Genomic DNA, 67208 nt, shown 5'->3' on the forward strand with positions numbered 1-67208 from the left:
CTAGTGGTCCCCACATTCGCCAGTGAGACCATGAGGTCCCACAGCCCTGCCCTTTGGGTTAGGGAAACTGAGGCACAAGTGGGTTGAGAGCAGCCCGACACCTCCTTCCAGAAACCCCTGGGCACAGGCCAGGGCTAGCCGATCATGGACGATGAGGTCCATGGAACGGCTGATACACGGCAACAGCTGGTGGGCTGGCACCCAGGACAGGGGGTTCCAGGAGACGCTGGCGAGGTCCCTGCTCTCTGGAGGCTTAGAATCAGGGGCTTCAGGATGACCCCTAGCAAGAGACTCACACCCCAGCCCCAGCTCTAACTGCTCCACGCCCACTCTGGGTTCTCAGAGGCTTTTGGAAGACTTTCGTGGGCACCTCATTCAATCCCTATAAGTTGGAGATAAGGCCAGAGGGTCCCTAGACAGGCAGAGATGTGCCCACGGTCACAGAGCAAGGGGGGGGGCAGATGGAGGCCTTCTTCAGCCTGCCTCCCCCAGCGCCTGGCAGTCGGAAGCCCCTGAGACCGGAGCTGCTGGGGACGTCCAGGCCCTCCTGGTCAGAAGTCTGAATTCCTCCGGCCTGATGCCTTCTCCTTCACCTGTCCAGGTCTTTGATGGGCAAGGGTGTGGCGGCCACACACAGCCCTGACCCTTGGCCAACTTGGGCCCACTGCCCAGTGGGATCAATGTGGAGCCCCTGGGCGGCTCCTGGGGCTGCCCTGCCTGTCTCCTCCTCCCTGGTGGGGGCTGATGTCCCTTCTCAGGCTGGTGCCTCTTGCTCTGCTAACAGAGACCTGAGGACCCCCCCGTCCTGCCCCCCAAGCACACAGCTGCAGGTACACATATGGGGACGGCATATCAGGGAGCAGCTGGCCTCGTCTGCAGGCTGTGCTGGAGCTTGGCCTGGGCAGCCCTGGGAAGCACCCACTCCACTCAGACTGCGAAGGCCTCACGCTCAGGAGCTGCTGGCTGCATCCCGCCCCTGGCCCAGGGTGGTCTTAGGGACTGCATCTGCCGCTGGGCCTGCCACGGCCCCTGCAGTGGCCCTGCTCAGCCAGCAGAGGAGAGTGGCTACCCACTCAGTGGCCTTGGCCTCTGGCAGGTGCTGTCCCATGAGCTGGCTGAGCCAGAGATAGGGCGTTGAGGTCAGAGGGACCGGGCAGATTTTATTTTGGGTATCGGTGGCCTTCCCTCAGGGCGCCAGGCCCATGTACAGCAGGACAGTGCTCGCGGGCACTGCTGGATGGGCCACCGAGGATGGGCTGCCGAGGACCTGCACAGGTAATCTACACCCCATCTACCGGCCAGGCTTGGGTGGGAGGAGGGGGGCAGGGCAGGGGCCTTGCCTGGGGTCCACAGGGGAACTGGAGACCTGGGGGGAGGCAGGGGATGGGGTGGCCCAGCCAGGTGTGCTGGGGGCTGGTCTCAACCCCAAGAAGAGTTTAAGGACTGTGTAGGGCCTGGGCCCGGGGACAGTGTGGGGTGGGCTTCCAAAGTCAGCGAGGCTGGCAGAGACAGGGAGGGGCAGCCCCCATGCGTCTTGGCTCCAGCTGTCCTTGCGGAGCGACCCCCAGAGTGGTGAAGGAGGGCAGGGGTCCCTCGATCGGGGCCTGACCCCCCAATGTGCATTGTTGGGGGTGGTAGGGCCCAAGGGACCTTGAACGTCTCTTGGGAGCCCTGAGCTGAACTGGGCCCCGCCTGGTGCCAGCTGGAGCTCCAGTCCACCCAGCCCCATGGGCTCCGGCTCTGCCAGGCTCCAGGTAGAAGCTGCTGACACAGCGCTATCCCGGGCCTCACGCGGCTGCTGCCCCACACACCCTGGGTGCTTCTATGCGATCTGTAGGTCACGGTTCTTCTATCTCCTGTGTATGCAACTCTGGTTCCCAGAGTTGGGGAGCAGGGGCTGTCGGGTGGGGCCTCCCAGGCAGGAGGACAGATAGTGAGGGGATTACCCCAGCAAGGTACCCTTTGAGCAGTGGTCCCTCTGAGCCTCTCATCCTCTGTGGTGGGCAGGCACTGGCCCCCGGGTCCTGATCACTGAGCAGTGGGCATTAGCGGTACTCAGAGAAGAGAGAGCATGGGTCCTCGTCCCCGAGGCTGGGCTCGATGTGGATGGTTCCTAGAGGGGCTGGGTGGTCAGCGCAGCGCCTACGGTGCCTCCATGACACCATCCACCCCACCTGCCTCTTGCCCCTTGGGTTGTCCACTCTGGTCCTGGCTAATTGCCCAGCGGTGGACCTTGAGACTGCCTCCACCCGCTGCCCTCAGCTGACGTCCAATCCAGCTTGAGAAGGGAGACAGCACTGTCCCCTAGATGCTGCCTCAGAGCTGGGCCAGAGTGAGAAAGGTGGCCGTGACTTTTTTGAGTTTTAATACTTCTGAACTGCCATATTTACTCTGTCTTTGGGGAGGTTGGCCGCTACCTATCCATCCATCAATCCATCCATCCACCATCCATCCATCACCCATCCATCCATCCATCCATCCATCCATCCATCATCCATCCATCCATCATCCATCCATCATCCATCCATCATCCATCCATCCATCCATCCATCCATCCATCCATCCATCCATCACCCATCCATCCATCCATCCATCCATCCATCCATCCATCCATCACCCATCCATCCATCCATCCATCCATCCATCCATCCATCCATCCATCTATCCATCCATCACCCATCTATCATCCATCCATCCATCATCCATCCATCCATCCATCCATCCATCCATCATCCATCCATCCATCCATCCATCCATCCATCCATCCATCTATCCATCCATCACCCATCTATCATCCATCCATCATCCATCCATCCATCCATCCATCCATCCATCCATCCATCATCCATCCATCCATCACCCATCCATCATCCATCCATCCATCCATCATCCATCCATCCATCCATCCATCCATCCATCCCCCATCTATCATCCATCCATCCATCCATCCATCCATCCATCCATCCATCCATCCATCATCCATCATTCATCCATCATCCATCCATCCATCCATCATCCATCCATCCATCCATCCATCATCCATCCATCCATCCATCCATCCATCCATCATCCATCATCCATCCATCATCCATCCATCCAACCATCCATCATCCATCCATCCATCCATCCATCCATCATCCATCATCCATCCATCATCCATCCATCCAACCATCCATCATCCATCCATCATCCATTCATCCATCCATCCATCCATCCATCCATCCACCCATTCATCCATCATCCGCCCATCTGTCCATCCCCCAAACCTTCACCAAGCACCTCTTGGGTGCTGGGATGCGGGATGACCCCAAGGCAGAATGCTCACTATTTCAGGTGCTGTGAAGTTTCTATCAGGCCAGTCATGTGTGCCCCAACTTAGGCCACCACACACCTCAGCTCCCAGAAGTCATGGGACAGGACAGAGTGTCTGAATCCAGAAGCCACAGGCCTGGGTCCCACGGCCCTATGGGGGGGATGGCCTTTGCAACTCAGCCAGTCCTGCTCCCGTGTCACTCCCGCAGTTAGTGAGCACTGAAGGGCCAGAACATGGTCAGGACGAGCTTTATTGCACAACATGGAGGGGGCTGCAAGCAGGGGGCAGGGAGGGACACAGGGCCTGAACATCCAGTGCAGGCATTGGTGGCTCTTGACTGGGAGGTCCCTCGGAAGGTGCCCTGTCTCTGCACAGGCTGTGCCTCCCTCATGAGCTCTTGGCCTCTGTGGGGACAGTGCCTTTCGCCAAGCATCAGTGAGAGTCCCTTTCCTCCCTGGGCTGTGAGAGGCAGAGCCCAGGGGGTCAGGGAGCAGGAGGGGGAAGAGGTTGGAGGGTCCACGGATAGAGGTTGCATCAGTGGCAGGTGTTGGAGGGACATGGGCTGCCAGGTGGGCAACGGGAAGCAGCTTCTTCAGCAGAGCTGGGGGTGGACATGTGGCTGGACTCTCTCCTGGGAGCCTGGATTGGGAGTGTGGAGGGAGCCGCCAGTTTGCATCAGGAGAGCTGCAACACAGGTGGGAGGGGACTCAGGCGGCAGTCCCAGGAGGGCGGTCCTGCCTCTCCCAGCCTCCAGCCTCTCTCTGGTGGCCAACCTGGCCCTGCCCACACACCCCCTCCCACCACCTGGAGCCACCCACCTCCATCTTGGAGGCCAGCTTCCCCAGGCTGAGCTCTGGTGCCCTGGGCCCTTCTGGGGACTCAAGGCTGAGGGAATGTTGCCCATCACCTGTTTGTCTGCTAGCCTGGCAGCCCCCAGAGATAGACCTGGAGTTCTTGGGGGCCTGGACTCCCAGAGGTAGGCAGCCCAAAATGAGCCCTGGGGCATACCCCTCTGGCGCCTCTCCAGGCCGACCCCTCCTACCTGGCAGAGCCCCTGGCGCCCAGGCCTCCCTCCTCCCCCACACCAGCGGCCTCTGGCTTGGCCCAGACAGCATTTGTCAATGTCCTTGCAAGCACGTGGCGCCCAGAAACAAGGGCGGGCGGCTTGGCCGGGATCACCCCAGCCAGGAGGTCTGCGGGAAGACCCCATTTAGCATAGCTCAGCGAAATGGCTCCCACATCCAGGCCAATCTACCTCTGATGATGCAGCCTCAGCTCTCTGAGCCTCTGGCCGCCACCTCACCCCTGGCTCACAGCAGACGCGCCTGTGGTCGGGCCGGCGACGGCACGGCGCCCCCTCACGCGTTTGCGGACAGGCCCTCTTCCTGCCCTCGTGGGTGCCTGGCCCAACACGTGCCCCCCACTTGGAGCTGGCCCATGGGCCTCCCGGCCCTGGCGGTGCACACAGGCAGCACGTGGAGGCAGGCTCCAGCCCTCGTCCATCACCCACCAGTGACTCAGGCCTCTGTGGGCTCATTTCTAACTGGGGGTGATGGCACAGCCGCCCCATGGAGTTGCTGCGGCCGACAGATGTGTCTGGAATGCACCTGGCAGGTGCCCCCTGCTCAGGAAACAGGGCTGTGCTGGCCAGGCAGTAACTCCTCTGGGCCTCGGGTCCTCCGGCACAACAGGGGGACCACGTGCCCTCCCTGCCAGCTGACGGCTGTCCCTCCCCACCCCAGGGCACATCAATGCTTATCTCCACTGCCTCGATACCCCCTGAGGCGGCTGTCCCCTGTCCCCAGGGGCCCCCGGGGGCCCCCCCACCCCTGATGCCCAAGCCTGGGAAGGAGAACGTGCGTCTGCAGAGACTACTGAAGAAGGAAGCCCGGAAGAAGATGGCGGGGGGCGGGCTCTCTGCCCCGCAGGGAGCTTTTCGCACCTCCCTGTCCCCTGTGAGCGAGGCCAGCCACGACCAGGAGACCACGGCCCCACGCCCCACCGAGGCCCAGCATGTGGTGGCCTCCCGGGCCCGCGCGCCCCCCACACCCGTCAGCCACCATGTGGCATCACCCCTGCAGAAGCCCTGCTTCTCCCTCAGCTTCACGCAGTGCAGGGGTCTGGCAGCTCACGTCCAGGCCCCGGGGCCCCAGCTCACAGCCCCAGCCCCAGAAGACCCCTGGCCCCACAGTGGCTTTGCCCAAGTCTCGGCCACCGCAGTGGGGGGCACCCACATCAGCCAGGTGCACATCCAGCTGGTGTCGTCCCCACGGGCTGGGACCCCTGAGCCCCCTCAGACAGCCCCAGATGGGGGGCCTGGTGGCCAGGACCAAGACACAGTCCCCTGCCCTCCTGGGACCCAGCCCTCGATCCCAGTTGCCCACATCCGCCCACTTCCCACCAGGGCCCCAGCTGCCAGGCCCTGGCCTGAGGTGCCCCCTGTGCCCAAGCCGACCCCCAGCTTCCAGGCTTCGGGGCCCAGAGAGGTCAGCAGCCGGGTCGTGGTAGCTGTAGTCCCCACTTACTGCTCACCGGGCCCCTCCGCTTACGGGACGGCCCCTGCGGCCCCTGATGATGAGAGCCTGGGGGAGCCCCCCACGGCTGTCTCTGCCGCCGAGACCAAGCAGGTCTCCAGCCTCCACGGGGCCTCAGCCTCCACCCCGCCGTCAGGCCCCCACCCCTGCCCTATCCCCAAAGTCGCGCCCAAGCCTCGTCTCAGCGGCTGGACGCGCCTCAAGAAGCAGCTGATGCAGGAGGCAGAGGAGCCCCCGTTCCTGGGTCCGGAACAGAAGCCCAAGCGCACGGAACAGGAGGTGACAGCCCCTGCCCACTGGGTGCCCCGGCCCCCCGCCTCCCGGGCGTCAAGGCTGTGGGACGCGGTGCTGTACCGCGTGTCGGTGGCCGAGTCCCGCGGAGGCTCAGAGGGGCCCAGGGACGAGGGGCGCGCCCTGGCTGGCCTCAGCCGCCTGCCCTTCCTGTGTCGGCCCCACTTCAACGCCCGGAAGCTGCAGGAAGTGGCCACCCGGCCTCCCCCCACCATCCACTCGGTCCTGGAGCTGAGCCCCCAGCCCAAGAACTTCAACCGGACCGCGACCGGGTGGAGGCTCCGGTGAATGGCCAGCAGGGCGGCCCCAGGGCCCAGAACTATGGAGTGGACAGAGGGGGCTGAGGGTCCAGTTGGGAGCCACAGCCACTGAAGAAGGCAGCAGGGCCAGATGGACCTGGGAGGGGCCAGTCGGGGGCTCAGGGAACCTGGAGGTGACTGGGCGGTCAGGGGGGACAGGTCTGGTGGATGGAGCATGGAGGAACAGGGTGGGGGGGGCGAGGCTGGCAGCAGGTGGGGACAGAGGTGAGTCGGTTTCTGTGTGCAGAGCGTGGGGGCTTACAGCGTGAATGAAGCTCAAGGAGAAATGCCCAAACCTACTGTGAGGCACACGGCTGGACAGACTGACCCGGTGTGGAGGGCCTGCCGCCGTCTCCAGGGAAGCCTGGCAGGGAAGGAGGGAGGCCAGGCTCAGCCTCTGGACACTCTGGGCTGTGAACTGTGAGGTCGATGGGAGAGGGGCACGGAGGTCCTTGGGGAGGCCTCTGGACTCAGGAGGGGAAGGAGCGTAGAAAGGGGGCTGGCTGACCCACCCTCCCCAGGATGAAATGGGTGCTGTGAACGGATCCTGGGACCCAGGCCACTAATAAAGTGTGTCACGCCATGGCAGTGGGTCACCTTTCTGACTACACCAGATGAGGGGGACGGTGCTGGAAACTGGAGCGGCCCCACTGGGGCAGGAGGCTGACACGAAGGTTCGGGCCCCTTTCAGACCCTCAGTGCACACTGGGCGGGACCTGAGCTCCCAGGCCTCCATCCCTTCCATTTCCTACGATGCCAGCCCTTCCGTGGCGGGGGACACCTCAGCTGCCTAAGGAGCCCAGTGTGGACGTGTGGCCTCTTCCCAGAAGGGAGGTTTGAGCTCCCCCTTCGGAGAATGGCTGAGCGGGGTTGAGGCCTCGGAAGGAACAGGGTTCGGTGTCAGATGGGGTGGGGGCAAATCCGCAGGGCCTGGGAGACTGAGCCGTCTGGGTCCTGGCCAGCTCTGAGGCTGGGCATTTTGCCCTCCCAGACTCCCTTGTAGCCTGTGACATGGGCAAGCAGGCTTTGTCCGTGCCGCCACGTTCTCAGAATGGCCCACTTTACCCACAACAAGTGGCTACTGCCTGAACTCACCAAGAGGGGCAGCCTAGGGCACTGAGCCCTCATCCATGAGCACTTTCTCGTACTTCCCATGTCCGGTGGCCACAAACTTGTACCTCTTCCCAGACGGGGTGCTCTGTTGGGGAAGGAGACCAAGAGCAAAGGTGAGCACAGCATCAGGGTGAAGACGTGCCTCCGGGAAGCCCTCCCAGAGGCACCGAGGATGGCACCACGTTGCTCTCAGCTGTGGGACCCACCCTCCCTGCATCAACCACGGTTAGGCTACCTTAATTGTGGATGAAGTCTTGGAGCCTCCTGTCTGCTCCCAGAGGTTTTTCTTGCTCATGTCTCCAGCTACAATATCCTGGGGACAAAATGGAGGCACATGTGACAGATGCAGACCGCTGACTAGGGGGCACTGGAAGGCCTGGGCCTTTCTCTCCTGCCTAGCCTCACCTGGCCAGGGGCCCAGGACCTGCCTCCTTGGATGACAGCCCAATGGAGAGGAGGGAACCAGCCTTCTCCACGTGACTTTCCGTGCTTGGGGCCAGTTCCCCTACAGGCCCGTGTTCCCTCTGCCCACCCTCTGCCCAGCCAGGTGGTCTCACACTTGCCTCCCCAAAGGAGCCCAGCCTGGCCTGGAAGGGGTCCTACCTTGCAGGAGGGGCCCTTGGAGGAAGACTGAGCCTGCACCTCTCCTGTCTCCCACCGGCTCTTGGTGCTTGCCACGGCCATGCTGGGCAATTCGATGGAGGGCTGGCGAGCCAGCTTGGGGTTCCGGCCAGCAGTCTGCAGAGGAGACAGAGCCCAGCACTGCTTAAGTGGAGAGCCACCTGGGACCCATCAGAGAGGCCCAATGAGACCTTTTCCCACACAGACAGTATCCTCTGTGTCTCCGTATTTCCCCAGGAACGCTTTCCCAATGCAGGGTGGGAGCAAAGCACTCTGAACAGATGTGCATCCTTCCCGTCAATGTGCCTGTGAAACACCCCTTATTCTGTAGAGCACAGGTGACATGGTGGGTTACGAGACAGATGTGGGCTGTCTTCACACTGCACATGGCATAGGGCTGGGGGAGCATGGGATGGACGGAGGGGGTTGGTTGGATGAAGGGGTGTTGGTTTGATGGAAGGATGTTGGTTGGATGGAGGGACATTGGTTGGATGAGGAATGGCTGCATGAATGGAGGAGAGAGCCAGCAGAAGCAGGGTCCCAAGCATACCTCAATGGCCTGCGTGTACTGCTCTAGCCGCTCATCAATCTTGGAGATAGGCAGGGCTGGCTGGGACTTCTTCACACTGTTACTGGAGGGTAGGAGAAGGTCATGCCCCATGACCCTTGCTTCACTTTTACACTCCACCCTGAGCCTCCACCAGAGCCCCCTCAGCCTCCCAGAACTCCACCCTCTGGGTTCCTCGCTTATCCCGCTCTGGGAAAACCCTGAGTCCTAGTCTGGAAAACAGTCAGACGTACCTCTTCTTGATGGAGCGGTTCAGGGACTCGGTTCTGTCAATGAGCTGTGGAGGGCGGGCAGAGACGTGAGCCTCCGGAGCCAGGGCAAGGCCCACATTCCACCCCCCGCCCCAATGTTTCTCCTGTCTGGATGCTGGGGTGGGGAGGGAGGGGGGAAGGGGGAGGGAGGGCAGTGTGGGGCTGGGGGCACTGGCAGAGAATGAACAGGAGTGTTCCCTATTCTGGGGCTGACGTGGAGCTGCTTCTCGCGCTGGCAGAGAGGGAAAGGTGGCGGGCTTTGGGGTTGACCTACTTTGGTGCTGGGGCTCAGGGGAGGTGAGCCGTGTTCGGTGGTCTCCTCCAAGACCAAAGGGCTGGGTGTCCTGGGCTGCTGACATTTCTGGTGCCGGGAAGAGAACATCTGAGGTTATGGGGCCTAGATGACCACCCCCTGTGTACCCCACTGCCCCACCTAGGACCTGTTGGAGCCAACTCTCTCCCCTCCCTGGGCCTCAGTTCCTTCCCAGTCCTGACATGCTTCGGTTCTGGAATTCTCTGCCATGTAAGATCACTAAGCCCCCTCCACTCTGAGTGTGGGGGCTACATAGTCTACCGGCGGGGTGCTGGCTCCCTCTGGGCCAGTCCCATGAGGCCCACAGAGCGTGCAGGGAGCAGAAATACACTGAGCCCAGACCCCAAGGGATGCCACCGTCACCTGCTCATCTGCCTCCTCAGCCTCTGCTGGTGCCAGACTGTCCTGGACGGTCACCTCTGGTTCTGGCCCCTCCTGGGCCTCTGAGCTGGGGTGCAGATGCAACCCCTCCAGGCAGGCTGTGGCTGGGTTCACCTCGTCAGCGTCCTGGTGCCCAAGGGGCCTGTGGAGGAAGAGGGCGATCTGACTGAGGGCTATTGCTTGGTTCGAATCCCTTCCCGTTCCACATGGGGAGAGTCAGACTCCCTGAGCACCAAGGTATCCTGAGACCCCAGCCTCTTTGAGGAAGTGAGTGCAAAGAACTAAGAGCCGGCCCCTCTCCCTGGGCCCCTTGGGGAACAGCGCCCACTGTCCCAGCCCCACTGGGCAGGTCACCCCCGTGCCGAGGCTGGCCCTGGCCTCCAGGCTCTCTGGACAGGCCGCAGCCTCGTGTCCTGCTTCTCTTTGTCTACCCTGTGGCCTGGGCTGCCCTGCTCTGTGTGGGGCGAGTGAGCCTCAGGGAGAAGTCTGCCGGGTGGGGGTGAGATGGGGTCTGTGAGTGGTGTGGGGGCTAGTCAGCTGGAGGACAGGCAAGGGCAGGGGTCACTGCTAGGGCCACATCCCTGAGGAGAGGGGCCCACGGTGCTGGATGTAGGGGAAGGGAGGCCAGCCCGCTGGCAGCCAGCAGCTCTGCATTTGAGCGGGACTGAACCTGGAGAAGAAGGTGGGAAATTCTTGCATTTTCCATGATTTCAGTCCCCTTGGTGTTTGTGCCAACCAAGACCCAGACCCACCGCCCAGGGTGGGCCGGGGTCCAGCCCACGGCAGGCACACAGAGGGCCCATTGAGCTGTGGCGGGATGCAGGGCCAGGCAGGTGGGGGTGCGGGGGCAGGGAGGAGAGCAGGAGCTTCCACGGAAGAGGCAAAGCGCCCCCTGCTGTTGAGGAAAGGCTGCCGCTAGAAGGGGAGGGAGGAGCAGGCCTGGCCCACCGGCGGTGGACAGGCCACCCTGCGTACCCAGCCCCACTTGAGAAATGCAGAGTGTACACCAACTCCCAGAGGCAGATGGGGGGGAAACTGAGGCCTGGAGGGGTTGGTGGGCAGAAGGCCAAGCCAGAAACAGGGCCTCATCTAGGCAGATAGATCGTGGGGTGTGGGAGTCAGCCTGTAGGATGGCTGTGCCACGGGAGGGTTCTTAGCTGTAGCTCAAGGCTGCCTGGAGGGGCTGGGAGGTGGCCCAGAGTGGGAGCAACACGGGTCTGGTGACATTCAAGGGAACGGGGGACTCTGTCCCCCAGCTGGAGCTCCTGAGAAGAACTGGGACCCTGGGCACATGGAGGGACTTGAATGCAGTGAGCAGCTTGGACCCCAAAACTTGGGTGGGGGCGAGGCTCTAAGAGCAGCCCCCATCCTGGGCCCAGGGGCACTTTGGCCCCCACTCCCCGCCCGCCCCTGTTCAGACCAGCAAACACGTTTGCACATCTGGAAAGCTTGTCCCCCAGGCTGACTCTCGGGCCCGCACATCTGGAAATACCTGCTCCCCTCCGTGGGAATGGAGGCCAGCCAGCCCCGAGGGAGGAAGGGGCGGGCGGCGGGGGCCAGAGCCTCCATTACGTAAGTGGGCTGCAGATGTGGCAACACCCCGCCGGCCGCAGCTGGTCTGGATGGGGCCCAGGGCCCTGGGGAGCCCAGGAATGAGATTTCCTCACCGCCTCTCCCCACAGCCCCTTGCCGGGCCGCCCTCCGTCTCGCTCTCTTCCTCCCTTCTCCCCCTCTCACAGGCACGGGGGGCCTTTAGGGGGGCTGGCTGGGAAGGGGAGCGGCGGTCATTGCTCAGGCCCAGGTTGGGGGCATTGGAGAGAGCCCCCGCCTGGCAGCCCCATCTCCAGGCTTGACCCCACTTGCCTGTCCTCCTCCTGGTCACCCTCTGTGCTCTCTCCCTCGGGGGGCTCCTCAGCCGTGCTGTGCCGAGGCTTCTGCTCTGGCTTCTGGCTCCAATCGCTGAAGCCCTCGTCCTCGTCCAGCTCAGGGGCCTCCGAGGCCTTCAGGCTGCGGCCGGGAGAACAGCACAGGGGCTGGGGCTGGGCCAGCATGCCAGGCAGGGGTGACCTCCCATCCACCCCTCCTGTCTCAGACCCTGAGTGCCACACAGGCAGCACGCACAGCCGGGCTGTCTCCCCAACATCCAAGGATCCCTGAGGGCAGGACTGTGTCCCCTCCATAGTCTGGAGCTTTCTGAGACCAAGGCTGTGTCTCACCCCATTAAGGCAGGGCTCCGCACCGACAGGGCTGTGTCTCCCCCATGAGCTTAAGGTTCCCCGAGAGTTGGGCTGTCTCTCCATCAGTTTACGGCCCCCAGAGACCTGGGCTGTGTCTCCCCCATAGGTCTAGGGCCCCCCGAGAGCTGGGCTGTGTCTCCCCAATCGGTCTAGGGCCCCCAAGAGCTGGGCTGTGTCTCCCCCATCAGTCTAGGGCTCCCCCGAGAGCTGGGCTGTGTCTTCCCCTTAGGTCTAGAGCCCCCCGAGAGCTGGGCAGTGTCTTCCCCTTAGGTCTAGAGCCCCCCGAGAGCTGGGCAGTGTCTCCCCAATTGGTCTAGGGCCCCCGAGAGCTGGGCTGTGTCTCCCCCATCAGTCTAGGGCCCCCCGAGATCTGGGCTGTGTCTTCCCCTTAGGTCTAGAGCCCCCCGAGAGCTGGGCAGTGTCTTCCCCTTAGGTCTAGAGCCCCCCGAGAGCTGGGCTGTCTCCCCCATCGGTCTAGGGCCCCCCAAGAGCTGGGCTGTGTCTCTCCCATAGGTCTAGGGCCCCCCGAGAGCTGGGCTGTGTCTCCCAGCATCCCATGTCCCTGAGTGTGGGTGACCAGTCTCCCTGTGCTCTCCCAGCTGAGCTCCCAGGGCCCTGCCTTCAGGCTCCTTTCCTGGGCAGCAGGGTAACTAAGCCCCTGCACCCTGTCCTCCCACCTCAGGCCTCTGGTCCTGGTGTGGTGGGCTCCCCCCTACCCCTTAGCCTCTGCCTACTTCTTCAAGGACCTGGTCTGAAGGGCCGTGACCGCTGCAACACCCCACCCCGCCCAGAGCTGCTGACTCGGAGAAAATGGAACAAAACGGGGCCGGGAAGGGGGCAATATTGGAAAAACAGCCCAGCCCAGCCGTGGAGGCCTCCTGGGCCTGGGAGGAAGCGAGCCGGCTGGAGCCTGCCAAGTTGGACATGGCCTCCATGAGTCACCGGCAGCAGGGAGCATGGGCGGGGGGCTCGGGGGCCAGGGCCACGCAGCTGGGGTCAGAGTTGGTCCAAGCAAAGGCTGGGACCCCTTGAGGCGGCCAGAGCCTGAGCAGCCTGGAGCCTGGCCGGGAAGAGCTGCGTGTGTCTCTGGCCAGGCATCCGGCACAGTCCACAGACATGCGGGGCTGTGACGACCCTCACCCAGGAACACTCCCCAGTCCTGCCCCTACTCCTGGCCGACTCCTCTCCAGTCTCAATTGCTCTGGGACCCCCAGTGTGAGGTCTGACCACCACAGCCCCCTCTCTCAGGGTGCAGGACCCGGTGACCTGCCATGGTGGCTTACAGCTTCTCCTGCTCTTGAGGCTCTGGGGACTGGTTGCCTCCGTCCTCGTCCTGGGCCCGCAGCTGCCTGTCCCTCTCCCGCCGGCGTCGCTCTCGGGCGGCCTCCTCGCCATCCTCCAGACCCCACTGTGTGGCGAGCCTGGAGACACAGAGAGACGGTCACATCTCAGCCCAGACCCTACTTCTCCCACCCAAACAGGCCTTGCTGAGCTGTGTGCTGAGGGGGCTGGACAGCCCGGCCCTCTCTAGGCCTCAGTTTCCCCATCTTTAGGCAGAGGTCATGTGACATGGTGGTGAAGGTGCCCTTGGCTGGGGGGAGGTCCCAGGGCTCTGTAGGCGTCTGATATCCATGTGCCTCCTGGTGATAGGGGGCCCCCAGTGTACAGGATCGGAGAAGACCCTCCTTCCCCATCTACCAGCTACACCCCTGGACCTGATCAGAACCAGGATACAGGCCAGCGAGGCTCTGGCCCCAGGCAAGGCCCCGGAAGACATGGGAAGGTGTCGATGAAGGTACGGAGAGCTGTGGCCACTCTAGACTGTTCCTAAGATGGGGAAACTAAGGCTCACTGCAGAGTCAGGCTCAAGAGGGCCTCCTCCCTCAGGGTGTGCTGACACCCACAGCTTCTCGGGGTCCGTCAGGGCCATGCAAGGGTGGCCTGGGACTGGGGGTCCACAGCCCGGCCGCCCCTGCCCCTGCCCAGCACGTCCCTGGCCCTTGGTGTCCAGCCAGCACGGCCCTGCCTCCTCCCCCAGCCCCCCTACAGCCCGAGAGGGGAGCCCCGGGTCCCCACTGCTGCAGGGCTCACTGCCCCACACTGGGGTCTCAGCCCCTTCCTGCCGGTGTCCGCTGAATGACCCCGCAGTGCTATCTCTGGGCCTCCGCCCTGAGGCCTCAGCAGCCAGCTCGTGATCTAATCTCTCTTAAGACTCCTTGGAGCCTCTCAGACAAAAACCAGGCCCCCCCACAGCCTCAGCTCAGGCCCACTCCCTCCCCCCGCGCCCGTGGGACCCAGGCCTCCACACCCCAGGCTTCCCACCCCCGACGCCTGACGCCGCCCCCACGGGCCCCAGGGAGCCCTTCATCCCCACACCTGGTCCCATCACGTGGCACATGAAGCCCTGCCTCCCACTCCAAGCCCTTGGCTGGGGGCTGTGGGGCCCCGTTCTGCATGGGAGGTAGGGCTTGGGGTGCTCATGCAGCTGCTGGGTTTGGTGTCCCTCCCCACCGTGTGCACCAGCAGCCCCTCCAAACGGTGGGTGGGAGCAGAGAGCTGGGTCCCATGCTGTGGGGTGGAAGGAAGGTGCCTACCCCTCTTCTGAGGTGACCCCAGGGGCATCCCGAGAGGGTTCCTTGGAGGGTGAGGCAGCCATTTTGTTCCCCTCGCTCCCTGTCCCAGCTGCACAAGCCTAGGGATGTGTTTGAGTCGGGGTGTTTGGGCCAATGTGTGATACATGAGTGTGTGTGTGAGCCCACGTGGGCTGTGTGCCTGGGTCCAGGTGGGGTGTGAGCGGTGGGCCCAGGTGGGGTGTGTGCCTGTGCCTGAGGCCTGGGACTGAGCCTGATCTCCTCCTCAACCTGGTCTCAGGTTCCAGGGGCCTTTCCTGCACAGGACAATACTCCCCGGACCCTCCACCAAGTCCTGGGGACACTACACCAGCCAGTGCAGAGCCCACACTGTGTCTCAGGCTTAGACATGTACAAACTCCCTGGGCTCGCCCTCTGGCCCTGTGTCCAGGCCACAGGAGCCCCCATGCAGGCCTGTGCATGGCTCCTGTACCAGGCAGAACACAAACACACAGCACGCAGCTGGGCCTCCCTTGCACACACAGACATGTACACTTTCTCATGAGCCCCACGCTCAGACCCACGTAGGCACATAGACCCACAGTCCACATGTGGGCACAGACACCCCACACCATGCACACACATGAACACACACGGATGTGCACGTGCAGCTGAGACATGGGACCGAGGTGAGGGCCAAAGGCAGAGCCAGCCCCCCAGCACACTGTTTACTGTTTTCCCGGCCATCTCCCCGGCAACGGCCCTGGGAGAGGCCAAGAAGTATTTTCTGAGAACATCCTCCCTGAGGCCCCTTTGAGGGTCACCCCCTGCTCTTACCACTGCATGAGACACCCCCCCGCCCCCAGCCCTGCTGGTCAGGGAGTCGGGGGGTGGGGGGCAGAGTGGGAGTGCAGGGTAGGGGTCTCCCAGTGTCTCCCCAAAGCCCCACGCTGCGAGCAGCTACCCTGTGAGCAGCCCCTGACCGAGTAGCAGCCCCAGGACAGGAGCCAACTAGGCCCCTTCCCTCCCACCCCCTCCCTTCTCTCACTGCTGCCCCAGGATGTGAGTAATGCGGCCCCTCCTGGCCCCTCCCATGACCTCAGCCCCTCACTGATCCACAGCTGGGCTCTGTTCTGGGAACTGAGGTGGGGGTGGCTCTCTTGGGGTGGGGTGGGGGCCTCTGGCCTGGGAAAGGCGCCCCCGGCCAGAGGCCCAGACCCCTTGGCACGCTCAGCAGAGCTGTCAGGACGCTGGCGACAGCCGGCCGCCTGTGGCCCCAGCTCAGCCGGCTGCAGCTGCGAGGGATTTGCTGTTCCTAAGCAAATGCAATTAGGCGATTTCCTGTGTCTGTTCTGGCTCCATGCTTGAGGCCCAGGGCTCAGCCCGAGGGGCGCGGAGTGGGGCTCCACACCCGCGTCAGGCTCCACCGCGGGGCCCTGCCCCACCCAGGTGCAAGAGCATGCCAGACCCCAACAGGCCGGGCAGGCGTGGGGCTCCCCACACTCAGTGGGGGTCCTTGAGTTCAGGGGCTGCCCCACCCCCGCTGGCCGGGTCCATCACCTCCAGACCCCTGACTTAAGACGCCGGCCCCCCTCCTCTGCTTCCTCTGCAGCCCCCAGTCCCCACTGAGGGCCAGTGGTGCCAGTCCTGCACCAGGCCTGGCCCTCCCCCTCCCTCTTCCCCTGCCAGCGTGGCTGGCTCCAGAAGGGGCTCCAGACCTCGGTCTCATCTCTCCTTTGCCCCCTGCAGGCAGCAGGTGGGCTGCCCTGCTTGCCTCTCTGAGGAGCCTAAAGGTCCACTTAGCGTCATGGGGAGGGCTTGGGGCTCGGCTGGGGGTAAGGGCCACAGGGAGGATAGCCAGGCCAGGACTGTCACCAGGAACTTTTTCTTTAGGCCCACAGGGGACCCTCCTGACCACAAGTCCCCTGAACACCATGGGCAGGAGTTGGCTGGGAGGCCTGGGGAGCTGCACTCGTCCTCCACCCCCGTCCCCAGCCTCCCTGGGGTCTCGTACACCATGCACCAGGGTGGACACTTGCAAAGTACTGGCCCCTCAAGTGACTGTAGTGGCCACAAGGGACAGAGAGTGGAGGGAAATGACCCATGTAGAGGTCCTCTTAGCGCTGGCTTCCGGGGGTGGAGGGAAGCCCACGCGCCCACCACCTCGGTCACAGACCAGGCCTCCAGGGCAGAGGTCAGGCCCTCTTGGGGGCTTGGGAGAGTACAGCACCCCCACCCAACAACTGGGGGTGCCTCTCACAAGTTGGGCAATGCAGGGTCCTGCCCAGGCAGCCTGGGGAGGGTCTGCGGGTACAGAGCTGCCAGGGTGCTGGCTGTCACTAGTCCTTGCCAGGGCAGCTGGGGGTGCAGCTGTGAGAGGGGAGGGAGAGCCTGGAGCACAAAGAACCTGAGCCAGCTAGCAAGCAGGTGGTGGTGGGTGGGGCGGCCAGAGAGCCCCAGGCGCCCCAGGCAGGGGTGCGGGCACTTGGCTGCAGCTACAGGGACCTGCTCTGCACCAACCTGGAGCTGGTCCAGCCCACCCTCCCTCCAGGGGCACCTTTCTGGGTGTGCCCGTGCCCTGCTGGGCCTGGGGGGAGGCAACCCCTGTCCTGGTGGTCACAGCCTGGTGGGCCAGGCAGACACGCCGCCAGACACCCCACTGCTTAGGGGAGCTCAGGAAGCAACGCTGAACTTAGGTCTGAAAAATGAGCAGGAGTTTGTGGGCCAGGGAGAGGGTGAGGGCAAACACGCAGGCGAGAATGTGGGTGGCCGCAGACCCCGTGTGGCCAGGCCAGGGTGGGACGGCTGTGGGGACATGGGTGGGCAGCTCTGTCAGGTCCACGCCAGCACAGGTACCATGAAACTGGCATTCCAAAGAGGCCCAGCTGGCATGTGAAGGGGAGGGGAGGCAGGGCATTCGGAGGAAGAAGTGACAGGCTGGGACGGACGGTGGGGTGATCAAAGGGACAGTGTCCCCCAGAACCCCCGGGCATTCGTCCTGTGCCTGTGGGGGGTGGGAGAGATGGGGAGCTCCACAGGGTAGGTTTGGGGGAGGTACCAAGTTGAGCTTGGGCGTGCAGGGTGCGGGGTGAGTGGGGACCCCCAGAGATGGTCAGTGGGGAGGGACTGCAGGAGAGGGTCACAGGCTAATGAGGGAGAGCCCTGGGGGTACCAGTCCTGAGGCCCCTTCTGCCTCCCTGCATGACCTCTCTCCTCCCGCACGGCAACTTGTGCATGTCAGAGCTGAGGCCCAGAGCGCCAGGCTCCTGGACTGGCAGGTCACACTGTTGCAGGGGGCCTCAGTGTCCCCACATGTGAGGCTGATGGCGCTGACCTCTGCCCAGCGTTCAGCTCTGTGCTAGCTCCTTCTGACTCCCCCCCATGGTCCTCACTGCCAGGCAGGACCCAAGGGCCTGGGGCAGCTGCGGTCTCAGGAGGAATCAGGACGCAGCTAAGCTGGAGGCTCCAGGGTTACAGAAGGTTCTGAGCAGGGAGGAGTGTGGTGTGGAGTGGATGGTGATTGGAAGGGGACATGAGGTGGGGAGCCTGCTGCCGTCCTCAGGGTCACAGGCTGAGGCCCGAAGGGGCAGGGGCGTAGGGTGGGAGGGAGGCCTGAGTGGAGGAGACAGCGGCCAGTGTCTGTCAGTCACCCCAAGGAGGAGGGGCAGGGAGGAGGTCTGGCAGCAGCTCCGCCCCTCCAGGGAGGACAGTGGCTGGGACGGACAGGGCTATGGTCTCTCTGAGCCCTCTTCCCTGTGAGACCCCAGGCCTAGCCTCTAACTCCCCAGCGATAAAAGGAGCACTGACCCTCCCCAGCAGGGTGAGAACCGAGACCCTCCCTGGCCAGGCTAAGCTCCTACTCCCCATGCCCTTTGCCCACGCCACACACCACTTTTCTCTTGGCCCTTGTGGGCCGGTCCTGGGCAGGCTCCCTGGAGGAGGGGACATGTGCCTGCAAAGTTGGCTTCTCCCACAACCAGAGAGAGGATGACACCCCAAAGGGCTCAGGCTGGGGGTGCAGATCTCTGAGAGCCCAAAACTGGCAGGAGAGAGACCCACTTGCAATGTGCACTAAGTGCCCCGGGCCTCAGGCAGGGCGTCCTGGGGCGGCCCCAAGAGGGGACGCAGGGGGACCCTGCCCAGCCCATGACTGCAGCCCCTTCCCAGCCCCCAGAGGAGGACGACGGCTCTGCAACCCCAGCAGTCAGCTTCTCCTCTCTGAGCCCTGCCTTGGGAAGAAGCCACGGCAGCCTGCTCATGGGCCTGTTTGCATGACAGTGACATTCGCCCAGAGCACCCACCCACGGACTGGACGGGCCTCACCCCTTCTCCCGGCCCAGGCGCACCTCTCAGATCCTACCCAGTGTGGTCTGTGCGGGACCCTGCTAGGGCTCTCTGCCCGACACCCCCTCATCTTCCCAGTGGGGCAGCACTTGGGGATTCTTGTTTGGGGGACCCCTACCTGCCGCACCCAGAGCCCCTAAAGCCAAGGAACCCCTTCTGTACATCTTTCCCAACCCCACAGGCAGATCAGGGAGAAGGGCCTTGGCCTCTGCTCACCGAGGGCTCTTCAGGTCAAGCTCTGGCCCTCATCTCATGGTGCCACTGGTTTCTCACCCCACTCCACAGCTGAAAAGTGGGGCCGGACACCACAGACGCACGTGCCACGGTTCCCCCAAATTCCTCCCTGGGCCGGGCTCTCTGCTCCCCCTTGATAATACTCAATGTCTGCCACTGCTCCATCATGTCCTATCCAGCCCAGGTTTTCGGTCCTCATGATTCTTCCCTCCCCACACCCCAGTACAACCCTGCCGGCTCCCTCTTTCTCCCTCCCCTCCTCCCTTCTCCCACCAGGCGCTAGGGGCCCAAAGCTGGGTGGGATTTCCTCTGACCCCAACACCCACCCCTGGCACCACGGACGCCACCATAGTGTGGCCCAAGGGCCACGGAGGAGGCTCCTTATTCCAAGCTTTTATTTGGGGAGGGGAGTAGCTGGCAGGAAGCCCTCTCAGGAGAGGGGCTCCTGTGCCTGGGCCCAGCCCCGAGGTACAAGGGCACGTGGTGGTGGAGAGGAAGGGGCCACAGAAGGATGTGTGTGTCTGGGAGACGTTGTGAGGACCTCCGCCACGGAGGCACAGGGACCGACCCTCACACAGCTCCGTTCTTTCCCCATCCTGCCCGGACCCCAGATTCAACGCCCTCACGACCCAAGTTGCAGTACTGTGCCCCGCCGGTGCCCCTGGGGGACAGTGCTGTGGGAGGGAGGTCTTTCCTAAGGCGTTGCTGGCTCGCACACCCCGCTCCATGGCCCAGCTGCGGCCGCTCTGCTGGTCCCCAGCACTGCCTGCCCACTACTCCCGTGTGAGCCACCCACGCGGGAGGAGCACGACCTCAGCACGGATTCTGGAGTGGAAGGCTGTCCCCGAGCCCCCATGATACACCTGGCCCTTGGGTTCCTGCGGCCACCTTCACCCCACACCTGTGACGTGGTGGCTGTCTCGGGCCCCACGTGGCTCCTGGGGGACCAGGGTCTGAATGCCTGTTGGGGCAACCGCAGCCAGACCTGGCCCCCAAAGCCATCCAGGTGGCCAGTGGACCGCCGTCATCCACCCAGACAGCCCGACGGAAGGTGCCGTGGCAGAGCCTCTGTCACCCAGCTGCCCACGCAGCGGCGGGCGGGTCCAGCCTCAGGGAGTCTGTGACCCCGAAACCTTCCTCATAGGAGCTTCGCCACTCTCAGGTCTCCCTTTACAACTTGGCTCCACAAAGCTGAGCCTTGAGCTCTTAAGACCCTTCCAAGACTGGAAAATGGGCACCGGGACCCCTAACCCCTCTAGCCCAGGCTTCCCCTGGGTCCTCAGAAGCTAAGTCAGGCCCCGTCCACCTCTGCCCCAGAGTGGGATCCAGAACCGAGCTTGGCTTCCCGCTGACCAGCTGGTCACCTCCATCTGGCTGAGTATCCTACCTTTTGTGATGTGCTCCGTGGACAGCCGCTTCCACACCTCAGCTCCCATCTGCTCTGACCAGCTGCCCGTCTGGGCTTCGGGTTGGAGGTCAAGGCCTCACCCTCCTTGGGCTCGTTCTGCCCTTGGGTCCAGCATGACTGTGGCTGGACTGGCCTGTGCTTGCATTCCTCCCGCCGCCCTGTGCTTGCAGGTCTTCCCGTTCTCCTCCGAGTCACTGACCACAGCACTGCAGGGCCTGCGCCAAGTGCCACACAGCCCCAGAGACCTCCCCGGGCGCCCCGCCCCTCCGCACTCAGCATCCTTTGCTTCAGTCAGTCATCCGCCTACACACTGCATCCCTCGGTCCGACCTCCCAGGGACTGGACAAGGGGGCTGACCACACGGCGCCCCAGCTGACCGGCAGCCCGGCTGCATCTCCAGGTCCAGCCCAGTCTCCTCTTGGCGCCGGACGGCCCTCCAGGAGAGCCAGTCGCTCGCGAGCCGGGCTGGGACTGCCTGGCACAGCTCTCGGAGTGCTCACGAGGCCAGGCCTTGGCACGTTCCATGACACGCGACTGGTGGCTGGCACTGGCTGGGGCTTCTGCCATCCCTCTCCCCTTTCTTCCTGCCCAGAACCCGGATCCACCTCACACCCCTGAATGCCCCACGCAGGGTTCTACCCACAGCCATCACCGAAATGGCTTCGTGTCAGCCCAGTCCCCGGGTCTCTGGCTGCCCACCTGGGCGGGAGCCGCCGCAGCCTGGCATACGACCACCTGTCCATCAGCCCCCGTCCCGCCTTCACAGCGAGTCCTCGACCCCAAGTGCCCAGAGCAGCCAGACCCTCTGGCTGGTGCCTCCACACCAGGCCTCCAGCCCCTCCTCTGAAGCCACCTAGCTCCCCAGTGCCTCGGACCGATCATTCCAGGGGTGCAGGGCCGTGGCAGAACAGAAAGCCCGGATTCTGACACAGGACTGGCCCCAGTTCAGTCTCCATCACGTCAGGCCCTGGCTGTGTGTCCTCATTCTGCAGACCCCCATGCCTGCCCCCCCGGAGCAGGTCTTGCCGACCCCTAACCTTCCTGGACCTCAGCTTCCTCATGGGCACAAACAGGGAGATGGGGCCAGGCTCAGTGGCCCCATGAGACTCCCGTGTACTCGAGATGCCCCACCAGCCGAGGTCAGAGGGTCATGCCCCAGTCCTCTGCCCCAGAAGTCACAGCCAGGAACTGGGGGCTCAGCTGGAGCAGACCCTCCATAACCAGCATGTGGTTCCTCAGGGCCGTCCTCCCACCAGCGCATTACACACGAGGAGACGCGGCTTAGCTTAGCGGTGCAACGTCTCCCCGGGGCTACGGCACACAGGGGTTCCAACCCCACGGCTCCTGAGAACAGGTGTGGGAGACCAGGCAGTGATGGAGTCTGGTCCCCATTTAGGGGTGCCAGTCCAGGCGCAGAAATCGCACGCTCAGCAACGCCCCCCCAGGGGGTTCTGTTATTCCCTTCACTTTTCCCCTCGCCCTCTCCCCGGCCTCATGGGACCTTCCTTTCTTTCCACCTTCCTGCCCGCTCCTGTCTTCTCCAGAGACGCAGGGACAGGCACGAGGTGGGGCTGCCCATCTGTCCTGCTCAGCCCCGGCCCTGCCGGCCCTGGGCTCCTTCCCTCTGCTGCGTGGGGACAGCGTGGGGGCCCTGACAATCCTTGGCAGCGCCGTGGCCCCTGAGCACCCCCGTCTCCTGCCTCGTCCACTCCTTCTGTTTGTTGCTTTCCCTTGGCCTCTCCTTCCTCTTGACCACGGCCCGGTCCCATCCAGCCCTGCCTGTCCCCACACTTCCTCTTTCTGCCTTCCTGGGGGTCCCCAGCCCCACCTTTCCCACTCTGGCTTTTCCTTCTTTCTCTCCTTTGTCTCTCCGTCCTTCACTCTCTCTCACTTCCTTTGCGCTTTTCCTCTCCGTCCTCCTCGTAGCCCCTGGACACATCCGGGCAGCCCTAAGCTCATGTGGCGTGCTGGCCCCCAGCCTCACCCCAGGACTTCCCCTGCCCGCTGTGGGCAACAGCCGTCCCTCACAGCCAGGCTCTCGCCTTCTGGGCTCGGCCGGGGTCTGATCCCACTCAGTGCCCGGGTCCAGGGTGCTGCACCCTTCTTCCTGCCCTCTCACCCCCGAGCTCTCACCTGTAGCCTGGTGCCCACCTGCCTCCTCAACACCTGTGTGGGCCGACCCCTGGCCACCCACCTGTACTGAGCTGCTCTGAGCGTGATGAGGTGTTTCTGGGGGCCGTGCCCCCTCCAGCCATCCCGTAGGGGCCAGGAGTCACGGGGTGCCCTCTTGTGGCTCTGGTAGGGGTTCGAGGGTCCAGCCCCCAGGTGCCGGGTGCACCCTGGCCGCTGCTGGCTTGCGGCTCTGCCCACTCTTGCTCCCCAGCTGGAGCCTGGCCTGAACCTCAGTGCTCTGAGCTCCTGCCCTGACACCCTGCCCAGGAGGCTGGGCCATTAGGTTCCTGTACCCTGGGCTCCCAGGGCAGCACCCGCTCTGGTCGACAGACCACCCAGTCCCAAGGTGGCGCCGCCCACCAGACGCCAGGCCCTGCCAGGGCTGGGGCCACCCCGCCCCCAAATCTGGGCCTTGGGTGGGCCTGAGGCAGCCACGCCCCTTTGGACACTGTGGTTTGGAGGCCTGGCTTCCCCCAGCCCCCTCGGGCCAACCCAGCAGGCTGCCGGCCCCAGTCCTTGCCCTGCTGGCCATTGGGGTCCCCAGAGGTCTCCTGGGGCTGGCTGCCGCAGGTGGGACAGCCAGGCGCAGAGATCGCTGTCGTGTCCATGGTGGATAGGTGCCTAGAGCACTGGCAGAGGGTCCCACACAGAGCTGCTTCAGCCTCCAGAATCTCCCCTACTAGGAATCCGAATGACACAAGGACGCCAGCCAGGGTCACTCAGCCAGCCCCCTTGCTCTGTGCCAGCCCAGCCTCTACCTCACAAAGCCAGGTGCCCAGGGATTGTAGGACCAGGCAGGCAGCCCATGGCCTAGGGTCCCCTTGCTGCCTGTTCCCTGTCCCTGACACTGGCCTGGCCTGATGTGGCTCAGGGGCAGCAGGCCAGGGGAAGGGGCACAGCTTGGCATGGGGCAACTATGGGGCAGGGGGATAGTGCCGGGGGTCCGGCCTACCAGCCTGAAGCGTCCTTGTGGGCAGAGACAGCAGGGGAAGATCCTGCCTCTGGGTGGCCACAGCCCCGGAATAAGCTGGATTTAGAGGAGGAAGACGTGTCGCATCGGTCAAGGAAGGTGGTACCCCCTGGCCCACAGCGTCATTTGTAATCTGCTTAAACTGGATTCAACTTACACCATGGCTGCTGATGGCGCCCCACTTGTCACAGAAACAGGCCGTGTGGTGTCCCCCTTCCCATCTTACGCCCAGGCATGTGGGTGCTGGGAGAGCCCGGGCAGTCCGCAGTGAAGGACCGGGGTGAAGTGGCAGGTGAGGGAGGAGGGCTCCCCAACTCCCGCAGTGACCTTGGACAAGTGATCAGCCTCTCTCATCTGTCAGATGGGACAGGGGCCTGTCTGCCGGGCCTGGGAGTTAAATCCCTTAGATAAGGAGAGATGCAAACCATCGGGTGGCAGAATGTCACCAGCCTGGCAGGTGTCATAGGTCCCTGTGGGTGTCGCCAGGATGGAGGCCTGGAGGGTGTATGGGTTAGTGTACGTCCCGTATGTCCGTGAGCACGTCCACCTGCCGTTCGTGGGGTCATTCACAGCAGCGGGACAGACACACTTCTGCCTTTCTTTACAAGGGACTGTCCCCTGCTCCCCCCCACGACCCCACAGCAGAAGTACCCAGGGAGTTCAAAGGGACATTTCCTTTGGCCCAGACCCACTGGCCGGCCACCTGCACTCCCACCTGCCCTGCCCAGGTGCTCAGGGGCTCGAGCCCAAGTCTGGTCTCACCCTCAGCCGAGCTGTACCCTCCACACCTGTCTGTGCCTTACCTAGGACAGCAGCCTGGCACTGGGTTGGGAATGGAGGCAAAGCCACAGCTGGATGGATGCTTGTGGCCCATGTCCTCCTGTGATGAAGGGAGTATGCCTAGCCAGGCCCTGGGTCTTTTCCTGTCATTCTCCATAGGGCTGTGCTCTTCCCCCTTGGGCCTCAGTTTCCCCATTTGTTAAGTGGACTGGTTAGCTCTGGACACCGACCCCAGACACACCTCGGTCCGTGGACCACAGAGCACCCTGGAAGGTTACACTGCTGGCTCCTGGGAGGACAATCCCAGCCACGCGGAGCCTGGAAAGGACCGGTATGAAGCCCAGGCTATGACACTCGGGGGTCTGCCTTAGGAGCATGCCCAGTGGGTCTCAACCCTTGGTGGCGGCCCTTGGGCCATACCGGGGTGGGGCTGGGAAGGAGCAGAGCTGGAAGGGCCTGGGGCTGCTCTCAGCTCCGCGCAGACGCTGCTGAGCCCAGCTGCATACCTCTTTGTCCCTCCTCCCTGCCAGAGCCAGGGCTTGGGGGGACCTGGCGATGCCAAGAGATGCCCATCCAGGAGCTTGCCCAGCATGCTCCATGCCATCAAAGGAGGCAGGAGCAGGCTCACAGGCCTGGGAGAGGATAGTCCTCCCAGCTTGGGAGAAGCCGAGGCAGGCTGCATGGAGACAACATTTCAGCTGGGCCTCAGATGCCTGGAAGGGCAGAGGAGGAGAAGGAAGGGCATTATAGGTGGCTCAGAGGGAGGTGGGGAGTGGCCCCTGGCGAGAAGCAACGGCTCTGAGCCTACCTACAGCTGAGCTCTGCAGAGCTCCCGGCCGTTTGCCTCTGCTCTCTCTCCACGACACAGCAAGGCAGGTGACTACTTTACAGAGGAGGAAACTGAGGCCCGGAGAGGATAGGGCACTGGCCCAAGGCCCGAGGAGGCAGGAGCCAAGATAGTGGTCCAGAGAAAACCTGAGTCTGAGGCCCAAGCACTCGACATGGCCCAAGGTGCCTCCCACTCAGGGCTGGTGCACAGAGGGCAGTGGGTACATGGGCTGCAGAGTCCAGTTTCATCATGTGTAAAGTAAGGATGACTGCATGGTCCCCAAGGGTCAGTGGGACAACAGGTGAGGCCTCAGAAGCCTTTTGCAGACGTGCTCTCCATCCTGAGAGCACTGAGCCAGGGCAGACCGGCCACACAGGTGGAAGAGGAGGAGACACGGCTCGCGTGCACGCACCTGCACGCATGTGCATGTATCCAACCGGACTGGCACACCCCTCACCCTGCCCACAGTGTGGGGGCCACTCCTGCCGGGCTGGGCCAGGCTTCTGGAAAGAACTGAGGGAGCCCCACGCCCGGGGCTGGCCTGGCACAGCCACCCCGGCCAAGGCTCAGCAAGTGCCAATCGTCCGTGGGTGGCACCAGCGTGGGCATCCTGCCCTGCCCTCAGTGCCCCGGCTGGGCCAGCAGCGACCTACCTCAGGAGGTGCTCCAGGCCCTGTTTGCTAGAATTCCTCCTCAGGATTGCCGGGCTGCTCATGCTGCTGGCGGCCGCCCGCCTGGCCGGCGACCTGGCCTGACCCCAGCCCTGGGGACGTGCGGCTCCTTCTTCAAAGGCTCCTGCCTGTACGCCCTCTGTCTGCTGCCCTCTGTCTGCTGCTCATCCTGTGACTGGGACCCCTCTCTCCCCCTTCTCTTGCTTTTTTCTCTTTTTCTTTTCTTTTCTTTCCTTCCCTGCCCCTCCTTCACACCCTCTGTCTATCCCTCTATCTCGGGCTGTCACTCACTCTGTCTGACACCCCCTCCCTGTCTCTTCTCTCTGTCTGCTGGTCTGTCCTGGCCCCTCTGGCCCCTGGGGGGGGGGGTCTCCTGGGCTGGCTCCCTGCGGGCTGCCCCCCGCTGCCTAAGTGCCCCTCTGTCCCCCGTCTCTGGGCCTCTGGACTCTGTGGGTCTCTGGACCCCCTCCTCCTCAGGCTTAGCAGCTGCTTCCCTTTCGTTCCCCCCAGCCCCCTACTCCGCCCCCCTTGGTCTCCTCCACCTCCACTGCTCCCTCCTTCCCAGACTAGTAAAAATGTCAGAGAGAAACCCTCCCAGCCCAGCAGAGGGGCTCAGTGGGACCTGTGGCCTGTGATGGGCAGGAGCTGTCACCTCTCCCCTCCACCACCTTCACAGCTGCTTTCTGCCTCAGCCACTCTCCGTTCTCCTTCCTGTCTTCTCATGAGCTTGCAGGGCGCCTGGTCCCCCATACCTGCCTCTCCATCCCTTCGAGCCTCTCTCCTCGCCCTGGCCTGGCCTGGCCTGGCCCACTGTCTGGCCCTCCTCTTTTTCTCTCCTGCATCTGTCTTTTAGGTTCAAGTCCCCTGCCCTGCCCTCTCACCCCCTGCCCTGCCTGGTCCTGGGCACTGAGCCCCTTCCTCTCGGTCCCTTGCCTCCCTGGTCCCAAAGCCAGCCCCTCTCTCCTCTCTTTTCCCTCTGGTGTCTCTCTGTCCCTATCTCTGTCTCCCTCCCTCCCTGCCCTCCCCCTCCCTTCCCTCCCCCTCCCTTCCTCTCCCCTCCCTTCCTCTTCTCCCTCCTTCTCCCTCCCCCCTCTCCCCCTCCCTCCTGGTGCTCCATTTTTCCTTTGTTTATTCCCAGCCCTTTGCTCCTGTTATCACCTCTAGGGGGAGGCCGGGCACCCCAGGAATCCTCTCTGCTCCCCAAATGGAGAAACTGCTGCCCTCCCCAGCCACCCACCCCCAGACTGCACTGGGAGGTCAGAGCAGCGAGACCCCAAGAGGCAGACACCAACACAGCCTCTGTGGTTTGGTACCCATCCTCCCAAGAAGTGGCAACTGGGCACAAGGTCAGGCGGTGCCCTGGCCAGCCGCGCCCCCTTGCCCCTGGTCCTTTGGCCAAGGCCCCAGAGAAGCAGCCCAGCCCATTGTTTCTCTGGTTGGGCTTAGTCACCGTGACTCACTTGAGAAGACTCGAGGCTAGTGGCTGGACAAGGGGAGGGACTGGACTCCCTTTCTGGGGGAGTCACTGAGGACCAGCCATCTTTCATCTAGGAGCTCGCCCTACTGGCTAATGCCCACACCGCCCTGAGAGGTGGACACCATGTACCCATGTCCCAGGTGGGGAAACTGAGACTCAGGCTGGTGTCCAGGGTCTCAGAGCCAGGGCCTGTGAGCCAGACCACAAGCCAGGTCTGAGGACGGCTGGCCACCCCAGCACTGGCCCGGAGAGGCCATCTCTGTGCACATGGCCCGGCCTGAACCCTCCAGCCCCCCTGCCACAGAGGAATGGCCGCTCTCGTTTCCTCCACTAAGGGGACATGTGCGTGGACAAAGGGCAAGGTTATGATCACACGGGCAAGCGAGTGGACACGCCAGTGAGTCACTGTGTGAAGACAGTGTGTGTTGGAAGTGGCGGCAACAGTCGGAAAAATTCCACGTGGGCCCACAGCTCCAGTCTGCAGTGACTCAGGTGGTGGCCGGCTGGTGGAGGCTTTGTGGGGGTCAGGAAGTCTGGCTCAGAGCCCCCCGCCCACACATCAGGCTGGGTCCCGTGACTGTCCTGGAGGGGAGCCCAAGCGTCTTCCCTCCCCTCACACAACCCAGGAGGAGCCGAGAATGTGGGGAGTGCCGAAAGGCAGCTGTGCCCATTGCCCAGCCCCAGCGCCCGGCCCAGCATCCAACACAGACCTCAGGGTTCTGGCAGAACGAGGACGAAGGCAGGGCAGCAGGGCCGGGACGCAGCAGACCAGCCAGGGACCAGAGAGCCTGCACTGCGTGTCCATGTCACCCTGCCAGTCACCCCCTCACCCCTTGCTCCTAGTCCTGGAATCCAAGTCACAGCCAGGAATGGAATGTGCCAGGGCATATTTTGGTTCAAAAGAAGGAAAAATATTCGTACCTGGGATTGAGCAAAGTCCCTGTCACGAAGAGCTTAGAATTGCACAGCTTTCTACCAGAAATGCTAATAGGTGGGAAGTGGCAAGTACAGGTCTTTAAATGCAGGGACCAGGATTCATGGTTTACAACTAGGAACAATAGGGCAGCACATTTGACCTCAACTCTACTATGATTTGTCCATCTGTTCATCCATCTTCCATCCATCATTCATCCATGCACCCACTCATCCATCCATTTCTCCATCCTCCCATCCATCTATCACCCACCCATCCACCCATCCACTCACCTATCCATCCATTTATCTGTTCACCCATCCATCCATCATCTACCCATCCATTCATCCATCCCTTTTATATAGTTATATTTATCGTATCATTCATCAATCTATCAATTTCTCAATACATCTACACCTTCAATTATCCGTATAAACACAATATATCCTTCCATCAATCCATTCGATCCATTCAAGCATTTGTCAATACATATATACCAATGCCCATCCATCTCTCAGCTCTCTTTGCATTTCTTCATTGAGCAAGTATCCATCCATCTAGCCATTCACCCATGCACCCATCCAACCATCTATCTAAATGTCTTATGAAACACTTAGAAGAAGCATTCAGCTAGCCACCCACCCATTTGGAACATAATAACCACTCACTATGTGTCAATTACTATGCTCTATATGGTCGTCCACCAATTTGTGTATCCGCTTGCCCAGCTAACCAACCAGCAAGCTGTGGTTAATACGCCTTTCTGTCTCTTTAAATATTCTGCTGTCCCTATACACACGTATTTTAGTGTTTACCCATCCCACTCATACATCCATCATGTCTGTCTGTCCATCCATCCATCCGTCCGTCCATATGTCCACCACCCACTTTTCCATCCAGCAAGTGATGCATCCAATTGTGCATATATATGTGTGTATATACATAGATATATATATATGTTTCCCCAAACACGGTATATAATATACGTATTCTATTCCTGTCTTATATTAATTTTTGCTCCAAAAGATGTATTACAGCGTATTTTCAGGGGCTGTCTTATGTTTTCATGCACAACAATCTACATTTATTCAAATACAGTCGTGTCATCTTCTGGAACATCGTCATAACGTACTAAACGCGTCCATCTGGCTGACGATCTCAACTGGGGCTTATTTTCGGGGAAACACGGTAGATACATATTTGTCCTTTTATATACACATCCGCCCATCATGCTGCCCGTTAAATCATCCAAATGAGTTAGTGCTTAAAGCAGTTGCTGATACTTGGTAAACCTTCAATAAATGTTAGTTACTATCCTTCTCATCCATCCATTAACTAATCCATATCTCATTTGACCAACTATTCATTCATCCATCTCTCCATTTATCTTCATGTAGTTGTCCATCTATCCTTATATTTTTCAAAAATCTATCGAACATTTACTGTATTTATTTTTTAGGTGCTGGGGATTCTGCATGTCTCTCTTCTGACATTTTTGTGGGAACAAAACAAGTAAATATTTGTATTTACATTAAGTAAATATTTACTGTAACATATTAGATGATGGTAAATACTATAGAAAATGTAATTCAAGGTAGGAGGACATGGAGTTTTGGAAGGGATTTGGTATTTTATGTATACTAATCAAGGAAAGCCTCACAGGAAAGACTCAGCCTTTCCTTATTTCAAAAGCAACTTGGAAAAAGATGAGAGCTAGCAGTATACATTGGTACATTGGTGGGAGAAAACGTTCCAGGAAGAGAGAGCTGAGTGCAAATGTTCTGGTGTAGCCATGTCTGTTCATCAGCCTGTCTCTTCAGCAGTTCACCCAGCATCAAGCCATATGTCTATTTACTTACTATCTGTTATCTCCCCCGTTTAGCTATCTCTTTCTGTACTTGCCCATCTATCCATCTAAAAATCTATCCATCATGCATGTGCATCCCTGTGTCTACCTTGCCTTACAACCTTCTATCTGTCTACCTTCCATCCATCGACCCACCCTCCCATTTATACTTCCATTCCATGTGTCCACCTGCCAATCCATCCAAAGTCCATTCATCTCCTGGACACCTGCACAGAAATCTATCCAAGTGGGTGATCAGCTTGATATACACAGGTGCAAAATAGTTAAACACATGAATAGAATCATTAAATGATCAAAGTCAGCATCGACTTGATAGGCTAATATTTGTGCCATAGCTGTTGGTACATATTCTAAATATCAGGTCTGCACGTCTCCATCCATACATCGATGTGTCTGTTCATATATGTATCCATCATTCTATTTATCCATCCACATTGCCGCACATCTATCCATTTGCCCATCCAGTATTGCTACCACTTCTACCACCACCGCCACTAGCTAACATTTATGAGACATTATGTGCCAGAGAGTTTTCTAAGAGCTTTCCTTCATTATATAACCCTCAGTAAATCCCTATGGGGTTGATAGTATACTATTTTAGTGAGGAAACTGAGATACAGAGAATTAAATAACTTGTTCAATGTCATATATACCTATTTTCATTACTTTTATAAGTCAATCATGTATATTACATCACTCCTCTCTTCCATCAATTTATCTGTCTATCTATATAGTCAATTGACCATTCACACATTGATCTATCCATTCATCTATCCATCCATCCATCCATCCATCCATCCATCCATCCATCCATCCATCCATCCATCCACCCAGCCACCCATCCATCCATCCATCCATCCGTCCATCCATCCCTCCATCCATCTCTCCATCCACCCATCTACCCTCCATCCATCTCTCCATCAATTCATTTTTTCTTACTTTCTACTTTTCTTCATCTATCTTTCCCTTAATTCACACTTTTCTCCATCATTGAGTCTTTCATTTTCTCTTTTTCTTCTTTTGTGACTAAGCCATGGTTCATAAGCGTGGGGCCCAAGAAGGTAAGAGAGCAGACCTTCATGGCCCGTAGGCTGAGTGCCACAGTGGAACCTAAGCAATGGCTGGAGAGGTAGGGACTTGTCCTCTTGTTCAAACATTGTCACACCACACACACCGTACCCACTCACAAATATATGCTCACAGAGTGGTGTCCCCGTGGAAGGTGAGAGCCCGTGGCGGGGAGGACAGTGGGTCAGGGCGGGTGGCCTCAGTGGCTCCTGGGTGACTCCAGGCAGAGAGCAGTCTCTGACTTACAGAGGAGGCAGCCCCAAATGGCACTAATCTGTCATCTGTGTTCCTCAGTCAACAAAGGGAAAGGGGCCAGGGTGGTGGGACGTGGATGGAGTGATGACACTGGGTTTGGGTTCGGGCTGGCGGGGAGAAAGGCTGAGGCTTCTCTCTAGATTCTTCTGGAATCAACTGGCTAGACCCACCTGTCCCAAGTTCCATTTCCTTTGCAGGGGAGGCAGCTGGGAGAAGAGGAAGTGAGGCAGGAGGAGGCAGCCTTGGGTCACCTCAGAGGTGAAGCCAGCAGAAGGGCAGGTGCGTTAGGAAGGAGGGGCACAGACACCTGGCGTGAGGGGCTGTGTCCTTCTCTGCAGTGGGAAGGCACAGCGTCTGAGACGCCGCCTGCCACGGATGGGACAGGGCAGTGATGTTATTCCTGTCCTTACTCACAGCCCATGTGTCAGCTGGGGACGCCAAGGCTCTGGGAGGGATGGGAAGTGGGTGTCCCACCACCACTACCCCATTGTTACTGTCACAGCCCCACAGGCCTAGTGTCCTGTGTGTGTATGTGCCTGTGTGGAGGGGGTCCTCCCTTGCAGAAGCACCCACAGTACCTGGCAACCAGGAAAACGGGGACCCCAGAAGGGCAGGTAGGTGTAGTGTTGTTTGGGTGTCCATGGGGGGCTGCCCCCCACCCTGTTCCAGGAGGCCTGAGCCCCTCCCACTCCTGCAGGAGGTGGGTGCCTGCAAGGGGACACAGGCACTCCCTGGGGCTCGGACGACCCCTCCCTGCCAGCCCGTGAGATCAGATAGCACTTTCTCCCACCCAGCGACTCCCAGTGTCCCAGCTTAGTGGCAGTTAGCAAATGAAGTCTGGCCCCAGGAGAGGACAAGGGACTTTCCTCCCCCTGCCCCACATCTGTCTGTGTCTGGTACCTCAGTGTTGTGCTGGCAGAGCAGAGCAAGGAGGCCTGATTTTCTCAATCCCCTAACCTCCTATAAAGCCCACACAGGCCCCCCAGCCCCTCTCTCCATGTGGGGGTCCTGGCACACGCAACTCCAGACAACTTTCTCCTCTAAATCTCAGCTCATTCCTGGCAGAGAGGCCCTGATTCTATCTGCCTCCGGGGAACTTGGGGGTAGGGGAGTTTGGGGGACCCCTCTGCTGGATGCCTTGTGGCCTCAGCCCCCAGTCTCCAAGAAGCCTTTTGGAAGCTCCTGGAAAGGACATTTCTGGTGCCAAAAGCTCGAGGCGGGCATTTGGGAAGGGCTGGGCTGGAAAGGGCTGAGACTCCTTTCTAGACACCTCTGGACAGAACCACCTCGTTCTGGTTCTGGCAGGGCCAATCCTATTTCTGCTTTCTGGGCAGGTCGCTGGGGTGCTTTCTCACTGTGCCCCATGCTGGGTGGAACTCAGAAGCCCCTCCCTCACCCCCACGGGAACTTCCAGGGGCAAAACTTCCGGCAGTGCTGCATGGGGGGTTATTGAGCACCTACAAGGGGCAGCCGAGCCACTCCTGGGTCCCCCAGGCCTTCCTGGGTCCCCGGAACCCCGACCTTGAGCCCACAGGGGGCACAGGCTCCCCAGAGTCCCTGCAGAGAAGGGAGCTTCTGCTCCCAGCCAAGGCCATGCGGGGTCTGTCTGCTGCTGGACAGACAGATGACTTCCGGCAGTGCCTCGGCCCCTTAAGCCAATGAACCTGTGAAATAGGAGGTCCCGGGACCACCTCCCTGGGTCCAGGAGGACAACCTTGGTTTGAAGCGTTGGGTGAAGTCTGGCAGGGGAGCAAGCTTGCAGTCTGAGCAGCTACGACTCCACATGGGGAAACTGAGGCCTCAGGGGGGTGGCGCTTATTTGCCCAGAAAGTACTAGTCCAGGCATCAGGGGCTGATGCTGGTCATGACCCAGGACCCAGCCCGTCCTCCTCCTCCCGCTGGCACTTGGGACTTGGAGCCCAGGAGAGCAGAGCTGATGCTCCCGGCCCCACCCTTGCTGGTGAGGACTACAAGGGCCTCTTCCAGCTGCCACCCACAGGCCCATCACTCTGGTACCCTGCGAGGGAAACCAAGGCACAGGCAAGCCAACAGGGTCGTAGAGGGGAGGGCAGCTGCTATGCCAGCTCACGATGGCACCGTGGCGGGGCCTTACCCTGTCTGGTCCCCGAGACCCTCCCAGCACTGCCCCTGTGTGACCCCAGGGATGTTTTATGAGACAGATAAAGCCCTAGAAGGTGGTGGGGGTGCAGAGGATTTCTGGCTTCCCAAATCGGCAGGGGTCCCGCTTCCCAGCTCAAGGAGGGAACGTGCAAGGCCCTGATGGAAGGTGGGAGGAAGCCAGGACCTCCGCCAGCCTCGCCAGGGGGAAGGCAGCCAGCTCAGCTTTCCCCTTCCCCTGGGAAATTTCCAGGTGCCCAAGACCCCTGACCTGGGGGGAGCAGAAAGGGGTCCACCTGGGTGTCCTAAGGCCTGACGCAGCTCTGACGGGGAAATGATCCAGGACTCAGCTCCCCAGTTCTTTCACCCCAGAAGCCTGAGTGGCCTTTGGCACTGCCCACTGCTCCGGGGCCACGTGCCCTGGCTGTAGCAGGGTGTCTGCCCTGCTGGGAGTGCAAGTGGGTAGGAGGGCCGCCTGGGGGCCTGGCTGCACGGGGGTTTCTGACCCATGGGGTCCCACCACACCCTCCCACCCTTGGCTCCCTTACAGGAATGGGACCATCCTAGGGCACTCTGAGGGAGGAGGCTCTAACCTGGGGCAGTCTGAGGGGGCTGCCCAATTGCCCCATTGGAGAGCCATGGCCTGCCCTGGGCTGCCATGCATGTTGGTGTCCGAGGCCCGACAACCTCTCTGAAAGCATGCAGCATGTGTAGGTTTGGGGGAAGGTCTCACTGGCTCCACTCCAGTCCAGCAGACCCAGCAGACCTCCTGGGGGCTCCCAGGTGGGGCTTCCCAAGACACAAATCCCCTCCCTGGGTGTGGGGACTTCTCACCCCCAAAGGAAAATCCCCCGTTTCCTCAGTCACCTTATGAAATGAGAACGCGCCCTGCCTCTCAGTTTCATTCTGAAAGGTCGGTGTCGCACACCACATGGGGGGGGCGGGGGCTTGCCACAGGCAGCCCAGGTTCAGGGACCAGGGATGCAGCCGTTGGCTCTCCAGCCCAAAATCCCACACCGGCGAAGCCCAAGTCCCCAGGATAGGCACCAAGACACCTTGGGGTCGGCCACACCGAGCCCCTCCTCCTGCTGCCTTGGTCTCCTCTCCTCAGCTTTCACGACAGCTGGGAGGGGCTGGTCAAGGATGGGGCCAAGGAGGGAGGCAGGGTGCCCGGCCAGGCAGCTCGAGCTGTGCCCTTCTACGGGCATGAGGTGGCTGAGAGCACAGGAGCTGAGGGTGCAGACGGTGCTGACGTGAGGAGCCATTTCGGAGCGGGACACAGCTGTCCTCAGTCACCTGCTGTATGCTCAGAGCACCTACCTCCTCTAAGGACGCAGCGATCCCCCTGGGCACACAGCCTGGGCCCAGCCTCCCACCATGGGGTGCTATGAGGGGCAGTGTGCCCCGGCAGCCCCACCTGGCATACACACCCTGACCCAGACCCAGGCTGCCCGGCTCACCCCAGGCCTCACCTGGGATTCAGCAAGTAGAAGGTGACCTGCCACTTCCCTCGCATGCACATGCACACACACGCATGTGTGCACACACGCGTGTGCACACACACACGGGTTCACACTCATTTCCCTCATCAGTAAAGGTATCATCACAGTATCAGCCATTGCTGTCACCAGCCTCCAGCCGAAGACCTGGCGTCAGAATCCACTTTGCAAGCCAGCCCTGAGGCTGTGGGGACCCTACCCGTACCTGCTTAGGAGGCCCTGGGCGTCACCCCGTTTCCCCTCTTCCCCTCCCGAGCAGCAGCTCTGGAGCAGGTGAAAGAAAGTCGGCCCTGGGCAACGCCATCTCCATTCTTGTGGCTCTGGACTCTCCCCCTTCCCCTTCCCACTGACCCGAGCTGCAGGCCCACTGCCCTCCTCCTGGCTGGTGGTCTCCACCGCATACGCTCCCCACCCATCAGACATCCTCCTGCCCTCCAGCAGCCCTTTCCCCGGGCCTGGTCCCCCGTCCTTCGCTTCTGCACAGGCCTGGTCCCAGCGGCTCCTCCTGAACAGCCTGGGGACAAGGGCTATCTCTACGCTGTTCTGGTAGCCGCGGCCACACAGGTGGCCCTTTCTGCCAGCAACCCACACACAGCCTTTGCCCGTACCCCCAACCAACAGTGCCTGCCTGGCACTCGGAACAAGCATCTGCTGGCACCCTCAGCCTCGCCACTAGAGGGAGGGGTCTCAGCTGGGCCCCAAGTATGGGCTCTGAGGGTCCCGAAGCTGAGCAACCCCTCTGATCAGGCCTGGCCCTCCCCACCTCACACCCACCTCCAGCCCTTGCGGCTTCGGCCCTGCCTCCCCAGGCCCAGTCTCTGCCCCAGCTGTCCAGACTTCGTCCTGGGTCCCTGCATCGGGCACCCAGCCCTCCTTGTCCTGGGTCGGCATCCTACTCGCTCGTAGGGAGAACTTCCTTTCCCAGGAAGGCCCAGCCACAGAAGCAGGGGCCACCGCGGGGTGACGCGGAGTCCCGGGAAGGTGGCCTGCAGCCTGCATGTGGCCTGGGTCCCCCATGGCGCCCTGGACCTAGTGTTGAGCGTTACCCCGTGTAAATGCTTGGAACAGAACACCGGTCCCGTGGCCTCCCGATGCACGATGCACGGCCGCCCCACAGGCCCTTACCCGACACCTTCTTCTACCAGCAGCTCTTCCTGCTCCTCGGAGCCCGGGGGGCTCAGAGCCTCCGCCATGGGCCTGGCGTCTGTCTGTTCGGAGATGTGGGCTGTGGGCTATGTGTGCCAGGGCTCTGGGTGCTTCCTGGGGCGGTGGCCTGATCCCCCACCCCCTGCCGGCTTTCACTTCCCCTTTCCGGCTGCAGGTTGAGGTTTGGGCTGGGGTTGGGGTGTTGTTTTTAATCTGTTGTTGCAAGAGAAGAGAGAGAAAAAAACCCAACCACCAGGAAGCATTAAGCAAGTTGCAGGGACCTGGGGTGAGAAGCCCCATGAAGGCAGGGGGTGGTATAGGGACTGGGACACCGTGCGTCCAGACTCCCGGTGACACACAGAAGCCCCACCAGCAGCCGTGGCCTCAAAAGGCCTTTCGCGTGGCAGGCTGTCCCCAGTGCCAGGGCGTGGTTCTGGCCTCTGGGACCTCCATTCTCAGCACCTATCCTCTCTGGAAGGAATCTTCTGGGTGTGCTCGCAGAGCAGGGCACACCTCTTCTCCACCCTCTCTCGACGCCCCGACAGGCCTGCACTGTCCAGGTGACCTGTGGGGTCCTGCCTGAAAGCCCCCACGTACCACATGCCCATGTCTTGTCCCTATACTTTCTTTACTTGCCCCATCTGTTGGTCTGCGGGTCTATCTGTGGCCCCTCCCCTTGCCCCTCAACTCTGCCTCACTCCACCCCCCCAATCTGTGCCCAGGGAGCAGAACTGATGGGTCGGGTCCTGGGGTAGGGTGGGGGTGCAGCAGGACTGAATCTGTTCCCCCCTTTACTGTTCTCAGCTGTTGAGAGTGGCCAGAGCAGGGGCTTGGAAATCTGGGAGGGATGGTGGCAGCTGTGGGGGCCAGACCCCAAAGCTGGGTGCCTTGGGCTGTGTGCCATCCGGCCATGCTGGAGCAGCTACACAGGTGATGGATACTTCCCTTACAAGACCTGGGCTGACTCCTGGGCCCACGAGACAGGAAAAGCGAGCCCAGGGCCATCTTGCCAAGCCCTGGCCAGCAGCGGACCTGAGAAATCCAACTGGAAGGGACACGGAGGGGCCCCGAGGCCAATGGGGGCAGGAGAGAAGCCCATGGGGAGAGAAGGCAGTAAGGCCCCCTGCGTGTTTGTCCATCAGGGTGGGGCCTGGTTGAGGGAGAAGCTGACATGGAAGGCAGTGAGGTCCTGGCCCCCACATGCACCAAGGTGGCTTCTCATTTACCTGTGTGGGGAGGCAGGAAGGGGCCCCATACCCTCAAATACAGGGCAGGCCTGAGCCAGACCCCAGGCTGCAGAGAGACCACCAGGGTCCTGGTAGCTCTCAGGTCCCCTCTGTGGTTTCCAGAGCCACTTCCTGTCCAACCGCGGACATGGTAATTAGTCGTCCACCCAAGCAGGGCCCAGACACCAGTCCTGGCCAGAACCCCCAGGGCACAAGGCCCTTTTGCCCTCTTGGCACCTTGCTGGTGTGTGTGACCCGGGTTGACTGCTATTTGGGTCCTTCCTCTGGCCTGTGGTGAGGTCGGCCTCAATGTCACTGCTGGGATGTTTAGGAGCCTTGGCAGGATTGGGGGGCAGGTACAGGCTGGGCGCCCTCAACATATGTTCCCCCACCACTACGCACTGCTCAAAGGCTGGGCTAGCTCCCTCATTTGTGGGGCTCAGGGCAAAATGAAAACCTGGTGCCTTTGTTCACATACTACTAAGAATTTCAAGGAGTGTGAAACCAAGCGTGGGTCTTTGGGTGCTCACTGGACCAGCTCTGCACAGAGTGGGAGGTCTAGGGGCTTGGCCTGTCTGCCCAAGCCCCCTTGTTAACCCCGTCTGAGGCAGAGGGCACCTATGACCCCCAAGTGTTTGCCAGACTCCAGTGCCCTCCAGAGCAGGCTCCTCTGTCTGTCACCCCTGCCAAAGGCCCAGAGGCAGCCTGGTCCCTCCTACTATGTATTGAGCTGTGTCACCCCAGTTTCACAGGTTGGAGTCCTGAGAATGGGACCTTACTTACCAATGGGGTCGTTGCGGATGTAACTAGTTAAGATGAGGTCACTGGGTGGGTCTTCACACAATATGACTGTGTCCTTATGAAAAGGGGAAGTTCAGTGACAGACCTGCACGCAGGGGGAACGCCGCGTGAACACAAAGGCAGAGACGGGCTAATGCGTCTACAGCCCAGGAACCCCCCAGGAGCTGGGGAGGGGCCTGGACTAGACTCTTCCTTGTGGCTGCAGGAGGGACCAGCCCTGTCGGGCAAGGTGAGTGGGGTCAGAGGGGCACAGCGGATGCACTGACTGCTGCCTGGGGGACATCCGGGGGACCCTCCAGGGGCAGCTGGGTATGTGGGCAAGGTGGCCTCAAAGGTCCAGGAAGGCAGTGTTCAGACCACAGGCTCAAGTGACATCAGGTGACAAGACACGAGGGGGGGGGCGGGGGGGAGGGGGAACGGGAGAGAGTAGGTGGAGTCAACAAGGAGAAGTCAAGAATGGGGAAGTGGTCAGGCCAGGAAAGGCCAGGGCATGTCTGGTGTGGAGACCTGGCCGGAGCGCCGAGGGCGTCAATCAGCCAGCAGAGAGCTGTGGGAGGACCGAGGGTCACCGCCTGTCGGCACGTGGACCCGTTGGGCACCGGGCTTGGCGTCCCAGGGCCAGAGGAGTGGCAGAAACTTCCCCGGGGCTGGGAGGCAGAAGGCTGGGCAGTGTGACGTGGGCATAACGGGAAGGCTCAGCAGGATGGAGAACGTTCGGGATGATGACAGAGGCACATAGACACGTGGAAAGTGTTTTGAGGACCCGGGACAGAAATGGTGGGTGAGGGTCAAGAAAGAACACAGGGTGGGCCAGAGAAAGAGGCGGGCTCAGGGAGTGCCACGGGTTGAATGGTGTCCCCTAAAAATTTACATGGGCAGGCCCTAACCCTCAGTACCTGTGAGCTTGACCTTATTGACCTTATTAGGGAATAGTGTCTTTGCAGATGTTTAAGGTGAAATGAGGTCACTGGGGTGGGGCCCCATCCACAGTGACCGGGGTCCTCATAAGCAGAGGTCAGGACACAGACACACACAGAGGGACAACCATGTGGGGACACAGGGAGAGGACGGCCGTCTACACGCCGAGGACAGAGGCCTCAGAGAACCAGCCCTGCTGACACCTGGCTCTCGGACTCCAGCCTCCAGGGCTGGGGACAGTGAGAGTCTATGGTGTAAGTCGCTAGTTGTGGTCCTTTTTTCCTGGTGACTCAGGACACTGATACAGGGGTCCTGTTAGTCAGGGAAAGAAGGCCAGTGGCTGTAACTAAGAGCCCCACACCTCAGGGACTCCATTCTCACTCCAGTGCAGTGCTCAGGCCAGCGTGGAAAGGGAGAGGGACCCCGGCTCCTGCTCCCCAAGGACCTTAGCATCCCGGCTGGTCCTCTGTATCCAGCTGGCAGGGGAGGGGAAGGAGACCTGAGAATAGCAGGAGGCCCAGGGGCCACGCCTGGACACACGTGCCATCAGGACTCACTGTCGCAAGGTGCGTGTCCAGGAGGAAAAGGGCAGTCAGCCAGCTCCTGCCACAGCAGGCACGAGACCTGGGGGCAAGGGAGTGAGAAGTCGGGGTGTCCAGGATGCTCTGGGGTCCAGGTGGTGCCACCAGCAAGTGCAGGCATGAAGCAGAAGGGGAGTGGGGTGGGAGAGGACTCTGGACGTGGATGCCGTGGCTGGAGGCACTGTGGGACCCAGAAGGAGGCGTCCAGGGGGCCTGTGTGCACGCAGCCCACTCAGAGGCCATGGCAGAGCTGGTCAGAGTGCCAGCCGGTCAGGGCGGAGTGAACAGGGCCCCGCGGGAACTTCTCCTTCTCCTCGCTCAGGCTTCCAGGGGTGAATCACCCCGTGGGCACAAGCAGAGTTCAAGGCTTTGCCAGGGGAGGAAGGCTGTGGGGTTCCCTGGGGAGCTCCGACCCCCATCCCCCACCCCACCCCCATCACAGCAGGCTGAGTCTTGGTGCCCTGGCCTGTGTCCGAGGAGGTGTAGGCCACAGGTGGAGCCTGGGGACAGATGGGGACAGGGTGTCCACAAGGTGGGGGAGTGAACAGGTCAGAGGGACGCCAGGAGAGGACAAACAGATGGGCAGGTGGGGAATGAGCCACCAGAATGGACATGCTAACAGGTCAGGTAAGGTGAGAGCCGTGGGGCTGCCACTGGGGGACAGGTGAGGGCAGAGAAGATGACAGGGCACTGCTGGGAAGTGTCCCCACAGCACATGTCCCCTGGAAGTGTGTGGCCAGTGTGGGGAAGTGTAGTTGATAGGCGTTCAGGGGCCCAGGTTGTTGTTGGGGGTGTGAGACGTCCTGGTGGGGACCTGGTGGGGTGAGGTGGGGGCCAGACCGGCCTGCACCAGGCCCCATCTCCCCGCAAAGGGAGAAGCCACAGTGAGCTAAGCCTGGAATTGCCAGAACTTCCCTAGGGAGTAAAGTCAGGACGAGCTGCAAGGGCTCGGGGTGCAGGCAGGAGGCCCCTCCCTGAGGCCAGACGGAGCCGGAATCAGGGGTGGAGGGTTCTGTGTGCCTGTGGGTGGGCACAGCGGGAAATGCTGTCCGAGAGTCTGCCCTCGGCCAGGCCCCCTCCCAGGACAATGGCAGGAGGAGGACTTTGGTGTTGGGGGTGCTTAGGACGGGGGACAGAGACAGGGAGAGGGAGGCAGGTGGCTGGAATGTGGTTGTCAGGGGGCTGGGAGCTCATAGGGTAGCAGGCCGCCCAGGAGCGAGGAGGGCTGTGTGAGGCCCAGCAGTGCACAGCTCCTGGGGTGCTGGCCCCCATAGATGGTCATCAAGGTCCAAACATGCCAGGCCCTTGGGGCTAAGGGCCATCGTGGGCAGCTGAGGACTCATGGAAGGCTTCTCGGAGAAAGTGACCCTGACGGAACCTGAAGGTGGGGAAGAGGTGGCTGTGGGAGAGCCCCGTGCTGAGGCGGCATGGTGTGCCCAAGAGGGCTGGGAAGGGCTGGGCTGATCCCCAGGAGGTGCCAGTGGTCCTTCCTCACCTGTCTGTGCTGTGATGCAGGTGAGCTCATCTGCACGCCCATTTTATAGTTGGGGAAACTGAGGCCCAGCAGCCCATCGGGAGGCCGCGAGGAGTGAGTGGGAGTTGGGGAAGAGGGAACATGAGAGCAGGGTGACGGGGAGGCCTGTAGATTGTTGGTCACTGAGGCTCTGGGCCCAGACATCTGGTGCTGGGGGCCCGAAGAGGGGACAGGGCTGAACAGGTTGCGGTTCTGTCACCTGACTACATCTCATCTGTACATTTCACATGAAACACTTTTAGCTCATTGACCATTCTGTGCCCTCGTGACCTGCTCCCATAGGGTTTATTTAATTTATTTTTTGGTTTTGTCCACTTCTCTGCTTTCTGGCACACCAGGACATTTGGGTTCATTTGTGTACTGGCTGCCCAGCCCTGTGCTCAGCCATCTCCCCACCCCGGGAGCCTTGGTCCCCCATGTGTCCCCACAGCCCTCCCTTCCTCACCCTCCATAATTCCAGCGCCACCCTCCATGGCCCCCACGTCACCCACGCCCCTCTGCCCCTGCACTCTGGCTGTCCTAACCCTTCCCTGGGCCCTCCTGGGGCTGTTTCCCCTCCTCCAGCTTCCTTTGGGGTCCTTCCTGAGCAGAGGGTCTAACTCAGGCCCTCCAGGAATTGTCTTGTCCCTCTGGTGCCCTGCTCACCACTCACTTCTGAGGACCCCACCTCCATCCTGGACGCCTGCACCCAGCTGCTTGTGCCTCTATCCCGCGGGGATTTCCACAGCTCCCCCCAAACCCACAGCCCAAAGCCAGCCCCTCAGCCACTCTGGGCTCTGCCCGTGGATGAGCCGCCCACCCCTTTTTCTTCCCCTCGGCATAAGCCTGGGTGTCCTGTCTCCCACCACCAGCAAGTCCTGGGGGCTCTGCCTCTTACCTGGCCCTCCCTTCCTGGCCCACTGGCTGGCCTCCCTTCCAGGGTTGACCGTGGCTCCTTCCCCTCCCCAACCTCCAGCCTCACCTCCTATAGTGCCTATTCTCCACCCTGCAGATATCTTACTAGAATCCTCACCATGTACCAGGTGCTGGACTACACGCTTCCCAAGACTCTACCCTCAGGATGCCCCGTGGCTGTGTGGACACAGACCCTTCCAACAGGGACACCAGACCGAGCCAGCCAGCGACAGAGAAGCAAAGGGGTGTGGAGCCAGCCACGGCTTTGCTGTTGGTTTGCATGGCCCTCCCCTATTTCATTCATTCATTCATTCATTCATTCATTCATTCATTCATTCATTCATTGAAAAACGTGACAAACACCAGCAAGAATTACAACGGCCCCTAAACCTACATCTACTCAGATGCTTCCAGCCCCTCAACCATGCCCTGCACTAAATTATTATCTGGACTTTTGTGTTTCACATTTTCTTGCCTTTAAAAACAAGTTCGTTTCCCCCGTAATATGTCTGCCCAAACCCAACAGCATTGAGTCCTGCCTGTGGGAGCCACGTCCCAGCGTCCTGGCCTCCCCACTGCTCTGGAATCAATTCACGCCCCCTTTCCTAGCGGACATGGCCCCCGAGAGCTGCCCGGTTCACTCTGTCGGGTCCACAGAGGGATACGGCTGTGCCGCTGGGCGATCTGGCCCCCAGAACCCATTCCTTGAAGCCCCTGGCCGCCCCACCCGCCCTGGCTCCACACAGGATGTGCCTCTGCCTGGAATATCCCTGGGTGCCCTACACCCTGCCTGCCTCTCTGCTCGTCCTCCTCCTCCAGCCCCATCTGAGAGCTCACCTTGCACAGTACCCCACCCCAGGCCAGGCCTGGGCCTCGCTTCTGAGCCCCACGGGCCCCTAAGCCCTGGATGGGCTCCGTGCCTCGCACTGCCTGGCTGCACCCACCAGGCAGGGACACTGTGGTCATCTGTGCTTGCCCGGCCCCAGGGGTGAGCGAGGGACTTTCCCCGGAGGCCTGGTTTCCTCTACAGGAGCTGGAGCAGGCGGCCCAGGCAGAAAGCAGCAGGCTTGGGAATGGGGGTTGACAAGTCTGGGCCTGGGCTGCAGGGCCACCTGGTTGGAGGGGCTGTGGGGAGCTATTCAAAGGACAGAGCTGGATCCCAGGCTGCAGTGGGGCTGGGAGCGGTGCTCGGTGAAAGCCGTCAGGGCGCCAGCTGACATCGGTGTCTCGGTCCTCGAGGCAGCCAAGGCTGAAGTAAGCTGCCCTTCCCATCTCTGGCCCCACACATCAATAGCTGGGACCTCCAGAGGGCAAGGGCAGGACAGACAGCTTCTCCATCACAAACCGCAGCCTGGCCTCCCCAGGCTCCCCACCAAAGATCTGAGCACAGGGACCTTGGCAGGCGGGCCACTGCGCCACCCATCACTAGGGAGGCCGACAGCGGCGGCCTTGCTGTGACAGTCCTTACCCGTCCCTTGATGTGTGAGGTGGGCTAGGGCCTTGGGCACAGCACAAAGACCCAAGCCCTCCCGTTGGCCCATGTGGGGCCAGTTCGGCCAATCATCAGTCCCTGGGTGGGGGCACAGACGCCAGCCCAGGCGAGCCCCTGCCCCCTCGGCACAAGCCACCTTGGGAGGGCCGCCAACACTGTCCCAGTGTATCCCCTGTGGGAGGGTGTGGGGTCTTAGGACAGGCAGTCTGACAGGAATGGGGGCTGCCCACAGTGTGCATGCCTGCCATGGCCCCTCGCCGGGACTTGTCTCTTACGGAGAGGGTCTCTGTGTGGGTGGGGGCCTCTCATGAAGACTGTGCAAACGGACAAATGACCTCATTTTGAGAATTCCTGCTCAGACATGACTTGGGCCATCTGTCACCAGAGAAAGCTCTGGAGAGCACCCGGGAAATGACCACTAACCGTACCACGCAGTCTCAGGGTGCAGGCCGGGTGGATTCCAGTATAAGGGCCTTCCCAACCCGGCCTGAAATTCCCGAAGCCCATGCCTATCTCCCCCATGCCCTCATCCTGGGCTTCCCCAGCACGTTGCTGACAGCTCTGGCACACCACCGTCTGATGGGGCTTCCCGGAGCGTGGCGGGCACCCAGAGGCTCCAGGCAGCCAGCGGGCAGAGGCTGGGGCAGAACCACAGCAAACCAGTCTCGGGGTTGGAAGCCTTTATTGACAGCTGAGATGAGCCTGGTTGTGGGCCAGCGCTGTCGGCCTGCCCTCCTGCACTGTGTGCTGGGAGCCCAGAGCGCCCCACCCACCACAAGGCGGCGGGGCTCCTAGGACTCGGACTCGAACATCTTCTTCCGGCCCTCCATGCCAGACTTCTCCTCGATGTTCTTCCGCCAGTCACCCACATCGCGCAGGTCCCGTTCCTGGGCGTGGGGCCGGGACAAGGCTCAGGCCCGCCCGGCCCACCAGGAAGCGGGAGACCACCCTCAGCCTCTGTTCCCCCTCTGTGAATGGGCTCCCGGGCGGGAGCTGTGGGAGTCAGCCCTGCAGGGCTGGCGGAGGGGCCTACCTTCTCGGTGTCCTCCTTCTTGACCTGCTTCAGGTTGGCCCGCAGGTCCATGCACACCTTGTGCTTGGAGCCCAGCAGGGCCTTAAGCATGGCGTCGGCCGACATGCGTACCCTTCTCAGCGGCGGCCTCTTGAACTTGCCTCTCAGGTCGAATAGCTTCTGGTTCATGTCCTCCAGCTGTGGGTAGGGGAGGGCCGTGTAGGAGCCAGCGGGGCCAGACCCCACCGCGTCGGGGCGCCCGCCCCCGTGTCCCCTGCCTGTCCCCTGCCCGTCCCCTCTCACCTCCTTGGTGCTCTTCTGCACCTTCATTTCCATGTCATATTTCTCCTCCTCGGCCTTGTCGATCTTGGCGTGCAGCTGTTTACAGAGCTCCTGGGGGTGGACACGCAGGTGGGCGGCCATCCCGACACTCGGCCCCACCTGCCCTGACCACCCTACTAGTCCTCTTGCCCAATGGGGAAACTGAGGCGAGAGGCAGGAGCGCGGCTCGGGCTCGGGGTACCTGCACCTCGGCCGTGGAGCCAGGGATGTGCAGCGGGGGGCAGCTCTCCGCCAGGTAGTTCTGCTTCTCAGACTCGCGGCGACTCTCCTCCTTCTCAAGCTCCGCGGCTGCGATCTGGAGCATGACGCTCTGTGGGGGCAGGGGCAGGCGCGGGTGAGGGGCTGCGGCTCAGCCTGGGGGACCCCAGCGGCCCTCCCCCAGCCGCACCTACCTTCAGGTGTTGTCTGCGGGCCGTGAGGGCCCTGTTTCGCTTCTGCAGGGCGGGGAGAGGAGGCAGTCAGGACCAGCCTGGAGCCCCCAGAACCCCACATCCTTTTCACCCCCCCACCCAGGCCAGGGGGTCCTGCTCACGAGGCAGCTGGTCTAGGAAACCCCGAGGCCCTGGTTGGGGGCTTGGCCCAGGACACTGCCCTGCATGATGTGGAGAAAAGGCTACAGCTCAGAGGCAGTGGGGAGGGAGGGGGGTGCAGGGCCGGGTGAGGGGGTGCAGTAATCAGAAAGAAGAACCAATCCCCCGGTGACCAGGCCACAGCCGCACTTCCCCTGCCCCAGGAGGCACCGGGCAGCCACTTCCTCTGTTGCATCAGTGTCTGAGGGTGGGGTGTCTTCTTGGGGCTTGAAACTCTGACCCCTGACCTATCCCCAGTGAGGGTCCAAGTCCCTGGGTTTCACCCCAAGAAGGTACTCACCTCATCACTGTCCCAGGAGGGCAGGCGGAGGTGGAGGAGAAAAGACAGAGGTTAGGGCCATGTGCTGGGGCGGGTGGGGACAGGAGGTGGCCAGGGTGGGCAGGGGTCACTGCTGGGAGATGCAGAGACTCCTGCCCGGGGAGGGGGGAAGGGGGGCGGGGGTGACGGGGAACCAGGGGTGGGGACTCCACTTACTCCCCCATCTTGAGGTCCTGGGCTTAGAGCCTGTAGGAGAGAAAGGCAGGGGTGTCAGGGCCACAAACCCGTTCTGCCATGGACATTAGCTGCTTGTGGGTGTGGGTGGCTTGTGCAGCACCTCACATGAACCCAGCCCTTTGTCCCCAACTCTGCCCTCCTTGGGCAGTGGGGACGATGTCTTGGAATCCCCTGGGGTGAGAAGTAAGAGGAGAAAGTGTTCCAGAAATGTCCCAGGCAGGGCCTGGGGTGCAGCAGCTGTCCTCAAGGGAGGAGGGAGATGGGCCAGCACAGGTGGCTGCCAGAGCCACTGGCTACTTTTAGCTCTGCTCCTTCGGCTTTGGGCCCAAGTGCATGCGAGAAGCTGCTCCCCAGTTTGACCTGGGGTCCCTCAACCCTAAAGCCCCCTTCCTGTGTCCCAGACATGAGGCCTGGTCACCAGGGGCTGTCCAGGACCCCTGCCCGACCTCAGCCCTCCTGCTCCTAGCTCCATGGACGCCCCCCAGACAGGGCTGCTAGAGGCCCCCAGCCCCCAGCCCCCTACCCAGGGAAGTCCTCCTGCTAGCTATCTCGAGTAGTGCCTGTTCCCAGCCTCAGCTGGCCCGGCCGGCCTCACCTAACGTCTGGGCAGCAGTGCTGGGAGCGAGGTCAGGCCGGCAGTGGCAAGTTGGGCTGGTGGGCCCAGGGGGAGGGGTATAAATGGCTTCCCCCAGGCTGGGCCCCTGCTCAGAAAGGGCATGGAGCCCTTCTCAGACCAATGGGGGCACAGGGACCTCACCACCTGCCCAGGCTGCCTGGCCCGGCCCAGCCTCGTGCCGCCGTCTAGTCCAAGAAGTCTTGGAGGGGGGGTACTGAGGTTGGATTGCTCTATTTAGGGATCTCTGACGAGTTCAGGAAGACTCCTGGTTCTCGCTCGCAAGGAGCCTGAGGCAGCTAAGCACAGCCTGACTGGACTGTTGGGGGGGGGGCCGGGGGGGGCCGCGTTGCAGGGCTCAGGGGTCTCTGAGGGGACCCTGGGAGCCTGGCCCCATCTGGTACTACAATAGGGTCCACACTGCAGCCACCTCTTCTGCAGCTCAGTCCCCTTTCAGCCCAGCAGGCGCCTCAGCCATGAGCTGGCTGTGCCTCCCTTTTTCCAAGCCAGCTGGGGCCTGCAGCAGTGGTGGGGGTCTCTGGGGTGGGGCTGCCCTCCCCTGGGTGGGATCCTGCCTTCCCTCGCCTGCTGGGGAGCAGGAACGGGGGTGCTCTGGACGTGCTGCCTGCCAGGGACGCCCTGCCTGAGGGACGTTCCTGCACAGCTCGGAACACGTCCCTCATCGAGGATGGTGACACCACCCTCATGAAACCCTCCCTGACCTGAGGGGCTTGGGGCCCAGGCAGGCCCGGCATTGCCCTTCTCACCCTGGTTGGGGCCTGTGTCCCCCGCCCGGGCCCCCACCCAGGAGAGGCATCTGGAGGACCATGACTTGGCACCCTCTGAGCTGGGGTGCGGGCCCCAGCCCTGCCCATGTCTCGGCCGTGGGGAGGGTCAGGGAAAGCTGAGGCCTCCAGATGTGTGGGGGATTAAAGCTGCGTTCTTTCCCAGCCACGCTGAGCCCCCAGAGGCCCCAGCAGCTTCCAAAGGCATCTGCTGCCCCCTGCTGCTCGCACAGAGGAGGCCCTGCAGCCATTGTCCCGTAGGTTTTGGGGCTCTGCGAGGAGCCACGGCAGCCCCTGGAGTTGGGGTTCCTTCCATCTACCATCACCAGCCCCCCAATGCTTCCCAATCACCCACCATGTGCCTGGGGGGCCGTCTCTCCTCCCCCACGCCATCCCTGATGCTCCAACCCCCACAGACAGGAGGGCTCCCGACCTCCTGGTATTGTCCCTGTTGAGCTTGGAGGAGCCCCCTCCACCCCACCCGGGGTCAGGCGTTGGTCAGAAGCCTCTGGATCTGGCTGAGTCTGGAGAAGAAACCCTCTCCTTGCCCTTGGGAGGGGCTCCTGACCCTACTGTGTCCCCTGAGGGCTCAGAAAGGACACTTAGCGGTGGTAGGAGGAGGCGTTTATTGCAGTGGGCCCCACAGAGGGGCCTGGACGGGTACCCACAGCCCAGTCCAGGGAGATTGAGGCACAGAGACGCTTTCAGGAGCCAGGCAAGGGCAGATGCAGGCGGGGCTGCAGGGCCAAGGCCTGGTCCACCTCCCTGGGGGGCTGCAGGCGGTGCCACTGGGTGACAGGTCGCCGGGCATGTGCCAGCATGTCCGCCCAGTGCTGCAGGGGCTGACCAGAGGCCCGGGTGCCGAGCACCACCTTACCCACCGGCTCGGTCCGGAGCCGCGGGCCCCGGGCCCAGACGGCCAGTACCAGATCCACACTCTGGGAAGAGAAAGACAGTGGTCAGTTTGCCCCCCAGTGAAGACCCGCCCTCCCCTTTCCTCCAGGCAGGCCCACCTGGATCTGGCTGAAAGGCACGAGGAAAGTGAAGGCCTCGTTGAAGTAGGGGGTGGTCGTGCTCTTCCTGGCAGATGTCTTTCTCCTCTTCCATTTCCTCTGGTTCAACATGAGCTGGACCTTCACGTAGGGCTCTGGGCAGGCAAAAGAGGTTGAAGGGTGATGCAGATCTGAGAGCTAAGCCCTCAGGCCCCGCTCTGTCCACTCGGTGTGGGCAGGTATGGTCCTCACCTGCCAGCCCTGGGCTCAGGCCTCGGGCCTCCAGCACAACCACAGTCAGCCGGCCTGAGCCGGGCACGTACTGGAGTGAGAAGCACAGCTCCCCGGTCTGCTCAGCCTGCGGGTGGCGAGAGGGGGCCTCAGCCTCCCTGTTGGCACCAGACAGAGCCAGGCTTGAGCCTGGTGGTCAGTGGCCTCACCTTGGTGGTGCCTGGTGGGCCCAGCTGGTGCCAGAGCTCCAGGACGTGCCGCAGGTCAATGGCGCCCAGTGGCAGACTGAGCTCGCCCAGTGGCTCATGCTGGGAGAAGCATCTGGAGTCCAGTAGCCGCACCTGCAGGGTGGTCTGGGGCAGCTCTGCTGGCGGGACCTGCGGGCAGGGGTGTGAGCCAGCCCTTGCCACCCGGCCCAGGCTCCCCACCCATCGGGCCCGGACTCACACGGAAGCAGCAGGTCTCGTGAAACACGGGATTGAGTGTGCCACGGTGCGCTTTTGTTTCATATCTGTGCCCGGGCTGGGTGGAGAGGCTGACGCAGGCGTAGGGGTCTGCTGTGTCCCCTGGGCCCCTGGCCCTCAGGTCCACTGCTTGCTTGAGGCCCACCTTGATCTGGGAGCCAGGGTGTGGCTCAGCCAGGGCTTTCCCTGGTCAGCCCCACACCCAGCACCCAGCATCCAGTGCCCAGCGCCCAGCACCTAGCACCCAGCGCCCAGCACCCAGCACCCAGCACCTAGCAATCGCCCTTCAGCCACCACCTCTCCACAAACCCACAGACCCTCTGGGTCCACAAAGTGGGGCCCTCACCTGCTGGCTTCCTGAGTCGTACTGCAGGGAGAGCTGCAGGCGCCCCCACTGCTGGGGCCCCCCTGGATTGGACTCCACATTACCCACCTCCGGCTGCACCTGAGTGGGTAGGGACTGCTGACAGGTGCTGCTGGAATCGTGCCCCCATGGGAGCCCTGGGCCTACCAGGCATCCGTTCCGGGACTCGGGTCAAACCACCCACCTCCAGCTAGGCCACCGGAAGGGCTCACACCCTCAGCTCAGCTCTGAGACCAGCCAGAATCGATGGATCTTCCCTGAATCCATCTCTGGCACCACTGCTTCCCTCCAGAAACTGCTGTGGCACCCCGTGGCACACGGCCCAATCCCTGGGGCTGGCACTCCCGGCCCTCAGGTCCTGGTCCCACCTGTCTCTCTTTGTCACTTTTTTCCTCTCCACTTTGCTCATGGCTCCCCTGCCAAGAGGGCCCCCTGCCCCTGCATCTGGGCAGACCAGCCGGCCCTGGGGCTGAGCTCAGCCTTGGCCGCACTGGGCCACCCTGAGCCCCGGAGCCTGGACCTTGAGCTGCCCTCTGGGACGGCCCCAGCTGGGAGCTGGGCACTGACGAGCACTGGCAGCCACTCCTCACCAGGTGGGTGGTGATGCTGCTGCGGGCACTGCCCAGGCCCACGGCCACCTTGTCCCTGGGCTTCTTCCTGCGGTGTCGGTGGCAGCAACGGCAGAGGACACAGAGGAGGCAGGAAACAATGAGGACGCCGGCGGCAGCAGCAACGGTGATGAGTGCCCAGCGGGGCCCTGGGTGGGCACACAGACGGGCCCGACGGGCCTCTGTGGCCGGTGGCTGCCCCCCCAACTGGGCCGGGCCAGCCCCTTGCCCCTCCCGGGATCCCACAACTCACAGGGGATCCTGGCGATGAGGTCTGGGATGAGCCCAGGTTCAGCTGTGGTGCCCACCGGGGCTGGTGTTCTGTAGGGGCCTGTGGGCCGTCCCATCTTCCCACCCTGCTGGCTTGGAGGAGATGGGAGACAGCGGGGCAGCCGGGTCACCTGTGGGGATAGCCCCTCGGGCCCCTGTCCACCGCGCCATCAGCCCAGCAGCAGCAGCTTGGGTTTGCCTGGGCCAGGAGGCAGCCTGGGGTGGCCGGGGTGATGGTTCTGAGTGGAGCCCAGGAGAGGGAGGCCCTGGGCTTTGGCCAAAGTGCCGGCTCAGCCGCCACAGGCCCGGCCTCCTGGCCACCTCCCCAGCCCCCAGCCCTAGCCAAGCACGCCAGGCCTGGGCAGCCTGGGCCCTGCCCTCGCTGGTCCTCCCTGCAGAGCCTTCCGCCCTCACTGCAGGGCCTTCTCCTTCAGGAAACCCCCTTGTTCCCCCGGCCCAGGGTCCTGCTTATTGGTCGTTGTTGGGGTCCCATCTCATCTCTGCCCTGGCCTCAGGCCCACCGTGGTTTGCCCACCACACAGGTGGGCCATGTTCACACATGTGATCCCCTGGCCCAGGAGTAACCTGGGAGCATGATGATGGGGGCTCAGAGGGGTCAGGAATCTGCTGGGGTCATGGGGGGAGCAAGAGGGTGAGGAGTGGGGTTGGCTGCCGATGGGAGCTGGTCTAAGCAAGCTCGGCATGAAGGTGCGTTCCTGGCACGGGCGGGCCCGGGGCGAGCAGCACCTGGGGAGGAGGGCGAGGTGGGGGCAGGCAGGGGCAGGGTGTAGCTGGGAGCGGCCAGAACATTCCTTGCAAACTGACTCAGCAGCCCGCCGGCCCAGACCTGCCTATCTGCCATGCTTAGGCGAGGGGGTAGGAAGGAGGGCGGGCCAGCACAGCCGCCTGCCTGGGGCCTAGGGAGGGAGAACACCTGGCCAGGCTGGCCCCTCCCATCCATGGCAGGGACCCAGAATTTCAAGCTGGGGGCCCAATGCCACAGTGGGGTACACTGTGATCCCCTTGCCCACCGGCGACTCTGGCTCAGCTCCTCCTGGCCTCCCCCTCCCCTGGGAAGCACTGGCAGCCAAGAGGCACAGTTCCCCCAACTTGGGGCTCTCCCTCTTTGTCCAAAAGAGCCTGTCACCCCTCTCTTGACTTAGGGACCCAGCCCAGGCCACCCCCTCCAGCAATGACCAAACACCGGGGACAGACGCCCTGACCTCTGCAGCCCCACCCAATGTGGTGCTGAGCATACAAAGGGACAGAGAAGGGTCCCCCACAAACATGGCATCAATGCCCCACTCCCCGATTCACTGGGCAGAAGCAGCCCCACTCCCAGGAGCAACCCATTCCTCAGGGTTAGGAGAGAGCTGCAGCTCAAAGACCGGAGAGAGGTGCCGAGACCCCTTCATCCTGCCTCCCAGGACTGGCTCTGTCGCCCCTCGAGGGGCTGGTCCCTGTGGGTCATAGCATAGAGGAGGGGTATGGAGGGCCCCGTGCTTGGTTTCATGCCTGCCGTTGCCGTCTTGAAATTCTAACCGGTTTTGAACAAGAGGCTGCACGTTTTTGGCATGGGCCCTGTACGTTATGGAGCCGGTCCTGGTCAGGGGGCTCCTCGGGTGAGGCCCCCACGATGGAGTGTGTGGTGCTCAGGGACACTCCCAAGCCTTGGCAGCCCCTTGGTACACTGCCCACTCTCCTGCGTCCACGTTCCCAGCTGGCTCCGTGTCCAGCAGGGACACTAAGCAGCACCCTGGAGGCCAGATGCGGATGGGTCGCGGGGCCTTGGGTGGCATTGGAAGTCAGCCTTTCCTTTTTGAACTGCCAGAACCCATGTCATGTATTCTGCAATTAAAGGAGCTGCATTCAAGATTGTTATGGCCCAGAAGTCAGGATCAGTGGTCAGCAGAGAAGCCCCACCTGCACGTGTTGTGTGCATGTGCATGTGTGTGCCTCTCCCCTGCCCCTAGTTTGCTGGTGTCCTCACCTGGGTTAGGGCAGGGCTGGGTGGGCACTGAGTCACAGGGATTAGGTGCTACTGACCCGGTAGGATTCCTGGGCCAGCTTAGGGAAGGTTGTCCCCCCAGAACCACAAGGGATGCCTGGAAGCTGGCCATAGAGGTTTCTGGAAACCTGGGGAGACTGGTCACAAGCACAGAGGGGCCTTGAGGCCTGGGGAAGCACAGGGTCCCTCAGGACCGCCGGGTCCTCATGGTGGTGAAGGTTCAGGCCGGCACACAGCCACCAGGTGGCGCCATCTGCTCCACGGGACCCCGCCAGCCGGCCATGTTCCTGCCTCCCGGCTGAGGCTTCTGGGGAAAGCTTGCAGGAGCCCAGGCAGACACATAGCCCAGGGGCGACCCTCCCAGGCCCACGAGGGCTGCCTGGTTCTCCGCTCCCACACCAGTGCCTCCTGCAGCCCTGCTGCTCTGAGGCTCCCTCTGGGAGGGAACTTCCCTGCCCACCACTCAGAAGGCAGCAAAGCCCTTCCTGTGGTCTAACCCTGGTTGTCTATCTTCGGTAGCCTGGCTGTAAAAACCTTCTCCAGGAGTTCAGGCCGATTTTCCCAGGAACGGGAGGCAGGCATCCTTCCTAAATCCAGCCCCTCTTCCAGCTTCCCCCTCCAGGAAGCCGCCTTCTACCACTGTTGACCCAGCTCTGCTCTCTCCTTCTGGACACAGGCTTGTTCGCTCCTGTTGCTCCATGCCTACACTGTCCCTCCCCATCCCCATCCCTGTCCTACTTGACTTTCAAGAGCTGCGTAAGACCCACCTCCTCCAGGAAGCCCTCGCTGGTCACTCCTGGCCCTCAGACCTGCCCTGCTTTTTGTGCTGGATTCCCCGCTGAGTCCTCTCCCAACTCAGCATCCCAGCTCACCCAGGCGGTGGAGCAGGTGGGTCCCTGCCTGTGGACTTCCCTGGCAGCCTGGGCAGACCCTATTAAAGCTGTGCTGACTAACCCTTCCACCTTCAGGCCGACTGGAATTCTTTGTGCTTTGATGGAAGCAAGTTTCTGTGGACCTTCCTTGGGAAAAGCAAGGTTCTCCCTAATGTTGGGGGTGGCAACCCCCCAGGTGTAGCGCGTTCTCACCTGATGCCTGACTCTGTGGCCCGCCCAGCCTCCAGGCCTTCCTCTGGGACCCAGGTACCTGTGGGTAGTGTTCAAAGGCCGTGGCCAGAACCCAGCACTCAGGGCCTCTAGTGACTGGGAAGTTCTTGGTGGGTGAGAGGCTGTGGGAGGCAGGACTTCGGAGAGCCCCACCTCAGGGCCGGAACTGCTGGCCCTCAGGGCTGGGGAACTCCCTTGGGAGGAGGGTGCCTCCCTTGAGAGACCCAGGTACCAGGCATCGGGGTCCGGCCCACGTCCGGGGTCCCCTGGGCTGGGGCATCTTGACAGGCCTTTTGGGCTGAACTTTGGGTCAGGCAGGGAGAGGGAGGTCAGCCTGGACTGCACCTCAAGCAGGGTGTCCTGAGTCAGGAGGGCATCTGGGTTGGAAGGAGAATGGCTTTCTGTGGCTCTGGAGCCAAGCAAATGGAGTCCCAATGCCCAGCAAGGTGAGCTGTGTGTGCTGCTTTCCTGGGGCTCTCCTGGGTGTGCTGGGCAGGGACGGCGGGCGGCACCCTCCCTAGGTGACTATCTGGGCCTGCTTGGCCCTGCTGCTGCCCAGGCTTCTGGAGCTCAGAGAATCTTCTGGAAGTTTCCTGGGTCCAAGCCTTTGCCTCTGGCTGGGCTGGCCCCACCCCCAGGGTTCCCACTGAGCTGGAAGTCCTTTCTCCTGCTGCCCCAGCACCTCTGGCTCAGTGGGCCCAGCAGGACTGGTAATCTGAGTTCCCGCTCTTAGCTCTGGCCGGTTTATCCGGTTCAGTCACTCTGGGTCAGGTCCCTCTCCTGGGCCCATCACTGAGTGGCCCTCATGTCTCTTGGAAGCCATTATCGGCTGGTGGCCAGACGTGGAACTGGTTAATGCTTAACAGGGAGCCTGCTGCACCAGGGCCGCCTGCAGGGCTGGTGGGGCAGGACTTCTGGGAGACACTGCCCAGGCTCTGAGGCTGCTCTGGGGACACAGCAGGTGGGGTGTGTGTGTGTGTGGGTGTGTGTGTGCACGCGTGTGCCCATGCTGGTCACGAGATGCTCAGGGTGCACATGGCACGTGGGGAACATGCATGTCCCTCCGGCACAATGTTCCCCTGGGCAGACCGGGCCTCCCTCCAAGTCCCACCCTGTGATGTGGTTTGGAAGGAGCGTGTAACAACACAGGGGCCAGGAGCCATCCAGCACAGCTCTGGGGCCATAGAGGAGGCCTGTTGGGGGGCAGCGAGGCACACTGGCAGGCTGGCGCCCTACTCTGGGGGAGACACATGGGCAGGGCGCCATGCCAGCCCCATGTGCTGTGGGGGCTTAGAGCGCAGCTGAGCACGTGTGCCCTGTGTGCCGCCCAGCCGGCTGTGTAGGGCCTTTGTGCCTTTCCCAGGATACGGGCGCCCCCGTGGCGAGACGGCGTCTGAGGTTCCCGGGCAGGAAGGAAAACCAAACAGAGCTGGCAGCCCCAGGCCACGTGGAGACCCTGGCGGGTGGGGCTCCTGGACCGGGGCTTTCTCTGGGGTGGCCTGGGGGATGTTTGAGGTTGGAACGCAGGGAAAGTGCTGGCTCGCGGAGACGGGAGCTGCTGGCGTGCAACTGTGGGACGTGCAGGCACGGCACGTGTGCACCCTGCCCACGCTGACCCCGGCCACCGGCATCCTGTTCATGGGCGCAGACAGCCGAGGATGGGCACTCAGCTCACCACAGTCCTCTGTGGACAGGAAGCCCTGTGTCCACTCCCTGGGCCTCAGCCTGTGTGCCCGCCATCCTTGATTCAGGCTGTCTACGTCCTCGTCATCTGGGGACCCTGCACCCCATCACCCAAACATCTGGGGAGACTGCACCCCATCACCCAAACATCTGGGGAGACAGCACCCCATCACCCAAACATCTGGGGACCCTGCACCCCATCACCCAAACATCTGGGGACCCTGCACCCCATCACCCAAACATCTGGGGAGACAGCACCCCATCATCCAAACATCTGGGGACCCTGCACCCCATCACCCAAACATCTGGGGAGACAGCACCCCATCACCCAAACATCTGGGGACCCTGCACCCCATCACCCAAACATCTGGGGACCCTGCACCCCATCATCCAAACATCTGGGGAGACTGCACCCCATCACCCAAACATCTGGGGACCCTGCACCCCATCACCCAAACATCTGGGGAGACAGCACCCCATCACCCAAACATCTGGGGACCCTGCACCCCATCACCCAAACATCTGGGGACCCTGCACCCCATCACCCAAACATCTGGGGACCCTGCACCCCATCACCCAAACATCTGGGGACCCTGCACCCCATCACCCAAACATCTGGGGAGACAGCACCCCATCATCCAAACATCTGGGGACCCTGCACCCCATCATCCAAACATCTGGGGAGACAGCACCCCATCATCCAAACATCTGGGGAGACAGCACCCCATCACCCAAACATCTGGGGAGACTGCACCCCATCACCCAAACATCTGGGGAGACAGCACCCCATCACCCAAACATCTGGGGACCCTGCACCCCATCACCCAAACATCTGGGGAGACAGCACCCCATCATCCAAACATCTGGGGACCTTGCACCCCATCACCCAAACATCTGGGGACCCTGCACCCCTGCACCCAAACATCTGGGGACCCTGCACCCCATCATCCAAACATCTGGGGACCTTGCACCCCATCATTCAAACATCTGGGGACCCTGCACCCCATCATCCAAACATCTGGGGACCCTGCACCCCATCATCCAAATATCTGGGGAGACAGCACCCCATCATCCAAACATCTGGGGACCTTGCACCCCATCATCCAAACATCTGGGGAGACTGCACCCCATCATCCAAACATCTGGGATCCTGCACCCCATCATTCAAGGAGTTGGGGAGCCTGTACCTCACTCTTCTGGATATTGGCATTGTGGTGCTGGTTCCTGGGCTTAATTCACCATCTTCTGAGTCTGTGTGCTTGTCCGTGAGTCTGGACTTCTGGGGATGTGAACCCCTTTTGGGGGTTTCTGGGTGAATTATATGCCATTCACCTGGAAATCAAGGGAACACACCGCTCTGTCTGACTGCATGTGCTAACCCACTCACTGAACGGTTCCAGTTCTCACGTCAGAGAACTGGGGTCCCCTGTAATCCAGGCACCGGGGTCCCTCCTGGGGCTGCTGGCACCCCTTCCCATTACTGCGTCTCCAAGGGCCTCTGGGACTCCAGCAGCCAGGGCCTGGGTCCTCTGCAGCTTTGGGGGACCTCATTCATCCAGGGCACCCCTGCCGTCAGAGTGCCTTTTCCCCACTCCTGCGAATACCTGGGGATACACCTGAGCCCCTGAACTTCCATGCAGGCTTCTCCCTTCACATCCAAGGTCTGGGCACTGAGACTCTGCTGTGTGGTCACCAGGGTGCCTGGACAGCCTGTACCCACTCGCTGGGCCCCTGGGTGCCTGAATCCCCCACCAACACGTCTCACTTGGCCTGTGTGCCAGGCCAGGCTGGTGGCCTCCATCCTGTGGTTTAGACGCCCGTGCTCCATCCGCCTCTCTCTGCCTGTGTGGGTCCCATTCATCCCTGTCTCGGGTCCTCTATGTACTATTCATTCGTGTGCTGGGCTGACTGCCGGCCCCGCCACCCAGGTGTCTAGGACGCCCTACCTATGTCTCCAAAGGGGGGTCCCCACCCCAAACATGTCTGAGGCCTGTACCCCATTAGTCTGAGCATCTGAAGTCCTGTATCCCATTAGCCTGAGTGTGGGGGCCTGTACCCCACTACTCAGTGTCTGGGGTACCATACCCCACTCTGTTGAAGGGCTGCGCTGTGCATGCCACATCGCCTTGGGACCTATAGCTTGACGTGTCTTGGTCACCCAGGGCTTGCAGATTCTGCTCTTGGGGCCCTAGGTTCTGAACACCAGTCTCTGGATAATTGGGGTGACTTATATGTCATCCAGTCTGCTCAGCCTTTCTGTAGCCCAGATAATGTAACTCTGCTAGACTCAGAAACTGGGGAGCTGGAGTCCCACCTATGTGGGCATCGGGTCAACACGGACCCCACACTGTAAGCGGCTGGGCGCCTGGCACCGCAGGTGTGGGAACACCTGGGGACTCAGCTCCTCCATCTGAGGGGCTCATCATCTCAGCATGGTGCCGCTGGGACCCCACCACCTGAATCCTCAGAGGGTCTGGATGGCCTTGCACCTCCTTGCACCCTGCAAGTCAAGGTCAACAGGCCCTGTCTCATTCACGTGAGCACATGGGAGCCAGCTGCCTGTCACCCTAAACTAGTGGATTCCACCACCTTCCTCTGAGCACGGGTCAGGACCACTGTCCCCATTCCCTCAGTCTAACTGCAGCCTGGATCCTCTTCCCATGGAGGCTCAGGAATCAGGGACCCCATGGCTCAGTCTCACATTCTGGTCCTCGGTTTTCTGAGTATCTGGGCAGCCCGTGCCCCACTCCTCCACATGGATCGGTAACAAGGACTTCAACTTGAACTTGACAGGCACTCTGCCCCCTATCATCTGAGCATTACAGTGTCGTCCCTGTTTCCCTCGAGCTGCCTGAACCCCCTCCACTGAGGTCTCGGGCAGCCGAACCCCCACTGCCTGCCTCTCACGCAGGCCCACACCCAGCTCTCGGCCCACTGGCCAGTTCTAAGTTCCACCGCGTCTTTGGACGCCTGGTGCCCTCTCATGATGTCCCGGCCTGTGTGAGCCCATTCGTGCCATCCTGCGTCTCTGCAGGGTTCGTGCGTGACTACAGGCAGGCAGCTCCTCACCATCCAAACACCTGGGGGTCTGTGCCCTCCCTCTGGGGGTCTGAAGCCTCCACAGCCCCTGCAGCATTTGATGGGTGTGAGCCCCTCATGCAGGGCCCCCACGACCCCACTCATGACCATGAAGCCCGATCCTAGAACCCCACACGTCCATGGACTGGTGACAGGTCCTCTGACGATAAACGTCCAGACGCTCACCTGCACGTCCTGGTTCTGTGGTATGCACCCCACTCCTGAGTGGCTGAATCACATGTAGTCTGAGTTTTGGGGTGCTCTGTTCCCCATTCACCAGGGACTTTAGCATTGTACCCTCAGCATCCTGCATCCACACCTCATACAGGCCCATGTCCCAGGTCTCGGGCTGCCGGTGGCCAGCTCCAAGTTTCACCGCGTCTTTGGACGCCCGGCGCCCATTCAAGGGTGTCCCGGCCTGTGTGAGCCCATTCATCCCGTCCCCCCATCTCTGCCGGGTTCATGCGTGACTCCAGGCAGGCTGCACCCTGTCCGCCCACATCTCAAAGACAGTCTGTGCTTTGTCGTCCCTGTTCCAGGAACAGCCGCCGTGCAGCCAGCAGGCACATTCCGGGGTTTGGCTGAAAGCCAACGCAAACCTGGTGTTGCTGGCGCTAGCAGCAAACGAGGGGGGCGGGGGCGGGAGTGACCGAGGAGGGAAGAGTGGGACCCTCGGGTGGGGCGCATGCGATCAAAGACTTCCCTCCATGGTGCATGTCCCGGACAGGCTGCCAGCGGGAGCGGCGTGTGCACATTCCAGACCCCTCCACCTCCTGCCATTGCCTGCCCAGCCCGCCCCGCCTCCTGCCCGCTGGCCTCTTGGCCGGGAATGGTGAGGAGAGCCTGCCTGTAAGACATCAGGTCCCAGGTCCCAGGCCAGGGATGGGGGGCAGAGGTGGGCAATGGGGGGATTCCACCTCTGGGGACCAGAGACCCCTGCCCCCTGCTGCCATCCTGGCTGGGAGTGGCAGGCCACCTCCCTGTTCTGACCACCACTGCCAGCCCTGTTCCTCCCTGGGCACCTATGGTCTTTCGCAAGATGCACACAAGCCCCTTTCAAGCAGGCATGTGGGGTCGGTGGGCCTGGCCGAGCTGTGCCTTCACCTTGTTGGTTAAATAGGTCGCACGAAACCAGGCCCAGTGGGCCCTGGGACCCAGGCCACCCCGTCCAGGGTCATGGGCTGTGAGTGCTGACAGGGCCGCAGAGCATATGGAAAAATCACTTTCAGGACTGGTCCTGCAGTTGGTGGCCCCCCTTCTTGGTCACCTCTTGGGTTTCTGGGCTGCTGGGAGGCACCTGTCAGGTGGGGACAGTGGACAGGACCCTGAGCCTGCAGTGACTAGATGTCTCACTATTTGCAAGGACCGCACTATGTGTAGGCCCTGAGCACACATGGTGATGGCCCACAACAGAGAATTAGGAAGCCCCACTCCACCCCCGCCATTATGGCCAAAGGGTCCCGGAGCTCCAGAGAGGCATCCACTCCAGGCCCGCAGATCTGCCTCCCTGAAGCCTGCAGCTCTCCCATTCCGTCCCTCGCTCAGGTTTTGGGGTGTCCATGAGGCCAGTCAGGGACTCCCTGGCTGGTCTCTGCAGGGCCCTGACTGGGTCCCCTGCTCTGTTTTGCTGGTGGTCTGCAGGTGACTGAGTTGAGTGCTGGGTGGCCCAGGAGCGTTCCCCACAGGTGCGCTCTCCAGGGGTTGTCTCAACTTCCCCGTGGTCACCCCCAGGGCAGCCCCCCCATCAGCACGCCTTGGCGTAGGACCCGAGCGGCAGAGCCAGAACCCAGGCGGCTAGGGGGCCAGGGCAGGCCCAAGATCAGTCAGGTTCCAAGCTCCCCCTGCTGCCCGCTGCCTGCTGCTGACGGCAGCCTGACCTCGGTCTCCCGACCGACCCCCGCTGCCTCCCCGCGGCCCCGCCTGGCCCCGCCCACCAGCCCAGCCTCCGCCCAGCCCGGCGTCCCTGGAAGGCGTTTTGGCGCCCCCTTCCGTACACAGGCCTCTCGCTGGTCCCCCTTCAGCGCCGTTCACAGCCTGACCCTCCTTCTCCCAGACAGCGGGTCCTGGGACCCCTGACTGTCCCAATGTCTCCGACCTGGAGCCCCTCTCCACGGAATCGCCATGCTGGGACCCCCTTCCTCGATAAGAGATCCCCTCCTGGGGGCCTGGTGTGCACAGTAGCCTCTGAACTGAGGCCCCTTCCCAGCAGCCCTCCCCCTGGGAACCCTCCCCACCCAAAACAGCTGCTGGTGGGTGCCCTGGGGTCCTGGGAAGTCCAGAATCATCATGAAAGAGCTATAGCTTCCTGACTTCAGATCTTCCCCCCAGGCCGTCACCCAACCCAGAGGGTCACCTTGAGTCCTGGCCATCAAGGCATGAAAAAGGCCACTGATGGAGTCATGCATGTGTCTGGGAGAAAGGGAGGCACAGGGACATTACCTGGTGCCCAGGCCCCAGCACAGGCCGGCGGCATGGGGGGACAATGGCCCACAGATGAAGGGAGAAATGAAGAGACTTTCTAGGGTGACAGCACCTGGGGAAAACAGGGTGGGCTCGAGGGAGGGAGAGTGACAGGTGGGGCTGGAGGAACTGTGAGTCAAGGGTGGCACGGGGGGAGGTGGAGGGGAGAAGCCAGATGGGGGCTGAGTGGGGCAGTTCACGGGGCAGGTTGCTGGGGCCGTAGGCAGCTGGGAGCCAGGCCTGAGGGTGCCCAGCGGGCCTCCCTTCCCAACCAGGGCCTCAGAGCCCTCAGCTCCTCCCAGGAGGTTCAGGCAATTCTCACACACACACACACACACACACACACACACATGCATGCACACACGTGAGCTCAAGGGGAGCCGACTCTCGGGAGGCAGCCCCCAGGCGACCCTGCACTCCGGAACAGCCGTCCTACTGCCCTCGCCCGGTGTCTTGGCCATAAAACCTGCCCTGGAAGGAAGGCATCTCGGTCGTACAACGGCCACTGTCCCCTGCACACCCACTGTGCACCTGGACAGTTACGTGCTGACCACTGCGGTGCTGAGCCAGCCCTGTGTGTAGATAGATTCGGGCCAGGGCATGAGAGGGCACTGGTGGGGCTGCCCACCGTTTTCTGGCAGGGCTCTGGCTAGAACCCAGGACCTGGTCACCTCCATCCCTGCTGCTAACCGCTGGGCCACGGCCCTGGGTCCCAAGTGGGGCACAAGGGGACGGATGTGTCTAGTGCCTGGTCCAGAACCAGCCTCATCCAGAGGTGCGGGGGAGAGGCTGGGCTCCTCCAGACACCTGCTGCCCAGCCCCATCCGGCCCGGCCGGCCTGGCTGGTCTGGCACTCCTGCCTTTCTCTCCTCCGGCCGTCAGGGCATGTCCAGCAGGTCCAAGCTGGATCCACAGGCTGAGGGCCTGGAGCCACCCCAGCCCTGCGGGGGCCACTCACTCTCACGTCAGCCACCCCTCCCAGGCCCCCAGTCTTGGGCTCTCCGTCCTCGTGTCTCCCCTGAACTGGACCCGGCCAAGGGCAAGGGACCCCCACGCTGAACCTGACCTTGGTCAAAGGGCCCCCAGGGTCTGAGCAGGCCCACCCCATGGTGCAGCCTGTCCTTTCCTGGGGGTATAAATAGAAGGGGAGCTCGGGGCCACCGGGCCACACTGCAGCAGAGCAGGGTGCAGACTATCTGTGGGAGAGGCCTGCCCTGCGCTAGGCAGAGCCTTGAAGGATGAGTGGGAAAGGAGATGAGATGCAGTCGGTGGGCATCCCAGGATCTGAGAAGGGAGTGTCCCAGGGAGGGAGAGGGTGACATCCCAGGCAGAGGGAGCAGCCCCTCTCAGCACGGTGGCAGGAAGTGCAAAGCCAGTGGTGTGTCTAGCACGGGGGGGAGGGGGGTGCTGTGGAGTTGAGGCAGCCCTTTCTTCACCTGGGGACCCTGAGAGATACCCGGCTGCCCTCCCCATCTATCCATCTCCTTGTCCCCGGTGCCAACAGTGCAGGGGCATTGATACAGGAAAGCTAAGAGCAGGCAAATAAAGGGAAGGGGCCTGGTCAGGCTGTGGGTTTCGGGGCCGGCGACTCCAAATACAGGGCACCTGGAGGGTCCAGACCCGGCCCTGGCTGGGCCTGACCTTGGACCCCTACCCGACTTGCAGGGTGCTCAGGCCTGTGATTCTCGGCCTGGGAGGGGTGGCAATGGGGGCTGTCTGCTGCTGCCTTCAGAGGCTTCTTCATGCCCGAGTCACCCCACGGTGACACTGTCACCTGCTGCTTCTGCTCAGTCCCGCTGCATGTAGGTGGCCAGAAGCCAGCCCTGCCCTGGTCATTCTCAGCTACCTCCCACTAGCCTAGGTGTCCGCAGAGCTGGACACTGTGGGATGTGTGGCCGGGAGGGTCCCTCACTGAGCTCCTCCCCAATTCACTCATTCACTGCCCTGGAGTCCTGGGAAAAGACTCATCTGGAGCCTGGGGTCCGTGGGTCTGCGTGTGTGGGTCCTACCTTGTGGGTCCCTCCTGCTCTGAGAACCTTCGTCTGTAGCTCTGCTGGGCCCCTGGGCTCGCCTGGGTGCTCCTGCCTGCGTTGACCCACTGTGTACTTATGGGAGTGTCCCTGGCCAACCTCATCCCCTTGTCTGTGGGTCCGTCTGATCTCTGGGGGCCTGTGTGACCACTGCATTTCCGTGGGTCTCAGCTTAGAACATGGAGACAGTTGGTACGGGTCCTTCCCCCTTGCAGTGGTGCCACACTGAGCAAACTGGGTACCGTTCCCCACCTCACTTTCCTCCTCTGTACTCGGGACTCATAGCAGTGCCCACCTGCAAGGGCTGCTGGGAACTAAAGGGGTAACACGTGGAAAGTCCTGAGAGTGATGGCTGGTGGTGAGTGGTTATTCCTGTCAGTACCTTACCTGTTCACCTGCACAGCCATGGGCTGTGTGTGTGCCTGTGTGCTCATGTAACTTCCTGCCAAACAATCAAGCAACCAATCCTCTCTCTATGCGTGCATGCTTCTATCCACCCATCCATCCACACATCCATCTACCCACCCACCACCCATCCAACCACTTACCCACCCACCATCCATCAGTCATCCACCCATCACCCATCCCTCCGTCCATCCTCCACACATACATACATCACCACCCCTCCGTTCATCCACCCATTTTGCCATCCTTCCGCCTTTCCTCCCTACTTCCCTGCTCTGTCTCTTCCTCCCTCCCTTCCATGTCTGGCTCCATGTTGCCCTGACTCAGGGCTCATGATTGCACATGTCCTGAAGCCAGGGAGCTTGTTGGGCCCAAAGGACAAGCCAGGTGGACGTGCCCGAGCTCAACTTAGCATGAGGCATGGGAGGCTGTGCACAGGGACCCTGAGACCTGCGGGCCCCCCGTAGGAGTGACCATTGCCAGGTAGCTGTCCCAGGAGCCTTCGGTCACCTGAAATGGGGCCCCTGCGGCATCGGTTCCCCCACAACTTTGTTGGGTAAAGAGACGGAAGGGGCCAGCTGCAGGGCTCAAGCACCAAGCCCCCCCTGGAGTGCCGAGGCTGGAGCAGGCAAAGCCCTGGAGTGCCCCCACCCCTGGAGGCAGAGTGGGGCTGGTGGGGGTGAGGTACGTGGGCCTGAGGGCCAGGCAGGAGGTTTGAGAGCACCGCTGGCCAGCCTGAGATCCTGAGCTGCACAGCAAGAGACAAGGCAGAGGAAGTGCCAAGCCTCTGTGTCTGGAAGGACAGCATGGGTCAGGGGACATGGGACCTGAAATCTGTGGGCCACAGCTGCTCTGCTCACAGGCCGGGTTTTAAAGCCAAGCTGGGCCAGGGCTCTGCATCCAAGGGGACCAGGTGAAAGGTGGTAAGACCCCAGGAGTGTTCAGGTCAACCCCTGGGAGACCCAGAACGTGCTCTTGACCTTTCCTGCCTTCCGCCCCAAGGCCGAGCCAGCTCCTGCTGAGAGAGCCCCCAGGCCAGCGATGGAGGGGAATGCCAGCCACATCAGCCCTCTGGTAAGTGCTGGTCACCGACTGTCCTGGCCTGGGGTCTGCCTGTTCCTGCCAGCTGCCCCCGCTGTAGGTGTGGGGCCAGCTGTCACCCCTTGCCCCGTTCCCCTATGTTCTGTGTCGAGCTCCAGGACCTGTTGGGTGTCCCTGGGAAGGTGGGCCACATGGAGGGGAGGGGATCCCACAGCTGCCGAGGGATCCCACAAACACGCTGCCCCAGCTCACAAACCCACAGCTAAACCCACGAGGGGGTCCGGGGGCTCCAGCCGCCCAGCCCAGCTCCTGGTTCCTGTTTGTCTAGAGAACCTTTGCTGACAGCTCCAGGAGCTCCCCACCAGGCCCTCCACCGACCCACCTTCCATCTGAGGCCTTGCAGTGTGATTGGCAGGCAGGTGTTTCTAAGCCTTTGTTGGGAGAGTTTCACACACATACAAACGCACAGAGAACATCACTCTCTTCCCCAGATTCAACAGTCCCCACCAGACGGCCTGTCATGTCCCCTGAGCCGTCTCCACTCTCTCTCCACCTTCCCTGCCACATTGTTTCATCCTAAATACTTTAGCCTTCATCGGCCGTGGGCCCTTATCGCTTCTCAGGCATCAAAGAAAGAGTTTAAAAAACAAAAAAGGCATCACACTAAAAAACGCATCACCTTCTCGAATAACATCACACTTCCCCACTATCTCTAAAAGGGGTTTTATAGGTGGTTTCTTCAAGTCAAAATCCACACAGAACTCACACGGGCACCTGTTATGTCTCTGAAGCCCCTTTTTATCGATAAGCACACACACACCCCTTCACTATTGCCACTTGTTTATTGAAGGATGGGGTCATTTGTCTGGGGGAATTCCAACACTCTGGATTTCACGGGCCGCACCATCCAGTGTTTTCCCACACTCTGTATTTCCCGTTGGACCTGATTGCTTTGAGGTCAAGTCTTTGGGTAACACTCTTGCAGGGGTGGAAACGGTGCTTCCTGTTGCACCACAGTGGATGTCATGCAACGCTGGTGTGTCATCTTACGTGAATTTGACCAGCAGACAGGTGGTGCTGTGCTCAGCTGCAGCCGTCTGCCACGAAGCTCCCCACCAGCTGTCCACGTGGTTTTAGCAGCCACTGGTGACATTTGCTAGACCAGGGGTCTGTCTGGAAACTACGGTAGCCGCAGGCAAATCCGGCCCACCGTCAGTTTTTCTTAATAAAGCTTTATTGGCACATGGCCCTGCTCTTTTGTTCACAGGCCATGGATGCTTCTTTCACAGCCCAATGACACTGTTGGGTTGGATTCTCAGATGCGCCCACATTTCCTGCCCTAATTCCCAGAACTGTGATGCTGTAAGGTATCCTGTGCTTGTGTTATGTGATAATCTCTTTAAAATAGAGATTATCCAGGTGGGCAGACGCCAATGACACAAGCCCTTTACAAGCACAGTTTTCTTCCTCAGCTGGTGTCTGACGAGGAAGAGTCAGAGAGATTCAAAGTGGGAGAGATTGGACACGGAGGGACCAGAGACAGAGAGCTAGGAAACGGGGGCCTCAAGCCTACAACCACAAGGAACTGTATCCTGCCAACAACAGCCCGAATGCGCTGGGAGGGGACTCTTCCCAGAGCCTGCAGGGAGGACCCACCTTGACCAGTGAGGCCCTAAGCAGAGACCAGCAGAACCGGCCTGGACGCTGTCCTTCGAAGTGTGGGTATCATTTGGCTCAGGTGTCACCCGGTAATAGAAAACTGATGCAGTGATGGAGCTCAGTAGTTGCCACAGAGACCGTAAGCCTGCAAAGCTTAAAATATTTGCTCTCTGGCTCTTTACAGAAAAAGCAACCTCCCTGGGTCAGGATTTCTTGACCTTGGCACCACTGGCATTTGGGGCCAGTGTGTTTGTTCATTTTCTAAGCTGTGTAACAAATTGCCACACACTTAGTGGCTTAAGACAACACACATTTATTCTTATCTTCCAGTTTTTGTGGGTCAGCAGTCCTGGTACAGCCCGGCTGGTTCCCTGCCATCCAGGGGTTGCGTCATCAGGGCTGTGTGCTCACCTGAAGACTAGACTGGGAAAGAAGGGTCCCCCATCGAGCTCACTCAGGCTGAGGGCAGAAGTCAGTTCTTCGTGGCTGTAGAACTGAGGTCCTCGCCTCTTCCAGGCTGCACGGTCCCCTCAGAGCAGCCCCTCCGTAGGCAGTTCACACGTGGCGGCTTGCCTCTTCAAGTCCAGCAGGAGAGAGTGAGTGACTAGCATCTTCAGTGACATGACCTAATCGCAGGCAGCACCCCGCCCCGTGTCTATACAAAGCAGGACACAGGTGCCATTCACACTGGAGGGGACAGCACTGCACACAGGTGCGAACAACGGTGGGGGACCCTGGGCTCACCTGGGGTCAGCCCAGCACAGTCACGTAACCCTTGCTGGGGGGCCGCCCTGCGCTCCACCCACCAGATGCCAGGAGCAACCCCTCCATCAGGATCATCCAAAGCATTGCCACCTGTCCTCTGGGGGACAGAATCACTCCTGACTCAGAGCAGCTGCCCTGGACCCACAGTGTCATCAGGCGGTAACACGACGGCAAGTTTCTAAATCCAGCACTTCAGCATTCACCTGTACGAATTCTGCCGTGGAGATGCCTTTCCCACCGCATACATTCAGAAAAAGAAAGGAAGGGAAAACCCCGACTACTTCCAATGTATACGTACCAGTATGGACTCAGGAATTTAAACACTTACCTAAATGCATTTCTGAGGCTCAGAAGTCCTCTTGGGACTGGGCCGATGGTGGGCCCTGCCACCAGGATGAGGTCAGGTGTGTGCTGGGCTGCGTGCTCGGAGCCAGCGAGAGGGTCGTCTACACCTGAGTCTCTAACTGCAGGGAGGCCCAGACCTCTCCTGAAGGGCCTGCCTGTCAGGTCAAGTGCACCTG

The 67208-nt window shown here is 61.5% G+C and overlaps 4 protein-coding genes and 1 long non-coding RNA gene across 12 annotated transcripts; 2 read left to right on the forward strand and 3 right to left on the reverse strand.

Moving 5' to 3' along the window:
• The first annotated feature begins 1165 nt into the window (after positions 1-1165).
• On the forward strand, positions 1166-7020 carry PRR33 (proline rich 33). Its single transcript, XM_019718536.2, has 2 exons — positions 1166-1275; positions 5056-7020. Exons 1-2 carry the CDS (start codon positions 1252-1254, stop codon positions 6424-6426), a joined length of 1395 nt encoding a protein of 464 aa, XP_019574095.2. The 5' UTR covers positions 1166-1251; the 3' UTR covers positions 6427-7020.
• LSP1 (lymphocyte specific protein 1) lies at positions 3546-36380 on the reverse strand. Of its 4 annotated transcripts, none has more exons than XM_074336934.1 (11): positions 36222-36380; positions 13205-13342; positions 11548-11691; positions 9667-9826; positions 9265-9351; positions 8973-9016; positions 8722-8797; positions 8154-8288; positions 7786-7863; positions 7533-7635; positions 3546-3997 (listed from the first exon to the last, which is right to left on the reverse strand). In XM_074336934.1, the coding sequence occupies exons 1-10, from the start codon at positions 36287-36289 to the stop codon at positions 7546-7548; spliced, it is 1020 nt and encodes a 339-aa protein (XP_074193035.1). In that variant the 5' UTR covers positions 36290-36380; the 3' UTR covers positions 3546-3997; positions 7533-7545. The 4 variants fall into 4 exon arrangements, with proteins under 4 accessions (XP_074193035.1, XP_019574097.2, XP_074193034.1 ...); XM_019718538.2 differs by having other exon boundaries at positions 8722-8803; positions 36222-36379; XM_074336933.1 differs by lacking the exon at positions 36222-36380 and adding an exon at positions 25882-26867 and having other exon boundaries at positions 8722-8803.
• A 1885-nt stretch (positions 36381-38265) lies between these two features.
• LOC141572308 (uncharacterized) lies at positions 38266-42647 on the forward strand. Of its 2 annotated transcripts, none has more exons than XR_012497690.1 (2): positions 38266-38498; positions 42294-42647. It is a non-coding gene; the product is annotated as an uncharacterized LOC141572308 (long non-coding RNA). The 2 variants fall into 2 exon arrangements; XR_012497689.1 differs by having other exon boundaries at positions 42325-42647.
• A 1706-nt stretch (positions 42648-44353) lies between these two features.
• On the reverse strand, positions 44354-45592 carry TNNI2 (troponin I2, fast skeletal type). Its single transcript, XM_019718578.2, has 5 exons — positions 45435-45592; positions 45224-45352; positions 45004-45093; positions 44722-44898; positions 44354-44575 (listed from the first exon to the last, which is right to left on the reverse strand). The coding sequence occupies exons 2-5, from the start codon at positions 45344-45346 to the stop codon at positions 44480-44482; spliced, it is 486 nt and encodes a 161-aa protein (XP_019574137.2). The 5' UTR covers positions 45347-45352; positions 45435-45592; the 3' UTR covers positions 44354-44479.
• A 2541-nt stretch (positions 45593-48133) lies between these two features.
• SYT8 (synaptotagmin 8) lies at positions 48134-53705 on the reverse strand. Of its 4 annotated transcripts, none has more exons than XM_019718576.2 (9): positions 53549-53705; positions 50439-50548; positions 50168-50334; positions 49560-49658; positions 49197-49364; positions 48959-49126; positions 48771-48876; positions 48540-48673; positions 48134-48464 (listed from the first exon to the last, which is right to left on the reverse strand). In XM_019718576.2, the coding sequence occupies exons 2-9, from the start codon at positions 50530-50532 to the stop codon at positions 48231-48233; spliced, it is 1170 nt and encodes a 389-aa protein (XP_019574135.2). In that variant the 5' UTR covers positions 50533-50548; positions 53549-53705; the 3' UTR covers positions 48134-48230. The 4 variants fall into 4 exon arrangements, with proteins under 4 accessions (XP_019574135.2, XP_019574136.2, XP_074193037.1 ...); XM_019718577.2 differs by having other exon boundaries at positions 50439-50544; positions 53549-53698; XM_074336936.1 differs by lacking the exon at positions 53549-53705 and having other exon boundaries at positions 50439-52604.
• Positions 53706-67208: the final 13503 nt, after the last annotated feature.

The sequence above is a fragment of the Rhinolophus sinicus genome, linkage group LG06, assembly GCF_036562045.2.
Source record: "Rhinolophus sinicus isolate RSC01 linkage group LG06, ASM3656204v1, whole genome shotgun sequence".
NCBI classification, from domain to species: Eukaryota; Metazoa; Chordata; class Mammalia; order Chiroptera; family Rhinolophidae; genus Rhinolophus; species Rhinolophus sinicus.

Excerpts from the sequence above, each read along its gene's own strand:
- PRR33 (XM_019718536.2), top strand. The coding sequence starts at position 1,252 with ATGGGCTGCCGAGGACCTGCACAG. Across the intron at positions 1,276-5,055 it reads GCTGCCGAGGACCTGCACAG|GGCACATCAATGCTTATCTC; the intron begins GTAATCTACACC and ends TCCCCACCCCAG.
- LSP1 (XM_019718538.2), bottom strand. The coding sequence starts at position 36,289 with ATGGCGGAGGCTCTGAGCCCCCCGGGCTCCGAGGAGCAGGAAGAGCTG. Across the intron at positions 13,343-36,221 it reads CTGGTAGAAGAAGGTGTCGG|GCTCGCCACACAGTGGGGTC; the intron begins GTAAGGGCCTGT and ends CTGTGTCTCCAG. Across the intron at positions 8,804-8,972 it reads AACCGCTCCATCAAGAAGAG|TAACAGTGTGAAGAAGTCCC; the intron begins GTACGTCTGACT and ends CCTACCCTCCAG.
- TNNI2 (XM_019718578.2), bottom strand. The coding sequence starts at position 45,346 with ATGCTCCAGATCGCAGCCGCGGAGCTTGAGAAGGAGGAGAGTCGCCGC. Across the intron at positions 45,094-45,223 it reads GCTCCACGGCCGAGGTGCAG|GAGCTCTGTAAACAGCTGCA; the intron begins GTACCCCGAGCC and ends GTCCACCCCCAG. Across the intron at positions 44,576-44,721 it reads AGAAGGAGGACACCGAGAAG|GAACGGGACCTGCGCGATGT; the intron begins GTAGGCCCCTCC and ends CCCCACGCCCAG.
- SYT8 (XM_019718576.2), bottom strand. The coding sequence starts at position 50,532 with ATGGGACGGCCCACAGGCCCCTACAGAACACCAGCCCCGGTGGGCACC. Across the intron at positions 50,335-50,438 it reads CCTCATCGCCAGGATCCCCT|GGCCCCGCTGGGCACTCATC; the intron begins GTGAGTTGTGGG and ends GTGCCCACCCAG. Across the intron at positions 48,877-48,958 it reads GCCCACCAGGCACCACCAAG|GCTGAGCAGACCGGGGAGCT; the intron begins GTGAGGCCACTG and ends CGCCACCCGCAG.